The sequence below is a fragment of the Theropithecus gelada genome, chromosome 5 (assembly GCF_003255815.1).
Source record: "Theropithecus gelada isolate Dixy chromosome 5, Tgel_1.0, whole genome shotgun sequence".
Taxonomy (NCBI): Eukaryota; Metazoa; Chordata; class Mammalia; order Primates; family Cercopithecidae; genus Theropithecus; species Theropithecus gelada.
In genome coordinates, this window is record NC_037672.1 from 70,995,742 (window position 1) to 71,047,922 (window position 52,181).

Sequence of the window (52,181 nt, forward strand, 5' to 3'; positions counted from 1 at the left end):
AAATATACCCAATATTACCAATGAGGCAGCATTACTACCAACATTTGGAAGTGACACCAAAGAACATTAAAAGGTTTCAGAAGATAGGTCTGGCACAGTGGCTCACACATGTAATCCCAAAGCCAGCAGATTACGTGAACCCAGGAGTTCAAGGTCAGCCTGGTCAACATAGTGAAACCCTATCTCTACAGAAAAAAAAAAAAAAATTGCCAGGTGTGGTGGCATGCACCTGTAGTCCCAGCTACTCAAGAGGCTGTGGCGGGAGGATTGATTGAGCCTGAGAGTTGAGGCTGCAGTGAGCCATGATTGCGCCACTGCACTCTAGTTTGGGCAACAGAACAAGATGGTGTTTCAAAAAAAAAAAAAAAAAAAGTCTCAGAATGATAGGTTTCACCTACCTCTGTTACTGTATCATTTTCTATAACATCTGTCCAAGTTCCAGGTAGTTCCACAGAATAGTAAAAATAGCTATAAGCTTCTCTGTGCACATTATTACTAAGTAAATTGTAAACAGTCTTGGAAGACAGCCATTAATATTTGGTCTGAGTGAAAAGTAAAACATTAAATTTCCTGGAAACCTGTTAAGCATAATTACCAAACCTACTACTATCCCTTAAATACCTGACAGTTGATATTCTTCAATTTAATACCAAAAGAAGCAGCTGGGAGTCGTATAGCAAATTTTCTTATATTAAAGTAATTCCAAAAGTTCTGTAGTTTTCATTGCCTGTATTTAATCCAACAGCTCATTTTATTTTCCCCCCTGAATCTGTACACATAAAATCTCACTCAATGAAATATTTATTAATCAATAATACTGTTAGTCTGGTAATGCAAGAAACCTCTCATCAGCTACTATTTTTTTCCAGCCACTCACCATCAAAATAATGATGCTTAGATTACAGCCAGAGCACAATAAAGAATCAAGGGTATAATGACCTCATGTGGCAAGTGGATATAATTACTGATTTTTTCCCCTGCTAAATTAAAATTTTATTTATTTTTTATTATTTTATATATTTAGGGGCTACAAAGTGATGTTATATGTATAAAATGTGAAATGATCAAATTAATTAACATATTAATCTAATTAACATATCCATCACATTTTTTGTGATGAGAACATTTGAAATTTACTCAGTAATTTTGAAATATACATTATCATTAACTATAGTCACCATTCTATGCAATATATCTCAAAAAACTTATTCCTGTTGTCTCACTGAAACTTTGTACTCTTTGACCAATATCTTCTCATCCCCCACCTCCTCAGCCTCTGGTAATCACCATTCTACTCTCTGCTTCTATGAGTTTGATTGTTTTAGATGCCACATATAAGTGTGTTTATGTGGTCTTTGTCCTTCTGTGCCTGGGTTATTCCAGATCTAAACATGTTGTCACGAAGGACAGAATTTCCTTCTTTTTATTTTTATTATTTTTTATTTTTATTTATTTTTTGAAATGGAGTCTCGCACTGTTGCCCAGACTGGAATGCAGAGGTGTGATCTCAGTTCACTGCAACCTCTGCCTCCTGGGTTCAAGTGATTCTCCTGCCTCAGCCTCCTGAGTAGCTGGGATCACAGGCATGTACCACCACACCCGGCTAATTCTTATATTTTTAGTAGAGATGGATTTTCACCATGTTGGCCAGGCTGGTCTCAAACTCCTGACCTCAGGTGATCCACCTGCCTCGGCCTCCCGAAGTGCTGGGATTACAGGCATGAGCCACTGAGCCCGGCCAGAATTTCCTTCTTTTTAAAAGCCGTATAGTATTCCATTGTGTATATATGCCACATTTTCTTTACCCAATATTACTTCTTGGCCTTTTGGCTAAGATCAAGTGTGAATACTGCTGCAATGAACATGGGAGTGCAGCTACCTCTTCAATATACTGATTTCAGATCCTTTGGATATATACCCAGAAGTGAGATTGCTGGAACATGTAGTAATTCTTCATTTTTTTATAAAGAAAAAAATATATTTTATTGTATGTTTACATATTTTATTTTATTTAAGTTCTTTTTTTCTTCAACTTTTATTTTAAGTTCTTGGGTACATGTGCAGGATGTGCAGGTTTGTTACATGGGGAAACGTGTGCCATAGTGGTTTGCTGCCCAGATCATCCCATCACCTAGATATTAAGCTCAGTATCCATTAGCTATTCTTCCTTATGCTCTCCCTCCTGCCACACCCCCTGACCGGCCCCAGTGTGTGTTGTTGTACCCCATGTGTCCATATATTCTCATCATTCAGCTCCCACCTATAAGAGAGAACATGCGGTGTTTGGTTTTCTGTTCCTGCATTAGTTTGCTAAGGATAATGGCTTCCAATTCCATCTATCCAATTCCATCCATGTCCCTACAAAGGGCATGATTACTTTTTATGGCTGCATAGTATTCTATGGTGTACAGGTACCACATTTTCTTTATCCAGTCTATCATTGATGGGCATTTAGGTTTATTCCATGCCTTTACTATTGTGAATAGTGCTGCAATTAACATATGTGTGCATGTATCTTTATATCAGAATGATTTATATTCCTTTGGGTAGATACCCAGTAATGGGATTGCTGGGTCAAATGATATTTCTGCTTCGAGGTCTATGAAGAATCACCACACTATCTTCCACAATGGCTGAACTAACTTACATTCCCACCAACAGTGTAAAAGTGTTCCTTTTTCTCTGCAACCTCGCCAGCATCTGTTGTTTTTTTACTTTTTAATAATAGCCATTCTGATTGACATGAGATGGTATCTCATTGTCATTTTGATTTGCATTTCTCTAATGATCAGTGATGGTGAGCTTTTTTTCACATTTGGTTTGTTGGCTTCATGTATGCCTTCTGTTCATGTCCTTTGCCCACTTTTTTTTTTTTTTTATTATACTTCATGTTCTAGGGTACACGTGCACAATGTGCAGGTTTATTACATATGTATACATGTGCCATGTTGGTGTGCTGCACCCATTAACTCGTCATTAATGTTAGGTATATCTCCTAATGCTATCCCTCCTCCCTCCCCCTACCCCACAACAGGCCCCAGTGTGTGATGTTCCCCTTCCTGTGTCCAAGTGATCTCATTGTTCAATTCCCACCTATGAGTGAGAACATGCGGTGTTTGGTTTTCTTTTATTGCAATAATTTGCTGATAATGATGGTTTCCAGCTGCATCCATGTCCCTACAAAGGACATGAACTTATCCTTTTATATGGCTGCATAGTATTTCATGGTGTATATGTGCCACATTTTCTTAAACCAGTCTGTCATTAATGGTCATTCGGGTTGGTTCCAAGCCTTTGCTATTGTGAATAGTGCCACAATAAACATATGTGTGCATGTGTCTTTATAGCAGCATGATTTATAATCCTTTGGGTATATACCCAGTAATGGGATGACTGGGTCAAATGCCATTTCTAGTTCTAGATCCTTGAGGAATTGCCACACTGTCTTCCACAACAATTGAACTAGTTTACAGTCCCACCAACAGTGTAAAACTGTTCCTATTTCTCCACATCCTCTCCAGCACCTGTTGTTTCCTGACTTTTTAATGATCACCATTCTAACTGGTGTGAGATGGTATCTCATTGTGGTTTTGATTTGCATTTCTCTGATGGCCAGTGATGATGAGCATTTTTTCATGTGTCTGTTGGCTGTATAAATGTCTTCTTTTGAGAAGTGTCTGTTCATATCTTTTGCCCGCTTTTTGATGGGGTTGTTTGTTTTTTTCTTGTAAATTTGTTTGAGTTCTTTGTAGGTTCTGGATATTAGCCCTTTGTCAGATGAGTAGATTGCAAAAATTTTCTCACATTCTGTAGGCTGCCTGTTCACTCTGATGGTAGTTTCTTTTGCTGTGAAAAAGCTCTTTACTTTAATTAGATCCCATTTGTCAATTTTGGCTTTTGTTGCCATTGTTTTTGGTGTTTTAGACATGAAGTCCTTGCCCATGCCTATGTCCTGAATGGTATTGACTAGGTTTTCTTCTAGGGTTTTTATGGTTTTAGGTCTAACAGTTAAGTCTCTAATCCATCTTGAATTAATTTTTGTATAAGGTGTAAATAAGGGATCCAGTTTCAGTTTTCAACATATGGCTAGCCAGTTTTCCCAGCACCATTTATTAAATAGGGAATCCTTTCCCCATTTCTTGTTTTTGTCAGGTTTGTCAAAGATCAGATGGTTGTAGACGTATGGTATTATTTCTGATGGCTCTGTTCTGTCCCATTGGTCTGTATCACTGTTTTGGTACCAGTACCATGCTGTTTTGGTTACTGTAGCCTTGTAGTATAGTTTGAAGTCAGGTAGCGTGATGCCTCCAGCTTTGTTCTTTTGGCTTAGGATTGTCTTGGCAATGCGGGCTCTTTTTTGGTTCCACATAAATTTTAAAGTAGTTTTTTCCAACTCTATGAAGAAAGTCATTGGTAGCTTAGTGGGGATGGCATTGAATCTATAAATTACCTCGCTTTGCCCACTTTTTAATGAGGTTTTTTTCATATAAATTTCTTTATATTCCTTGTGGACTGGATATTAGGCCTTTGTCAGATGCGTAGATTGCAAAAATTTTCTCCCATTCTGTAGGTTGACTGTTCACTCTGATAATAGTTTCTTTTGCTGTGCAGAAGTTCTTTAGTTTAACTAGACCCCATTTGTCAATTTTTGCTTTTGTTGCAATTGCTTTTGTTATTTTCTTCATAAAATTTTTGCCCATGCCTATGTCCTCAATGGTATTGCCTAGATTTTCTACTAGGGTTTTTATAGTTTGAGGTTTTACATTTAAGTCTTTAATCCATCTTGAAGTTTTCTTTTATTGTTGCATCTCTCCCAGGTTTTGGTATCAGGGTGATGCTGGCCTCACAGAATGAGTTAGGGAGGGCTTTCTCTTTTTCAATTTTTTGGAGTAGTTCCAGTAGAAATGGTACCAGCTCTTCTTTGTACCTCTGGTAGAATTCAGCTGTGAATCTGTCTGGTCCTGGTCTTCTTTTGGTTGGTAGGCTATTTATTATTATCTCAATTTCAGAACTCATTATTGGTATATTGAAGGATTCACTTCCTTCCTGGTTCAGTCTTGGGAGGGTGTATGTGCCCAGAGATTTATCCATTTCTTCTAGATTTTCTAGTTTATGTGCACAGAGATGTTTATAGTATTCTCTGATGGTCGGCTGTATTTCTGTGGAGTAAGTGGTGATATCCCCCTTACCATTTCTAATTGTGTTTATTTGATTCTTCTCTCTTTTTTTCTTTACTAGTCTAGCTAGCAGGCTATTTTATTAATTTTTTCAAAAAACCACCTCCCAGATTTATTTTTTGATGGGTTTTTCATGTCTCTATCTCCTTCAGTTCAGCTCTGATCTTGGTTATTTCTTGTTCTTCTGCTAGCTTTGGAGTTTGTTTGCTCTTGGTTCTCTAGTTCTTTTAGCTGAGATATTAAGTTGGTAACTTAAGATCTTTCTAGCTTTTTCATGTGGGCATTTCATGCTATAAATTTCCCTCTTAACACTGCTTTAGCCGCATCCCAGAGATTCTGGTATGCTGTGTCTTTGTTCTCATTAGTTTCAAATAACTTCTTGATTTCTGCCTTAATTTCACTATTTACCCAAGAGTCATTCAGGAGCAGGTTGTTCAATTTCCATGTAGTTGTGTGGTTTTGAGTGAGTTTCTTGAGTTCTAATTTAATTCTGCTGTGGTCTGGAAGACTGTTATGATTTCAGTTCTTTTGCATTTGCTAAGGAGTGTTTTACTTCTGACTGTGTGATCAATTTTAGAGTAAGTGCCATGTGGCGATAAAGATGTATATTCTATTGAATTTGGGTGGAGAGTTCTGTAGATATCTATCAGGTCCACTTGATCCAGGTCTGAGTTCAGGTTTTGAATATCTTTGTTAATTTTCTGTCTCAATGATCTTTCTCATATTGTCGGTGGGGTGTTAAAGTGTTGTGTGAGACTATTGTATGACAGTCTAAGTCTCTTCGTAGGTCTCTGAGAACTTGCTTTATGAATTTGGGTGCTCCTGTATTGGGCGCATACATATTTAGGATAGTTAGCTCTTCTTGTTGAATTGAACCTTTTACCTTTATGTACTGCCCTTGTCTTTTTTGATCTTTGTTGGTTTAAAGTCTGTTTTGTCAGAAACTAGGATTGCAACCTCTGCTTTTTTCTGTTTTCCATTTGCTTGGTAAATTTTCCTCTATCCCTTTATTTTGGGCATATATGTGTCTTTGCACATGAGATGGGTATCAAAGACAGCATACTGATAGGTTTTGGTTCTTTACCCTGCTTGCCATTCTGTGTCTTTTAATTGGGGCATTTAGCCCATTTACATTTAAGGTAGTGTTGTTATGTATGAATTTGATCCTGTTATCATGATGCTAGCTGGTTATTTTGCAGACTTGTGTACGTGGTTGTTTCATAGTGTCACTGGTCTGTGTACTTCAGTGTGTTTTTGTAGTGGCTGGTAATGGTTTTTCCTTTCCATATTTAGTGCTTCCTTCAGGAGCTCTTGCCAGGCAGACCTGGTGGTGACAGATTCCCTCAGCATCTGCTTGTCTGAAAAGGATCTTATTTCTGCTTCACTTGTGAAGCTTAGTTTGATCAGATATGAAATTATGGATTGGAAATCCTTTTCTTCAAGAATGTTGAGTACTGGCACCTAATCTCTTCCAGTTTGTAGGGGGTCTGCTGTTAGTCTGATGGGTTTCCCTTTGTAGGTGACCTGGCCGTTCTCTATGGCTGCCCTTAACATTTTTTCTTTCCTTTTGACCTTGGAGAATCTGATGATTATGTGTCTTAGGGCTGATCTTCTCATGGAGTATCTCACTGGTATTTTCTGCATTTCCTGAATTTGAATGTTGGCTTGTCTTGCTAGGTGGGGAAGTTCTCCTATATGATATCCTGAAATATGTTTTACAATTTGGTTCCATTCTCCCCATCTCTTTCAAGTACCCCAGTTAGTTGTAGGTTTGGTCTCTTTACATAATGCTAGGTTTTTTGGAGGTTTCGTTCATTCCTTTTCATTCTTTTTTCTCTATTCTTCTCTGTCTTATTTCAGAAAGATAGTCTTCAAGCTCTTAAGATTCTTTCCTCCACTTGGTCCATTCCACTATTGATACTTGTGATTGCATTGTGAAGGTCTTGTGTTGTGTTTTTCGGCTCCATTGAGTTGGCTATGTTCCTCTCTAAACTGGTTATTCTGGCTGTCAGCTCCTGCATTATTTTACCATGATTCCTAGCTTCTTTGCATTGGGTTATAGCATGCTCCTTTAGCTCAGTGAAATTCATTATTACCCACCTCTGAAGCCTACTTCTGTCAATTCAACCATTTCAGCCTCAGCCCGGTTCTGTGCCCTTGCTGGAGAGGTGTTGTGGTCATTTGGAGAAGAAAAGGCACTCTGGCTTTTTGAGTTTTCAGCATTTTTGCATTGATTCTTTCTCATCTTTGTGGGCTTATCTACCTTCAATCTTTGAGGTTGCTGACATTTGAATGAGGCTTTTGTGGGCTCTTTGTCGTTGTTGTTTTGTGTTTGTTTGTTAACAGTCAGCCCACTCTACCATAGGGCTGCTGTGGTTTGCCAGGGGTCTGCTCCAGACCCGTTGCCTCGTTCTTCCACACCTGGAGGTATCACCAGCGAAGGCCACGAAACAGCAAAGATGACAACCAGCTCCTTTCTCTGGAAGCTCTGCCCCAGGGGGTACTAACCTGTTGCCAGCCTGCACGCACCTGTAGATGTCTGGAAACCCCCATTGGGAGGTCTCACCCAGTCAGAAGGAATGGGATCAGGGATCTGCCCAAAGAAGCAGTCTGGCTGCTTTTTGGTAGAGCAGTTGTGCTGCATTAAGGGGCACACTTCTGCATCCAAACTGCCTGCAATCTCCAAAGCTGACAGGCTGGAGTGGCTGAGTTCACCAAACTGCAGAGATGACAGCCATTCCTCCTCACAGGAGCTCCATCCCAGGGAGAGATCAGAGCTCTGTCCATAGAACCCTACTGGAGTCCCTACTGGAGTGACTGAAGCTCCTGCAGGGAGATCCTGCTCAGTGAGGCGAAATGGATCTGGGTGCTGCTTAAAGCAGTCTGGCCACAATCTGGCAAGGCAGCTGTGCTGTGTTGTGGGGGACCCTTCCTCCCAGACTGTCTGTATTCTCCACAGTCAGCAGGCTACAGCAGCTAAGTCGATGGAACCGCAGTGATGGCAGTCACCCATTCCCCTGGGAACTTGGACCCATCTCAGGAGGACTTCAACCCACTGCCATTAGCTGGCTGGGATTCCAAGCCAGTGAGTCTTATTTGTGAGGTGCTGTGGAAGTGGGGCCCACAGAATGACATTGCTTGGCTCCCTGGATTCAGCCTCCCCTTCCTAGGCATATGTATGGATGAATTTCCTGCCATGCCGGAGATCCCGGGGCCAGGGTATGTAAAACTCCTGGGTCTCTCTATGTGCCTGAGCAGCTGCTCTCCCAAGACTTCACACAGCTCTGTGTATCAGACCCAAGGCCCTGGTGGCATGGGCTCACGAGGGGATCTCCTGATCCACAGGGATATTGTCTGGTTCTGTGTCCCCGCCCAAATCTCATCTTGAATTATAATCCCCCCATATCGAGGAAGGGACCTGTAATCCCCACATGTTGAGGGAAAGGTTCTCTTTTCTCCACATCTTCACCAACACATATAGTCTTTCATCTTTTTGATAACAGCCATTCTGACAGGTGTGAGATGATATGTCAGTGTGGTTATAATTTCTATTTCCCTAATGATAAGTGATGTTGAACAATTTTTCATGTATATCTGTTGGTCATTTGTGTGCCTTCTTTGGAGAAATGTGTGCTCAGGCCTTTTGACCATGTTTTAATCAGATTGCTTTATTTTTATTGTTTGAGTTTCTCATACATTTTGGATATTAACCCCTCCTTCATTAGATGTATTAGTGTAAATTGCAAATATTTTCTCCCAATCTATAGGTTGTCTCTTCATTCAGTTATTTCCTCTGCTGTGCTGAAGCTTTTTAGTTTGATGTAATCACATGAATCTATCTTTGCTCTTGCTGTCTGAGTTTTTGGGGTCAAATCCAAAAAAATCACTGCTCAGAACAATGTCCTGGAGATTTCTCTGTTTTCTTCTTGGAGTTTTATAGTTTCAGGCCTTACGTTTAAGTCTTTAATTGATCTTGAGTTGATTTTTATATATAGTATGAGTCCAGTTTCATGCTCCTGCATGCGGAAATCCATTTTTCCCAACACCTTTATTTAAAAGACTACTCTTTTCACATTGTGTTTTTTGGCACCTTTTTTATTTTTATTTTTTTTTTTTGAGACTGAGTCTTGCTCTGTTGCCCAGGCTGGAGTGCAGTGATATGATCTTGGCTCACTGCAGCCTCCACCTCCTGGATTCAAGTGATTCTCCTGCCTCAGCCTCCCAAGTAGCTGGGACTACAGGCATGTGCCACCACAATCAGCTAACCTTTGTATTTTTAGTAAAGACAGGGTTTCACCATGTTGCCCAGGCTGATCTTGAACCGCTGATCTCAAGTGATCTGCCTGCCTCAGGCTCCCAATGTGCTGGGATTCCAGGTGTGGGCCACTGCATCTGGCTTTGGCACCATTTTTGAAAAACAAATATGGTTATGTATTAATCCAAATATACTTAAAAATCACCTTAGACATCAATGGTCTAAACACACCAATTAAAAGACAGGGGTTGTCAGAGTGGATAAAAAACAAGACCCAACTATATGTTGTGTCCAGTATTATCAATGGAGATTTTAATACCCCTCTATCAGTATTAGACAGACAAATCCAGCAAGCAATAAATTCAGTAAGGACACAGTTGACTTCAACACCACCATCAATCAACTAGATATAATTAACATTCATAGATTACTTCATCCAACAGCAGCACAGTACACATTCTTCTCTAGCTCATATAAAACATTCCCCAGGATAGACTACATTCTGCACCATAAAGCACACCTTAACACATTTAAAAGAATAGAAATCATACAATGTTTGCTCTCAGACTCCAAGGAAATTAAACTAGAAATCAACTACAGAAAAAAGGCTGGAAAGTCCGAATTACTTGAAAATTAATACATTTCTAGATAACACATGGGTTAAAAATCTCTCAAGAGGCTGGGCGCAGTAGTTCATGCCTGTAATCCCAGCACTTTGGTAGTCAAGGTGGGCAGATTGCCTGAAGTCAGGAGTTCAAAACCAGCCTGACCAACATGGTGAAACCCCATTTCTACTAAAAATACAAAAAATTAGTGGGTGTGGTGGTGCACACCTGTAATCCCAGCTACTCGGGAGGTCGAGGCAGAAGAATCAGTTGAACCTGGGAGGTCGAGGTTGCAGTAAGCCAAGATTATGCCACTGCACTCCAGCCTGGGCGACAGAGCGAGACTGTCTCAAAACAAACAAACAAAACTCTCAAGAGACATTTAAAAATATTTTGAAGTAAATAAACATAAATTTTAAAATAGGATGTAGTGAAAGCAGTACTCAAACTGCAATTTATAGTATTGAATGTGTATATTAGAAAATAAGATCTAAAATCAGTAATATTTGTTTTTACCACAGGAAATAAGAACAGAACAAATTAAATCCAAAATAAACATAAGAAAAGGAATAATCAAAATTAGAGCATAAATCAGAAATAGAAAATAGGAAATCAACAGAGAAAAATTAGTCACACAAAAAGGTAGGTCTTCGAAAAGATCAATAACAATTGCTAAGCCTTAGCCAGACTAAGAAAAACAGAAGACACAAATTACTAACATCAAAAATGAAAGGGGGCCAGGCATGGTGGCTCACATATGTAATCCCAGCACTTTGGGAGGCCAAGGCAGGTGGATCACTTGAGGTAAGGAGTTGAAAACTAGCCTGGCCAACATGGCAAAACCCTACCTCTACTAAAAATACAAAAAGTAGCCAGGCATGGTGGCAAGCGCCTGTAATCCTAGCTCCTCAGGAGGCTGAGACAGGAGACTCGTTCGAATCCAGGAGGCAGAGGTTGCAGTGAGCTAAGATCACACCTCTGCACTCCAACCTGGGTGACAGAGCAAGACTCCATCTCAAAAAAAAAAAACAAAACAACAAAAACAAACAAAAAAAAAACAAAAAACAACAACAACAACAAGAGGGGACACAACTACAGTTCCCACAGACATTAAAAAGTTAATAAAGGAATATTATAAACAACTCTAAGCACACAAATTTAATAAACAAAGTAAAAGAATCAACTCCTTAAAAAGCACAATCTGCCAAAACTCACAGAAGAAATAGGCAATCTGAATGTCTGTATCTTTGAAAGAAATTGGATCAATAATTAATAACCTTCCAAAACAGAAGTCATTAGGCCCATATTGTTGTGTTGGTTAATTCTGCTAAACATTTAAGGAAGAAACTATACCAGTTCCTAAAGCAGAACATTTCCTGACCCATTCTATGCAGCCAGCATTATCCCAATACCAAAACCAAAGACATTACAAGAAAACTACAGGCCAACAGCTTTTACCAACATAAATGCAAAAATCCTCAGTAATATATTAGCAAATTGAATCCAACAATATATAGAAAGAATTATACAGTATAATCAAGTGGAATTTATTCTAGGTATGTGTATTAGTTCATTCTCTTGCTGCTACAAAGAACTGCCAGAGGCTGGGCACAGTGGCACACACCTGTAATCTCAGCACTTTGGGAGGCCCAGGCCGGTGGATCACCTGAGGTCAGGAGTTCAAGACCAGCCTGACTAATATGGTGAAAACCCATCTCTACTAAATACAAAAAATTAGCCGGGTGTGGTGGCACATCCTTGTAATCCTAGCTACTTGGGAGGCTGAGGCAGGAGAATTGCTTGAACCCGGGAGGCAGAGGTTGCAGTGAGCTGAGATCACATCATTCCACTCCAGCCTGGGCAACAAGAGTGAAACTCCATCTTTTAAAAAAAAAAAAAAAAAAAAAACTGCCAGAAAATGGGTAATTTATAACGGAAAGAGGTTTAATTGACTTATAGTTCAGCATGGCCAGTGAGGCCTCAGGAAACTTATAATCATGCCAGAAGGGGAAGCAAACATGTCCTTCTTCACATGGTGGCAGGGAGAAGAAAAATGAGTGACCAGTGAAGGGGAAGCCTCTTATAAAACCATCAGATCTCACGAGAATTAACTCACTATCACGAGGACAGGATGGGGAAAACCATCCCCATGATTCAGTTGTCTCCACCTGGCCCCTCCCACAACACATGGGGATTATAGAAACTACAATTCAAGACAAGATTTGGGTGGAAACATAGCCAAATCATATCACTATGCAACCCTGGGTTAAGATTCAAAAATCAATTAATGTAATCCATTACAATAGCAGGCTAAAGAAAAAAATCAAAATCACACTGATACTGAAAAAGCATTAACAAAATCAAAAATCATTCATGATAAAAACTCAGCAGACTAGGAATAGAGGAGCAATTTCCTCACCTTGAAAAGAACATCTACTAAAAACCTACAGCTAACATTATCTTAATGGTGAGGAACCCAAAGTTTTACCACTAAGATTAGAAAGAAGGCAAGGATGTCTACCCTCACCACTGCTTTTCAGCATCATACTGTAAGTTCTAGCTAATGTAATAAAACAAGAAAAGGAAATAAAAGGTATAAAGATTAGACAGGAAGAAATATATCAAATTCTCTCTCTTCATAGAGGACATAATAGTCTATGTAGAAAATCTGAAATAATCACAAAAAAACTCCCGGAACTAATAAGTGATATAGCAAAGTGGCAGGATACAAAGTTAATTTCCAACATCAATTGCTTTCCTATAAACCAGCAATAAAGAGGTAGATTTTGAAATATAAAACATTACCATTTATATTATCACTCCTAAAAATGAAATACTTAGCTGTAACTCTTACAACACATGTACAAGATCTATATGAAGTAAACTACAAAACTTTGATGAAAGATGACAACTAAATGGAGAGATATTCTGTGTTCATAAATAGGAAGAATCAACATTGTCAAGATGTTCAGTTCTCCACAACTTGATCTACAAATTCAACACAATCTCAACCAATCCCATGAAGTTATTTTGTAGATATTGACAAACTGATTCTGAAGTTTATATGGAAAGGGCCAGGCATGGTAGCTCATGCCTGTAATCCCCAAAACTTTGAGAGGCCAAGGTGGGAAGACTGCTTGAGCTCAGGAGTTTAAGACCAGCCTGGGTAATGTAGTGAGATCCCATCTCTACAAAAAAAAATTTTAAATTAGCTGGGCATAGTGGCGTGTGCCTATAGACCCAGCTACTTGAGAGGCTGGGGTGGGAGGATCGCTTGAACCCATGAATTAAAGGCTTCACTGAGCTGTGATGGCACCACTGTGCTCCAGCCTGGGACACAGGTTGAGAAACCATCTCAAAAAAATAATAAAAACTAAAAACTAGGTTTATATGGAAAGGCAGAGGTCTCAGAATGGCCAACTCAATGTTAAAGAAGAACGAAGTTGGAGGACTGACTCTACCTGACTTCAAGATTTATTATGAAGCTACATAATCAAGACAGTGTGGCATTGGCAAAAGAACACTAAATAGGCCAATGGAACGGAATAGAAAGCTCAGAAATAGACCTACATAAATATAGTCAACTGATACTCAACAAAGGAGTAAAAGTAATACAACAGAGAAAAGACAATCTTTTCAACAAAGACTGTGGAATGGTCAACAATCTTTGTAGACATCTATATGCAAAGAAATAAACCTAGACACAGATCTTACACCCTTCATAAAAAATTAACTCAAAATAGATAATAGACCTAAATTTAAAATGCAAAACTATAAAATTCCCAGAAGATAACTAGATGACCTTGCAGAACAATGACTTTTTAGCTACAACATCAAAGGCACTATCCATGAAGGAAATAACTGATTAAACTGGACTTCATTAAAATAAAACACTTGTGCTCTATGAAAGACAATGCCAATGGAGTAAGACAAGTCACAGACTGGGAAAAAATACTTTCAAGAGACTTGAAAAAGGACTGTCATTCAAAACATACAAAGAACTCATAACTCAGCAATAAGAAAATGAGCCCCAAAACACAAACAGAACCTCACCAAAGAAGATAAAAGATGGCAAGTATGTGAAAAGATGTTCAACATCATATCATTAGGGAATCAAAAGTACAACAAGATACCACTACAGATCTACAAGAGTGACCAAACTCCAAAACAGTAACACCACCAAATGCTGAAGTGGGTGAGAAACAATGGGTACTTTCATTGCTGGTGGGAATACAAAATGGCACATACCCACTTTCAAATACCATTTGGCCATCTCTTATAAAATTGAATATATTCTTACCATGCAATCCTACAACGCTCTCCTTGATATTTACCCAAAGAAGTTGAAAACTTAGTCTACACAAAAACCTGCACATGGATGTTTATAGCTTTATTCATAATTGCCAAAACCTTGGAACAATCAAAACATCCTCCACTAGGTTTGTGGGTAACTGTTTTACATCAGATGATGGAATATTATTCAGCACTAAAAATATATGAGCAATCAAGCCATGAAAAGACATGGAGGAAACTTAAATATGTATTACTAAGTGAAAAGTGAATGAAGCCAATATGAAAAAGCTACATACTGTATGATTCCAAGCATGTGACATTCTAAAAAATGCAAAACTATGAATATAGTAAAATGATTACTTGGCAGCGATGATGGGGATGAACAGGCAGAACAGGGGATTTTTAGGGCAGTAAAAACAATGGCAGATAAATATCATAAGTTTGTCTAAACCCACAGAATGTATAACACCAAGAATGAACCCTAATGTAAAACATGGACTTTGGGTAATATGTTCATGTAGGTTCATTAATTGCAACAAATGTACCAAGTACAGAGGGAAATGCCGATAGTAGGGATGGCTCCGGAGGGCAAAGGAGGAACAGTGAGTATATGAGATATTTTACCTTCTGCTCAATTTTGCTATGAACCTAAAACTGCTCTTAAAAAATAAAGATGTTTTAAAGTTTATGAATTAAAATAAGACATAAAATTGGTAAAATACAAGTTAGGTCTGTAGTTAAGAGTAGTACACCAAAGTTAATTGTTTTCATAAAATATTATTATTATTATTATTTTTTGAGACGGAGTCTGGCTCTGTCGCCCAGGCTGGAGTGCAGTGGCCGGATCTCAGCTCACTGCAAGCTCCGCCTCCCGGGTTTACGCCATTCTCCTGCTTCAGCCTCCCGAGTAGCTGGGACTACAGGCGCCCACCACCTCGCCCGGCTAGTTTTTTTTTGTATTTTTTAGTAGGGACGGGGTTTCACCGTGTTAGCCAGGATGGTCTCAATCTCCTAACCTAGTGATCCGCCCGTCTCCGCCTCCCAAAGTGCTGGGATTACAGGCTTGAGCCACTGCGCCCGGCCTTAAAATATTATTGTTAAATAAAGTGTTATCTTTGGGAAATAACTGAGTGACAGGTAAACAGGAACTCTGTAATATTCTTACAACTTTTTATGAGTTTAAAGCTATTTCAAAAAAAGCTTTTACTGCAGGGCACAGTGGCCCATGCCTGTAATCCCAGCACTCTGGGAGGCCGAGGCAGGATGATCACTTGAGCCCAGGAGTTTGAGACCAGACTGGACAACAATACCCCATCTATACAAAAACTAATTTTAAAAAATTAGCCATCATGGTGGTGAAAGCCCTGTAGTCCCAGGTACATAAGGAGCTGAGGCAGTACTGCTTGAGCCCAGGAGTCTAAGATTACAGTAAACTATAATCGCACCACTATACTCGGGCCTAGGCAACAGAACAAGACCCTGTCTCTTAAAAAAAAAAAAAAAAAAGAGGTAAGTTAGTCAAATGAAAAATGAAGAAGGCTATTATTTACCAGAATTTATATACACCTTAATGTTGCAATGTATCTAGCATTTTTCTAAGGTAATAACATCTATATTTCTATTTTAGAAACATTTTACAACTCTGTTCTTTAAAATACGACAGACGTAAGTTCTCAGTGGTTCAGTATAAAGTTTTAGGCATAGCAGAAGAGAAAATTCTGGATGAGAAAAATAAGTCTTGTATTATTAATTACCTTTCTAGGAGAGCAAACTATAAGGAACAATATATAAATTCTAATGGAAGACATGATATAGGTAATAGATCCAAGAGATAATCCAGACCACCATTAGGCTCAATTCTCTTATGACCACCACACTGAGACAATTTTTGAGTCAGGACAAATAAGTAATAAATTTTTATTAGCATCTTTTCAATTCTACAAATTTTAAAAGTCATTATACATTTTTAAAGGTTACTAAAAATTACTGAACTATGTCTCCACTTAAAATGGAATCAAAGTAATTTATATAATTTTCACCTTTAATATTCATAATTTTTTATTTAAAAGTAGAATAAATTTTAACTCTAAAAAGATTGTTACATCTTTTTAGAATTGAAATTACATTTCAATGAGTGTAGCTCTGCTGTAGTTCATGAGGTTTATAGTTAAGAAATATTTAATTAAGTAAACGAATTCATTTATACCAAACCAAAACAAACCAAAAAAAATGTGTATGTATGATGAGACAGTTTATATATGGTAATTACAGATTTGAAATTAAGTCCCCTTTGCAAAGATCAGTGCATCTGGACTGGTTAATCCAATAAATTATCATCTTCGAATAAGAAACCAAAAACAAAAATGACACTTTGGAAAGAAAAATAATAGTTTCAAAATGAAAGTTACTCTTCCCCTTATTTTAAAATACATAACATTTTCTAAAATGCAAAATGGAAAGGTTTAATACACAGGAAAAACATTGCATACCTTAACTAAACAAACTAGAAAGAAAACATATTTATATACAGAACTAAGATGAATCCATGCATTATTTTTACAAATATTCACATAGATGGTTTAGAGATAAGTAATTAAGTGTGTCTCATTAACTAATGGATGCTTTCTAGCCTCTGTCTTCATTAATTTTATTTTCTATTCAACAAAAAATAATGCTTTCAGGATATATTACATATAGAGCAATATCATTTTTATCAGTAATTTGTCTGAAAAAGAGAAAAACTTAAAGCAGAAGCCTACAAAGCAAAGCAAAGTACAAAGCAAAGAGTAATCACAATGTTTGCAAAATAGAAATGTGTGACTTTAACTTTATAGCAGGCTGCCTAATTAATCCAGACAGTAGAGAAAGCAGACTGAGGCAGGAAGTAAGAGGTAGGACTAAACTGTTAAGAAGATAATCATTTAAAATAAAACTTTAGAATCCTTATTCTAGGAATTCCTTTAATTCTACTTTGCAACTTTTAATAGGTATACTAATTTACACAGGACACACTACCATTTACTATGTAACTTTAAAGCGTTCAGTTAAGAAACTGGTCACCAATGAGGTGAGAGGCACCAGGGGAAAAAGCCAACCTGCTGAGGAAGACAAAAGAGGGGAAAGACGGAAGCTGGATCTTTTCTAATGTAGTTTAGCCACTATACTGATTCTGGAACCATCTACCTCTACACTTCCTGCTATGAGAAATAATGTCTTTGTCTTTAAATGTCTTTAAAAAAAAAGAAAAGAAAAGAAGAAAAGAAAAGAAAACTGGTCAAAAAGTTTCACATAAGATTCGTTTAAAAATCTTTTTTTTTCCTTAGAACAAAAATGGTTAAAAACTTGGGTTTTCTAAAGAAACTTGTATTAATATGAAGCTATGAAGATACACAAAGCTGAAGTATCTGAAACCATTTGGCTGCCTGTAGTCTTCAGCAAGATCACAAAGTACTCAAAAATTCTTTGACCTGAGGAAAGGAAGAAAAAAAAAATCAGTATAATTCCTTGACTAATTTGAGGTATCTGATATTCCTCTTCATTTAAAAATATATAATAGTTGAAGACCCCAGCCGTATAAGTAACTATCACAATGCCATTGCATTTACTTTCCAAAGAAATATTATTAAGGCCAGGCCCAGTGGCTCATGCCTGTAATCCCAGTGCTTTGGGAGGCCGAGGTGGGTGGATCACTTAAGGTCAGGAGTTTCAGACCAGACTGGCCAACATGGTGAAACCCCCCATCTCTACTAAAAACACAAAAATTAGCTAGGCATGGAGCATGCACTTGATATCCCACCTACTTGGGAGTCTGAGGCAAAATTGGTTAAACCTGGGAGAAGGAGATGGCAGTGAGCCAAGATTGTGCCACTGTACTCCAGCCCAGGCGACGCAGCAAGACTGTCTCAAAAAAAAAAAAGAAAGAAAGAAATATTGTTAAATACTTCAGTAGTAAAAGATGAATGACCTAAAAGGTCATTTTAGGAGTTACTTATTGCTCTGTCGCCCAGGCTGAGTACAGTGATGCAGTCAAAGCTCACTGCAGCCTTGAACTCCTGGCTAGGTGCACACCATCATGTCTGGCTAGTTTTTGTTTGTTTTTTTATAGAGATGAGGTCTCACTATGTTGCCCAGGCTGGTCAGGAACTCCTGGGTTCAAGCAGTCTTCCCACCTCAGCCTCCCAAAGTGCTGGGATTACAGGTGTGAGCCACTGCATCTATCAATTTTAGATACAGTTGTAAAATAGCTGTAACACCAATTTTATAATCTCTTTGTTTAATATCATAGACCATTGACATATGCAGCTTTAACACTGATAACATTAATAAGCACAAAAGTTCAGGCAACTCTGAAGATCAAACATGTAGTAGATTTGTCATGTTTCTGAAGCACATATGTGAATCATACTCTGCAATGTCAGTGTGTGGGGAAAATCATATAAGGAGTCAATGAACCTAGCCAATTGACCATAATGTAAGAATATGCTTGTTCTCCACATATTCTAGGCTACTCAATAATTCTCAAGAGACAAAGATTATTGCCTTGTAAAAATACCTTAAAAAGAACGTCAACTGCTAACATTATTAATAAAAGTAAATATAATAACGTGAAATGATTCTTAGTCAAAACAAAGAAGTGTTAGATAAAATTAAAAAGTGATTTACAAAGTCAGTTAAATTGATGGTTGGCTGTTAATACTTAATGCTGACTTAATTTCATTTAATAGTATTATAAGTTAATTTATCCTATATTTTTAACATCATTAATAGTATGAAGAGGTCACTGGAATTTTCCAGATAAGCTTTAGTTCATATCATGGGAAAAACAACTACATGTATACGCTACGGTAGTTATATAAAAAGTCAAGATTTTCAAAATCCTTATTATATCCCTTATGAATGTCAAGTCTCTATTAAACAGTAGACATTATGTCACAAAAGAAAGGAAAAATCAAATTTCTCTCAAAACTAAACCAAATTGTGGTTTCTTCTTTATAGCTTAATCACTGAGTTATCAACATGGGTATAGGGATATTTGTTATACAAATTCCCTTACTATTCTCTGTCAAATCTTCATCAATAAATTCTCGCCCAGTCCCTTTATCAAGGGGCACCACTCACTTAACAGAATATGGTCAACTCCCAGTGATTTGAGCGATAAATACACTGTGATTAAGACAATGACTCAATGATTAAGCAATGTCAATTAATCCTTGACATGATCCCAAATGAAACTGAAAACTAAAACCCTCAATCTCAAGACTTTAGCCAACGTAAAAATGGATGAGATCCATATCCTACAACTTTAAATATCCTCCATATTGAATTTAGTTGAAAAAGATAAATTTAACTTCACAAGAAGTTTATTATTAAAGTATCTAAAGATTGGTGGTGTAGGGAAGAGAGGAAGAAATGGGGACAAAGCAGAGAAAAAGGGGGTGAGAAAGAACTTTTGTTATTATGATTATCCCTATCCTACAGATAGAGGCACTGAAGGATTAAAAAACAATCCTTGTTTTATTTTTATTTATTTAACTTTTTTCTAAAACATCTGTCAGATTCTGAGATTCCGAAGGATCCTTATTTTAACTCAGGCCACAAAGCTAGAATTTAGTCAGGACTGGAATCTAAACAGTCCAAAATCTTCTAAAGCTCTTAACTGTTTCTTAATGTAACTTTATGGAACGTTTTCTATTAGAAAATTGTTTTCTCACAAGTCAGTACACTTTTTTAGAAAAAACAAATATTTGTTTGTAGTCTGTCTAAATCTACCTTTTCAACCAGACTTTCATGTTTGTCTTTAAAGTCTTCATTAACATCCAGTATTAAGATAGGCACCTCTTGAAGATAATCGAAGTCGGTTCTGTTTAAAAAGAGAGATTAATAAAATAATCAGAAATGTAAAAAAAAAAAGAGAGAGAAACATTAAAAATTCATTCGTATGTCCTCGGAAAATCAAAATGTTGTCAATCATTTACTCTAAAGTTACTTTGCAATACTTCATCTGGCAGCCCCTTCTTTCTCATTTAGATTTACCACATGGAGCCAAAAAACTCGGGTACAAATATATAAAGCTGGGTACTGTAACATATGATTCTCTTCAAAATCGAAAAACAGATAATAAAGGAGGAATTTCTGCACTTTAAAGATGAGAAAACTAAAGTTCAGAATTGTCATTCTGAAGCTCAGAGGCTATTCAAGGTCACACACCAATAAGTAAGACTGGACTTGAGCCAAGATCTGACTAATAACAAAGTCTATCCTCTCAACAACCATGCTATACAATGTCCCAAGTCAAAATTCTTTCTGAAAGAGTAACTAAATAATGTACAGATATATTTCCTACTTTATCACTTAAAGTGAAATTTCATATATTATACTATCAATACCACCAAGGGATACTAGTTATAAAAACTTTAAGGAAATAGGATCTCATTGCTATCAACAGAATCAAAATCTATACCTAGTTCTGAAAGATACCAATAAGCAAAATGACTGAAAATTTTACATGTTGCTAGTCATATCTTCCAAATTTTAGATTAAAATTTAACAAAGGTATTTAAAATGAATAGTAAATAAAAATAAAGAAGTCTTACTTCAGTGTCCTATGCAGGAGCCAGCTTTCGTGTTTATAATGAAGCTTCTCTAAATATTCAAGAGGAATGCCTTGCTCTTCATTTCTTCCCCGTAAATATATTCTATGTAAGCATTTCTAAAAGCAAGTAATAAGAGATGGAAGAAAAAGGCAGTGAACAATTATTCTTGTCTGCTGCCATCAAAATTTTCTTTTCTGTGTCTCTCTACTCATGCTAGCCAAAATCTCTACTTATTACTTCTTAAAAGTTGAAATAATTCATTTTTCCCTCCATGAGCTTTTCAGCCACTTGGTGGCTCTAAGCCAAGTGGTACTTTCAAAAATAAGTTAAAATAAGTCTATAAATTTTTGGTATCCACACATGAAATACACTGAGTTTGATAAAAAGGAGAAAAAAACTAAACATCTACTTAAAATGTTCAGAGACAACAGCTAAAAGGTATGCCAATCTATAAACACAATCTTACTTTGCTGTTAACCAAACTTGACTATAAAATATCTATGTTCAGTTCACATAAAACCACTAAAGGCAGTGGTTCTTAATGTGATGAAAACTCTATACCAGCACAACCAAAACAACTTTGGAATGTTTTATGCCTGTCCTATATCTGCATTATCAAATAAGGTAGCCACTAGCTACCTGTGGTTTTTAAGCACTTGAAATACGGCTAGTGTGATGACCAAGGAACTAAATTTCTAAATTTTAATAACCCTAAATTTAAATAGCCACATTGGACAGTGCAGCTCTAGATTATGTTCCCCCAAAAGCACACATACATAAAAAATTTTGTATAATTTGTGGGGGCTTATAGACCCTGAGAAACTCTTCATGCATTCCAAGAAATAAAAGCCTCCAACCTAAATGACATGCATAAGACCATCGCAGCATACAAACTGTGTTTCAAACTCTAAATTCTCTTTTCAACAATTAATCCTTTCGTCAAAAGATATCAGAAACAATACTGATGAAATTATCAGTATTAAAATGAAATTATTAGTATTCTTTGTTTTTTGGTGTTTGTACTATTTTCATAACTTTAAGAAACCTTTTCAAAAATAAAAGAATTTCAAAATTATTATAATTGCTAAATTCTAGCTTAATAGTGACTATAAATGTTTCAAGCAAAATGAAATTATTAGTATTCCTTATGCTCTTTTTCACATTTTTATTTACTATTTTTGTAATTAAGAACAAAAAAAATTTCAAAAATAAAAGTGAATTTCAAAATTAACTTTTGAAATTGCTAAAGAATTGCTAAATCCTCGCTTACTTAATGAAGAACAAAATCTTTACTTAATGGAGAACAAAATCATCCGTTGGAATCAGAAACCTAATTTCTTTGAAAACCCAGCTTTGACAACAACACAGTATTCTAATTTTAGGCCAGAAGTTATGACATTTACATTCATCAGTGCCTACCCTGTGACTTAAGGAAAAAATGAGAATTAAAAAACAGAAACAATAGAAATGCAAGCACCAAAACCAGAAAGCTTCTGATTAAATGTAAGATCTTAATATTTAGGTTAGTTTTATGAAAGGCATCTATTTGGTCTTCCTGTATTCATTATATAACATCATATGTAAATAGAATAGCTATGTTATAACCTATCACAAAAAGCATCTTTTCAAGTGAGCTCCCTTAATGGAAAATGGCAAGGGTCCTCTAAGTCTTTTCCCAACTATAGTTGCCATTATCGACTCATTTCCAAGGCACAAACAACCATAATAAAAGATTTCTTGAAATGGACCTCCATCAGCATCGCCATTCATTCAATAAATATTTACTGAGCTCCTACTATATGCTCCAACAGTGCCGACCACTGGGTGTTCTAGGCACTGGAAATTCAACAGGAATCAAAATACCCAAGGTCCCGCCTCAGCAAGCCTATATTCTAGGAGTTGCTTGACCACATTCATTACTTTAACTGTGATGAATGAGAAGAATCTGCAAATGTTGGGAAGAAATAATGAGTAAAATAAAAAAGGATTGAGGAAGCACAAAGAGCCTAAAAAAGCAACTTGCCCAGGCTGGGATTCCAATTTGCTGAGAAAAAAGAATGCTCCTATCTACACAGTTACAAGTTTCTAATTTAGAGGTGGGGAGTGGGAGGTTGGGAGGCTGGAGTTAAACTAAATTGCCCTGATTACATACCACTAAAAAGAGTTCTAAATATTTATTTAAATTTTCAATGCAATACATTTTTATTGGGTTTTACCTCTGGAGTGGCTCGAAGATAAATGATTCCATCCAATTCAAGGCTTTGGCCAAATTGGTTATTCATCCAGTCATGCCAGTCTTGATAAATTGTCCACTCTGTTTCATTCATGCATTCAGATTCATACAAATTAGATGCAAAAATATACCTAAAAGAGAGTCTTCATCAACACATGTATCATTTCAAAAAAAAAAAAAAAAAAACAAAGAAATAAAAAAGAAAACACGAACATGAAACATTCTCCTAAATTCAGTGGCACATAGTGCCATGGAAAGCAGAAAAAGACAGGAGTCTTTCCATCATGTTTTTGGCCAATGGTTCTCAAAATATGGAGTGAGGACCCCATGAGTCCCCAAGATATTCTAAGGGGTTCTGTGAGAGGCCAGATTACTTCATATACCAATATACTTCAAACAAACAAACATATCATAACAGATTAAATACAGAAGCATAAATAAAAATCCAGCTCTTTTAATAAGTGAGGCATTAAAGATATCTGCAAAAATGTAAAGCAATGATACTTTTCTAGCTACTTTTTATTTTAGAAAATATAACTTTTTGTGAAGTGTATTTATATTAATATGTAATGAATTTATTATTGCTAGTTTTAAATCATTTTTGTGCATCTCAGTTTCTAGTAATGCAAGTATCAATAGGACAAGCTCTTTGGATGCCTCGATAGTTATTAAGAACTGAAAAGGGTCCTGAGATCAAAAAGTCTGAGAACCTCTGTTCTGAGCTAACTTTGGAGGTCAAAAGAATCCTAGCATAAGTAGAGCAATTCTAAGTCCCCTTAGAGACTTTTATCTACTTGCTCCAGGTAAGAGTCTAGGATATAGATCCAGATTTAACCAGAGCAGATGAGAATTTTAAAAGGGTTAGAGGGAAAAACAACTTCTCTGCAAATTTAAATGAGATGGGCACCATCATATTCCCAACAGTTTCTATGGAAGCTGGGGATTAATAAATGCAATAACTTCCCTAATGCCATTAGTACCAGACTGCTGAGGGATTTAAATATCATTTTCCATCTTAAATCCCCAACTCAGCCATTCATATTACTAATTCCCAGGAAACATTAAAAAAAAAAAAAAGGAAGAAAAGAAAAGAAAAAGAAAAAGTCCAGTTCTAAGATAAAAACTTCAAATGGCCACGTATAAGCCATTTATACATACCTGTCACTATACACAGATCGTTCAAAAAGTAATACAGGTTTCTCTGCATCTTTGAGCTTGCCATTGAGAGAGGCAAGCTGAGCTCTTATTCGACTGAGACAGGCATATGTTTGGAAGGTAAAAGACCATCGTTCAGGTTTCTCATACATCATCTGAAGAACATTCCCACCATTTTTCTGAGACGTTGTAAGTTCCTATTTTGAATGTGCAAAAAGAAAAGCAAAATTAATTATAAGGCTATTTTAATTTTTTAAGGCTAAAAAAGAAAAGTCAGATAAATAAATGCAATCATGATTAGCAAAACCAAGATGATTAAGTTCCCTTTCTCATACTCTTTCCCAATATATTTTTCAGATTGTCTGAGGTCTGGAAAAATCCTTAGATCTTTCTCACAAGAGGTTACAAACTAATAACCTATGGAAGAAATCCTTGTTTGGTCCAAAAGGCCTTTTTAAAACTTTGACTTAGTTTGTCAGTATTATTGTCAGTATTTAAAAGCTAAATAATTTCACATAAAATATTTGGATTTACATCTTCTTTTTCTTTTTCTTTTTTTGAGAGGGAGTCTTGCTCTGTCTCCCAGGCTGGAGTGCAGTGGCACAATCTCAGCTCACTGCAACCTCCACCTACTGGGTTCAAGCAATTCTCCTGCCTCAGTCTCCCGAGCAGTTGGGACTACAGGCGCATGCCAGCCCGACTAATTTTTTGTATTTTTAGTAGAGATGGGGTTTCACCATGTTGGCAAGGATGGTCTTGATCTCCTGACCTCATGATCCGCCCACCTCGGCTTCCCAAAGTGCTGGGATTACATCTTCTTTTTAAAAATGAAAAAAACCAAGCAGTACCGTGCCCATATTCCCTCTTGGCAAAAATCAGCTAGAGTCAAGTCACAGATGCCTCCTTTAGATGGGATATATGCTCTCCAGCTTATTAACCCCCACCATTCCCAGATGATTTTCAGAACAGGCCTGATACATTCATTTGGCTGTCTGGTACCTTTAGGCATTTGTATTTGTAACCCTCCAATCTTCTAATATAATAGAATAGTTCCTCCCCCAGATTTTGTAATTCAATACTTTTATTGTTAGAACTACATTTTCCATGTTGAGGAAAAATACAAATGTAAATTTTAAAATGAAGTAAAAACTCTTACCATCTTTTATCTGAGTTAGAACTAGCATCTGGAAACATGAATTATTTTTCTCTTTCTATAAAGTTTTCCTAGTTCTGTCCACCAAAACGTCTATAAACAATGAGAACCTTGTAGGAATATACAAAAATATCACCCAGATTATAATCTCTAAATACCATTTCCCACTGAAAGGAATTAAATTCTGATTCTAAATCTGGGGAAGAAAATATACAAAATGAGCTTCATCTTGTATATTTTAGGAAACTATTACAGACCACTGGGATTGTGCCAAGGACACAAGAGCCAACATAAATAAAGCTGCCACTGGTCAAACAAAGAATTTGAACATCGAAAATGAATGGGAGGCAAAAATCCATGAGCTTATAATACTAAAAACAACAACAACAACAAACCTCTAGTCATGTTTTGAGGCTCCTAAGGCACAAATTATTCTGGGAATGTGTAGGTGAAAAGAAAAAAAAGTCCCATTTTATTTTGGCCTTTCCTGTATAAATACTTTCAGGGTAATAAAGTGGTATATGAAGAAGAGGTCTTTATTCCTGAAGAATCTCAGCCAATAAATCTAGAAGGCTGGAGAAGGAATATCACCTTTTACAACACCTACTAATATACTGCAATGAGGCAACAATTAGCAATAGATGCTATTATTAAAGTTAATTGGGAATTTTGTAATGGATGAATCAAGCTGACAAAACCTAAACTGTTTGATTTTAACATCACAAAACATATCTTTTTGATGTAAAGAAATACACATCACCAACTAGGAATCTTGCCAAAAAAGAATTGAAAGTAAATCTAATCAAGTCTGTCTCTACCTGTAAATTTACTGGAAATACAGAGAACTGAAAAACATGTTAAATTTTACCAGAGATACACTCAGCCAAAACCAGAATGAGGAAAATTATGTAGAACAAATGACCCTGTTTCTTCAACAAATAAATTATAAAGGAAGAAAAGGAAGAGACAACCTAGATTAAAATTTAAAAGCATATCAAGGCTGGGCCGGGTGGTTCACGCCTGTAATCCCAACACTTTGGGAGGCCGAGGCAGGCAGGTCACCTGAGGTCAGGAGTTCAAGATCAGCCTGGCCAACATGGTAAAACCCTGTCTCTACCAAAATTATAAAAAATTAGCCAGGCGTGGTGGCACGCACCTGTAATCCTAGCTACTGGAGAGGCTAAGGCAGGAGAATCACTTGAACTGGGGAGGCAGAGGTTGCAGTGAGCTGAGATCGTGCACTACACTCCTGCCTGGGTAACACAGCAAGACTCCATCTCAGAAAAATAAATTAATAAAAATAAAAAATAAATAAAAGGCATATCAACCAGCAAATGTAACATGTGTGAACCTTGTTTGGTTCTTAATTTCAAAAAATTATGAAAACATTATTAGACAATGGGGAAATATGAACACAGACTGGATAAGATGATAAAAAGAATTATTAATCTTTTAGATGATATTTTTTAAAAGACTATATTTCCAGAGTTCTCTTTGAGTCTTTGTTTTCTCCAGATGAAGTAATATATTCTCTAAGATAGAGGTTCTTCAAAATATAGTAGGAAAAGCTCCAGGGGTCTCTGGATCTTTTCAGGAGGCTAAAATTCTGGAGATCTGTTCATAATGACCTAAATATGCTTTTAACATTACTGAGCTGTACACTTAAAAACGGTTCAGATGATAAATTTTATATTTTTGCCACAATAAAAAAATTAATCACTAAAAAAGACCACATACCTCATTTTATTTGAATTTCTCAATAAATATAATCTCTCTTGCCCAAAGCAATTTCAAAGTTTACCATATTAAAATAACTTAGAGAACCAATCTTGATTCATCACCTAACCAAAAAAATAATAAACTAGTTCTAAAAATACAAACATGTAAATTCAAACTGAATCAAAAATCTGAAATAGAATTTTCAGCTATGAAGATGTTACTGTCTCTTAGTTTAATAGTGTAACAGATTAGAAAATTAACAGTAAGCCAGGGTATCATTATCTGGTTCTTCAGGATAATTTATGAGTCATATAAAACATTTTCTTTTGATCCTATGATGAAATTTGAGACAAATTGCTAGGGTTTTTTGTATGCAAGTATAAATGTTAAGAATAAAATACATATTAAAAATTTATCCAGCCAGGTGAGACAGCTCAGGCCTATAATCCCAGCACTTTGGGAGTCCAAAGCAGGTGGATCACGGAAGCTCAGGAGTTCCAGACCAGCGTGGGCAACATGGCAAAACCCTGTCTCTACAAAAAATTAGCCAGGTATGGTGGCATGCACCTCTAATCCCAGCTACTCCAGAGGTTGAGGTAGGAGAATTGCTTATGCCTGGGAGGTGGAGGTTGCAGTGAGCCCAGACTGTGCCACTGCACTCCAGCCTGGGTAACAGAGCAAGAATCTTGTCTCAAAAAAAAAGAAAAAAAAGAAAGAAAAAAATCTGAAAACTACTGTGCATCATCTTTACCAAACTGAATGTTTATCAAGATTTTCCCTCTGCAAACTATCCAGAAAAAAATATGAATGTGTCAGAGTGAAACTACACTAAATACAAATTGGTAGAACACTGTTAGATAGAAAGCAGTTTAGCTACATTTGTGGGGAAAAAAAATCTGTACCTTTTGGCCCAATTAATTCCACTTTTGAAAATTTACTTTAAAGAAATAATCTAAGCCAGGCGCGGTGGCTCACTCCTGTAATCCCAACACTTTGGAAGGCCAAGGAGGGTGGATCACAAGGTCAGGAGATGAAGACTACCCCGGCTAACACAGTGAAACCCCATCTCTACTAAAAATACAAAAGAAAAATTAGCGGGGTGTGGTGCAGGCGCCTGTAGTCCCAGCTACTCAGGAGGCTGAGGCAGGAGAATGGTGTGAACCTGGGAAGCGGAGCTTGCAGGGAGTCGAGATGGCTGCACTCCAGCCTGGGTGACAGAGCAAGACTCCATCTCAAAAAACAAACAAAAAAAAAGATATAATCTAGAATACAGATTTAACCACAAAGGTATTTATCACAGAGCTAAGCGAATAGGTTATCATTTCACTATTATTAGGCATTTATATTAAGTAAATAATAGTACATGCATACAATAAATTAGGTTGCCATTAAAAATCATTTACAGTAAATTTTTAATGATAATTTTAATTGCCCTGACATATAAATATTATGGGGGACGGGGAAGAAACAAAATACAAAACTGTATATACTGTTTTATCAAGTAAGATCTATGGTTATCTCTGGATAATAAGGTTATAGGTAAGTTTTATTCCTATCTTTTGATAATTTCTAATATTTCCTTAACTTCAAACAGTAAACAAGTATTACTTTATAATATTTTTAAAATTATGTATCACCTCCACCAAAATGTAATATATTACATTATTATTTCAACTATGTAAAAGATACATACAGAGTGGTAGAATTATGGATAATTTTTATTCTGTCTCTATAATACATATCCATTGTCACTTTATGAAAGAATATTTGTTTTATAGGAAGTACAGATTACTGCCAAGGTAAGTGAAAAACAGAAATATCAAGGTCAGCTATAAAATCATTTATCTTTTAATTCTAAGTCTAATCTTTGTAAACATTGCAGAAGAGTTGAATTAAGTTCAATTGTAAAAGATCAGAGTCTACCAAATAAGATAATTATAAAATAGCCAACAGGCCCAGGAATGGTGACTCATACACCTAATTCCAGCACTTTGGGAGGCTGAGGCAGGCAGACTGCTTGATCCCAGGAGTTTGAGACAAGCCTGGGCAACATTGGCAAAATCCTCTCTCTATAAAAAATACAAAACTTAGCCGGGCATGTTGGCGCGGGCCTGTAGTCCCAGCTACTGAGGAGGATGAGGTGGGAGGACCACTTGAGCCCAGGAGGTGGAGGCTGCAGTGAGCTGAGGTTCACCATTGTACTCTAGCCTGGACAACAAAGCAAGACTCAAAAAAATACAAGCCAACAAAAGTTATCACATCAATTCAAAAGATACAAGTGGAAGTGCTTTATCAAGCACTCTTAACTAATTTTCAAGAACGACTTATTGGGCCAGAGCAGTGGCTCACACCTGTAATCCCAGCACTTTGGGAGGCCAAGATGGGTGGATCACTTGAGGTCAGGAGTTCAAGACCAGCCTGACCAACATGGTGAAACCCCATGTCTACTAAAATTACAAAAATTAGCCAGGCGTGGTGGCACACACCTGTAATCCCAGCTCCAGCTACTTGGGAGGCTGAGGCAAGAAAATCGCTTGAACCTGGGAGGCAGAGGTTGCAGTGAGCCAAGATCACACCACTGCACTTCAGCCTGAGCAACAGAACGAGACTCCGTCTCAAAAAAAAAAAAATGAATGACTTATTAAAAGTAAAAAATATGCTGTTGTGTCATAAATAAGTATGGTTTACACCTTCTTTATCACAGTTACTAGTTTTTCAGTGGCTTACCAGCGGTAAGAAGTGTTGGATAAAAGTAAAATAGTATTGGTAATGCATATGTTAATTAGCTTGGTTTAACCATTCCACAATGTAGACATATTTTAAAACATCATGTTGTATACCATAAATATAATTTTTATATTATATATCATTTACATATGAATATAAAATTAAATATAATTTTAATCTGTAAATTTAAAAATATCTTTTTAAATTAAAAGTAAAATAGTACTTCACAATTAGTAACAGTGATCCTCCAAAAGAATTCAGCTCAATGAAAAACAAGAGACAGCTTCCTAGCAGTCTGCATATCTCAAAAATAAGCTAAAAGGAAACAATTAAATCAAAGCTTTGGGCCTAAATAATAACATAAATCACCATATAAAGTACATTATTATTATTTTAAAAAACATTCCATACCAAGATTGCTAATAATCTGAGTGGTATGTTTTAAAGATCATTCTTACCAAGAGTGATTTGGAGAAGGGAGAGATTACGTAATCTTCTTTGGTGCTTTGCCTCTTACTATTTTGCCAAAATTAGTGGTACCTTATCAATTGTATAGCAACATTTCGGCCACTAGGTGGCAGGTTAAAAAAAAAAAAAAGCTGAACCAGCAAAAGCTAAGCATATGGATGCACAATAAGTTGCTAAAGGAAGAGATCAGAGGTACCAAAGGCCCAATTCTTCCAAATCTACAAATGCCAAGAAGTGTGATGAAATGAGAACATCCAAAGTAGGACTGACCTTGCCAAGGTCTGAAAACAGTCACTTCTCATCACTAAGAGCATTCTAGGAAAAACTGACATTTGAATAGTGGGTGGTTCATACTATAACCTCAAGGAATAGATCAAGGATGAATCTGGGGAAGGACTACTGGATGAAGAAATAAAATCTCACTTCTTGAGTTTAGTGGAAGAAAATATCCAAAGATACAGGGAAGCCACCCACCCAACCATCCTCATATTCCACCACTCTATCTCAGAAATACTATCCCCACAGTGTGAAACTGTTTACAGAAGCACAGAGAATTAATAATGTAGCAGTCCCCAATACACACAAAACAGCTGAGGCCACCTTCCAAGAATGTGCACCAGACTCCAACAAAGGTAATCAAATTGTAACATCATGAAGATATGACCAGATTACAATAAACTGTCTGATAAAAGAATATGTTAATAATAATAGGATCACCTGCATGCTAGTTATAAAGAATGGCCAGTTTGGCATTCTGACTCTAGTATATGGAAAGAAAACGCCCCATTCCATAAACATGGATATCAGATTCAGAAAGCCATTAAGTCTTAAAATGAAGACAAATGTATTAATGCATCATAATCTGATGACATAGTCTGATTAACATGATTTAACTAATTCCTCTGGGCTCTGATTCCAAGCTCAACAGACAACCTTATTATAAATTGTCTTGTCTTGTATATGAAAGCAATGTTTTTCAACTTCTCTGCAATCTAACTAAAGGGTTCAATATACTCCCAACAGTAACAGTGATTCACTAGGGTGATGACTTTTAACTAGGAGGCATCCCACATATTTGAACCTCCAAGGGATTGTTATTTTAAAAAGCACTCAAATCCTTGAGATTCTTTCTTGTGTGTGCAAATTGTGGAATACATGAGAAATTTTGTACATGTACATAATGTGCAGTAATCAAATCAAGGTATTCAGGGTGTCCATCACCAGAGTACAATATATTTTTGCATTCTACTCTGCTGTAAAACACTGAATTATTTCTTCAAGCTTCCTGTATGTCTGTATACTTTAACTCACTCCTCTTCATCTTCCCCCTCCCCTCCACCTACCCTTCCCAGTTACTGTTATCTATTTTTCCACACTCTATCTCAAGTGTTCAAATTGTTTAGCTCCCAGAGATTCTTATGACTTCCTTCCACTGGTTGAGAATTATGAACCAAATAAAGAATAAACTGATCTAAATTCAATTACCTTAATGATTACATTTCTTTCTGCAAATTAAAATTTTTGGCATTTTGGTTTTATATATCAGTTTCCGTGCCCTTGGTTAATGTGAGGCATGCTGAGAGTCAAATGACAAATGTGTCAGCAGACCTTAAATGGAGGTCACCTAGTTTAAGAATACCCTCTATTTTCCAACACTGGTTTAATCTGGTTAGTTTCCAATACCTGAGGATAACTGCACTGACAGCTGACCCCAGAAATAAAAGGAAAAAGAGTTGCTTTTAGAACTTAAGTCTCTCCTTTCAAAAGGTAAGCAAACTTGAGTAGGCACTTCAGCAAAAAGCTATATAAAAAATGCAGTGAGAGAAGACAGATGGCCCAGACGAAAATGGGCAAAAGGACCCAAGTGGGCACTTCACAAAAATCAAAATGCCTAATAAACATATGAAAAGGAACACAGCCTCATTAGCAAGCGGGGAAATACAAATTAAACAAAAAAATAGTAAACACTCAGCAGAATGACAAAAATGAGAAAGCTAGACACTACTAAATGCTGGCAAAGACATGGATTAATGAGAGCTTGATTACACTGTGGGGAGAGAAAACTGGAAAGCCAGTTGGGAAAACAGGCATCATAACATTCCTAGTAATTTTACTTCTTATTCCTACGGAAACTTTTGCATGTATGCAAGTGAATTTACGTTCAGAGCAATGCTGTTTACATGAGCAACTAAACTGGAAATCATTCAAAAATCAATTAAAGGTATAAAATGAACAAACAGTGATATACGAATAAAATTAAATACTATAGGCCCCACATAGTGGCTCACGCCTGTAATCCCAACACTCTGGGAGGCCAAGATGGGCAGATCGCTTGAACCCAGGAGTTTGAAACCAGCCTGGGTAACATGGCAAAACCCCATCTCTATAAAAAATACAAAAATTAGCCAAGCGTGGTGGCACACAGGTGTGGTGGCCTATGGTGCTAGCTACTCTGGAGGCTGAGGAGGGAGGATCACCCGAGCCTGGGGAGGTTGAGGCTGCAGTGAACCATGGCTGTGCCACTGCACTTTACCTGGGCAACTGAGTGAAATCCTGTCTCAAAAAAACAGTATTTTTAAAAAACAAAATTCAATACTATATAGCTGAAAATAAACAAGCTATAGCTGCATATAACAATACGGACAAATTTCATAAATGTACTAAGTAAAAGAAGCGAGAGGAAAAAATACAAACAATGTAATTCCATTTATATAACTTCAAAAACAGACAAAACTAAATTATACTTAGAAGTACGTTTATGTATGCTCAAACAATTTTTAGGAAGCAGGAAAATTATTATCACAAAAGAATGGGATTGATTACCCCTAGCAGAGTAGTAACACAGGAAAGAAGATATTGTGATTGGAGAAGACAAATAGGGATTTCTGGAACGATAATGTTGTATTTCTTGACCTGGATAATGGTTATAAAGATGTCAACTTTAAAACTGTTCTTCAAACTGTACATTAGCTATCACCCACTTTTCTACAGATACATCATAATGCCAAAAATGTTTTTAAAAAGAAGCAAATAAACAAATTTACCCACTTTAAAATTCTACTGTAGACTAACCTTGCCTTTCCCCAAAAATCAGATGTAAAACATCAATTTCTTAAGATAATGAGGTCTATATGGGAAGAAAGCCCCTTTAAGATTTAGTCCTGGATATCCTAAGGATTGTAACATCATGTACTAAGGATTGTAACGTCATGTGTACTGAATTAGGCCCTAGGTCTAAAGTTAGCTATGCCTGGCAAACAGAAGGTGTATGAAAAAATATTTTTGATTATTCAAAACCATATATTCTCAAAGTCCATGGAATATCTTGCTAGTGATTCCTCTTTGCATATGTGATTTACATTGTAAATATTCAATTATTATTCCCAGAATTCCTTATACCAACGGCTAAATTTTTTTTAAACTTTTTTTTCCATTTTCTGACCTCCTCTGATCGAAGTAACTTGCTAGCATACATTTCCATTTTTAAGGTTTCTGCCTTACTGTTTTCAATTTCTTTTTTCTTTTAGAGAGGGTCTTGCTGTCACCCAGGCTGGGGTACAGTGGCATGAGCAGGGCTCACTACAGTCTCAATTTCTTGGGCTCAAGCAATCCTGCAACCTCAGCCTTCCAAGTAGCTGTAACCCCAAGTGCAGGCTACCACACCTAGCTAATTTTTAAATTTTTTGTAGAGATGGGGTCGCCCTATGCTGCCCAGGCTGGTCTCGAACTCCTGGGCTCAAGCGATCCTCCAGCCTCAGTCTCCCAAAGTGCTGGGATTGGCTGCTCTGCCAATGGAGCAGCCACTCTTTATTGCTTTACCTTCCTAATAAACTTGCTGTCACTTAAAAAAAAAAAAAAAGTTCTGGGATTACATGCATAAGCCACCACACCTGGCCTTGCTTTCAATTTCAATTCTCATTTCTCCAGAAATAAAAATCTTAGCAATGTCTCTCTCACACATACAACCATACATTTTAGTATAAAAAAGTGGAACTGTACTGTCATTCTCTTTCTTCCTCATTTGCAGCGCAGAATAGAAAAAAGCTAGGAAATTAAAACTTGTGCCCAGAGTGAAAGTCTGGCAAGAATGAAAGTAAAAAGAAATGAGAGTAAATGACAAAAGGCTTAAAAGGTAAAACTCAGTTACTGAATAGTACTTTTTTTTTTTTTTTTTTTTTTGAGACGGAGTCTCGATCTGTCACCCAGGCTGGAGTGCAGTGGCCAGATCTCAGCTCACTGCAAGCTCCGCCTCCCGGGTTTATGCCATTCTCCTGCCTCAGCCTCCGATGGAGTCTTACCTCTGTTACCCAGGTTGGAGTGTAATAGCGTGATCTCGGCTCACTGCAACCTCCCAGGTTCAAGCAACTCTCTGGCTTCAGCCTCCCAAATAGCTAGGATTACAGGCGCCCACCACCATGCCCAGCTAATTTTTGTATGTTTAGTAGAGACGGGGTTTCACCATGTTGGCCAGGCTGGTCTCGAACTCCTGACCTCAGGCGATCTGCCTGCCTCAGCCTCCCAAAGTGCTGGGATTACAGACATGAGCCACCACGCCTGGCCTTATTTGCTTGTTTTTAAACAAAACGTGAAAAGACACTGAAAGGCCGGGCGCGGTGGTTCATGCCTGTAATCCCAGCATTTTGGGAGACTGAGGCAGGCAGATCACCTGAGGTTGGGAGTTCAAGACCAGCCTGACCAACATGGAGAAACCCCGTCTCTACTAAAAATACAAAAAAAAAACTAGCCAGGCACAGTGGCCCATGCTTGCAATCCCAGCTACTCCGGAGGCAGAGGCAGGAGAATTGCTTGAACCTGGGAGGCGGACATTGTGGTGAGCCGAGATCGAGCCATTGCACTCCAGCCTGAGCAACAAAAGTGAAACTCCATCTCAAAAAAAAAAAAATTAGAAAAGACACTGAAGGAATTTAATTTGCTATTAGATTTTTTTAAACTTTATTTAACTTTTTAAAAACTTTTAAATTCCCGGGCAAGATGGCCGAATAGGAACAGCTCTGGTCTGCAGCTCCCAGTGAGACCAATGCAGAACACGGGTGATTTCTGCATTTCCAACTGAAGTACCCAATTCATCTCACTGGGACTGGTTATACAGTGGGTGCACCCCACGGAGGGCAAGCAGAAGCAGGATGGGGCATCACCTTACCTGGGAAGTGCAAGGGGTGGGGGAACTCCCTCCCCTAGCCAAGGGAAGCCTTGAGGGATGGTGCTATCCAGCCCAGATACTAGGCTTTTCCCAGAGTCTTCAAAACCCGCAGATCAGGAGATTCCCTCGGGTGCCTACACCACAAGGGCCATTTGGGCAGACATGGAGCTAGCTGCAGGACTTTTTTTTCATACTCCAGTGGCGCCTGGAATGCCAGTGACACAGAACCATTTACTCTCCTAGAAAGGGGGCTGAAGTCAGGGAGCCTAGTGGTCTTGCTCAACAGATCCCACCCCCACGGAGCCCAGCAAGCTAAGATCCACTGGCTTGAAATTCTCACTGCCAGCACAGCAGTCTGAAGTTGACGTGGGACGCTCCACTTCGTGGGGGGAGGGGCGTCCGCTCTTACTGAGGCTTCAGTAGGCGGTTTTCCCCTCACAGTGTAAACAAAACCACCTGGAAGTTTGAGCTGGGCGGAGCCCACCACAACTTGGCAAAGCCCTGTAGCCAGACTGCCTCTCTAGACTCCTCCTTTCTGGGCAGGGCATCTCTGAAAGAAAGGCAGCAGCCCCAGTCAGGGACTTATAGATCAAACTCCCATCTCCCTGGGACAGAGCACCTGGGGAAAGGGGCAGCTGTGGGTGCAGCCTCAGCGGACTTGAACATTCCTGCTTGCTGGCTCTGAAGAGAGCAGTGGAATTCCCAGAGCAGCGCTCGAGCTCTACTAAGGGACAGGCAGCATCCTCAAGAGGGTCCATGACTCCCGTGCCTCCTGACTAGGACACACCTCCCAGCAGGGATCGGCAGACACCTCATACAGGAGAGCTCCGGCTGGCATCTGGCAGGTGCCCCTCTGGGACAAAGCTTCCAGAGGAAGGAGCAGGCAGCAATCTTTGCTGTTCTGCAGCCTCCGCTGGTGATACTCAGGCAAACAGGATCTGGAGTGGACCTCCAGCAAACTCCAGCAGACCTGCAGCAGAGAGGCCTGTTAGAAGGAAACTAACAAACAAAAAGCAATAGCATCAACATTAACAAAAAGGACAATCACGCAAAATCCCCATCTGAGGTTCACCAACATCAAAGACCAAAGGTAGATAAATCCACAAAGATAAGGAAAAGCCAGTGTGAAAAGGCTAAAAATTCCAAAAACCAGAATGTTTTTTCTCCTCCAAAGGACCACAACTCCTCACCAGCAAGAGAACAAAGCTGGACGGAGAATAAGTGTGATGAATTGACAGAAGTAGGCTTCAGAAGGTGGGTTAAAACAAACTCCACTGAGCTAAAGGAGCATGTTCTGACCCAATGCAAGGAACTAAGAACCTTGATAAATGGCTACAGGAACTGCTAACTAGAATAACCAGTTTACAGAAGAACATAAATGACCTGATGGAGCTGAAAAACACAGCACGAGAACTTAGTGAAGCATACACAAGTGTCAATAGCCAAATCGATTAAGTGGAAAAAAGAATATCAGAGATTGAAGATAAACTTAATAAAAATAAAGCGTGACAATAAGATTAGAGAAAACAGAATGAAAAGAAACAAAGTCTCCCAAAAAATATAGGACCATGTGAAAAGACCAAACCTAGTTTGACTGGTGTACCTGAAACTGACGGGGAGAGTGGAACCAAGCTGGAAAACACACTTCAGGATTATTATCCAGGAGAACTTTCCCAACCTAGCAATTCAGGCCAACATTCAAATTCAGGAAATATAGAGAACATCACAAAGATGCTCCCTGAGAACAGCAACCCCAGGACACATAATCGTCAGATTCACCAAGATTAAAATGAAGGAAAAAATGTCAAGGGCAGTCAGAGAGAAAGGTTAGGTTACCCACAAAGGGAAGCCCATCAGACTAACAGTGGATCTCTCTGCAGAAACCCTACATGCCAGAAGAGAGTGTAGACTAACATTCAACATTCTTAAGGAAAAGAATTTTCAACCCAGAATTTCATATCCAGTCAAACTAAGCTTCACAAGTGAAGGAGAAATAAAATCCGTTACAGACAAGCAAATGCTGAGGGATTTTGTCACTACCACGCCTGCCTTACAAGAGCTCCTGAAGGAAGCATTAAATATGGAAAGGAAAAACCGGTACCAGCCACTGCAAAAACATACCAAAATGTAAAGACAACTGACACTATGAAGAAACTGCATCAACTAATGGGCAAAATAACCAGCTAGCATCATAATAACAGGATCAAATTCACACATAACAATATTAACCTTAAATGTAAATGGGCTAAATAGCCCAATTGAAAGACACAGACTGGCAAATTAGATAGAGTCAAGACCCATCAGTGTGCAGTCTTCAGGAGTCACATCTCACATGCAAAGACACAGAAAGGCTATAAAGGGATGGAGGGAGATTTACCAAGCTAATGGAAAGCAAAAAAAAAAAAGGGGGCTGCAATCGTAATCTCTGATAAAACAGACTTTAAATCAAGAAAGATGAAAAAAGACAAAGAAGGGCATTACATAATGGTAAAGGGATCAATGCAACAAGAAGAGCTAACTATCCTAAATATATATGCACCCAATACAGGAGCACCTAGATTCATAATGCAAGTTCTTAGAAACCTACAAAGAGACTTAGACTTCCACATAATAACAGTGGGAGACTTTAACAACCCACTGTCAATATTAGGTCAACAAGACAGAAAATTAACAAGGATATTCAGGACTTGAACTCAGCTGTGGACCAAGCGGACCTAAAAGACATCTATAGAACTCCCTACCCAAATCAACAGAATATACATTCTTCTTAGTAACACAATGCACTTACCCTAAAATTGACCACATAATTGGAAGTAAAACATTCCTCAGCAAATGCAAAAGAATGGAAATCATAACAGTCTGTCAGACCACACTGCAATCAAATTAGAACTCAGGATTAAGAAACTCACCTCAAAACTGCACAACTACATGGAAACTGAACAACCTGCTCCTCAATGACTACTGGGTAAATAACAAAATTAGGGCAGAAATAAATAAGTTATTTGAAACCAATGAGAACAAAGACGTAACGTACCACAATCTCTGGGACACAGCTAAAGTAGTGTTTAGAGGGAAATTTATAGCACTAAATGCCCACGAGAAAGCAGGAAAGATCTAAAATCGACACCCTAACATCACAATTAAAAGAACTAGAGAAGCAAGAGCAAACAAATTCAAAACCTAGCAGAAGACAAGAAATAACTAAGATCAGAGCAGAACTGAAGGAGATAGAGACATGAAAAATTCTTAAAAAAAAAAAAAAAATCAATGAATCCAGGAGCTAGTTCTTCGAAAAGATTAACAAAATAGATAGACCACTAGACAGACTAATAAAGAAGAAAAGAGGGAAGAATCAAATAGACACAATAAAGGATCACCACTGATCCCACAGAAATACAAACTACCATGAGAGAACACTATAAACACCTCCACGCAAATAAGCTAGAAAATCTAGAAGAAATGGATAAATTCCTGGACATATATGCCCTCCCAAGATTAAACCAAGTAGAATTCAAATCCCTGAATAGGCCAATAACAAGTTCTGAAATTGAGGCAGTAATATGCTACCAACCAAAAAAAGCCCAGGACCAGAGAGATTCACAGCTGAATTCTACCAGAGGTACAAAGAGGAGGTGGTACCATTCCTTCTGAAACTATTCCAAACAACAGAAAAAGAGGGACTCCTCCCTAACTCATTTTTTGAGGCCAGCATCATCCTAACACAAAAACCTGGCAGAGACACAACAAAAAAAGAAAATTTCAGGCCAATATCCCTGATAAACATTGATGCGAAAATCCTCAATAAAATACTGGCAAACCGAATCCAGCAGCACATTAAAAAGCTTATTCATCACAATTAAGTCAGCTTCATCCCTGGGATGCAGGGCTGGTTCAACATATGCAAATCAATTAACGTAATCCATCACATAAACAGAACCAGTGACAAAAACCGCATGATTATCTCAATAGATGCAGAAAAGGCCTTCGACAAAATTCAACATCCCCTCATGCTAAAAACTCTCAATAAACTAGGTATTGATGAAACATATCTCAAAATAATAAGAGCTATTTATGACAAACCCACAACCAATACCATTCCCTTTGAAAACCGGCACAAGACAAGGATGCCGTCTCTCACCTCTCCTATTCAATATAGTATTGGAAGGTCTGGCCAGGGCAATCAGGCAAGAGAAAGAAATAAAGGTATTCAAATAGGAAGAGGGGAAGTCAAATTATCTCTGTTTGCAGATGACATGATTGTATATTTAGAAAACCCCATCGTCTCAGCCCAAAAACCCCTTATGGTGATAAGCAACTTCAGTAAAGTCTCAGGATACAAAATCAATGGACAAAAATCACAAGCATTCCCATACACCAATAATAGACAGAGAGCCAAATCATGAGTGAATTCCCATTCACAATTGTTTTACAAAGAGAATAAAATACCTAGGAATACAACTTACAATGGATGTGAAGGACCTCTTCAAGGAGAACTACAAACCACTGCTCAAGGAAATAAGAGAGGACACAAACAAATGGAAAAACATTCCACGCTCATAGATAGGAAAAATCAATATCATGAAAATGGCCATACTGCCCAAAGTAATTTATAGATTCAATGCTATTCCCATCAAGCTACCATTGACTTTCTTCACAGAATTAGAAAAAACTGCCTTAAATTTAATATGGAACCAAAAAAGAGCCCATATAGCCAAGACAATCCTAAGCAAATAGAACAAAGCTTGAGGCATCACACTACCTGACTTCAAACTATACTACAAGGCTACAGTAACCAAAATGGCATGGTACTGGTACCAAAACAGATATATAGACCAAAATATAGAACACAGCCCTCAGAAATACCACCATACATCTACAGCCATCTGATCTTTGACAAATCTGACAAAAACAAGCAATGGGAAAAGGATTCCCTATTTAATAAATGGTGTTGGGAAAACTGGCTAGCCATATGCAAAAAACTGAAACTGGACCCCTTCCTTACACCTTATACAAAAATTAACTCAAGATGGATTAAAGATTTAATCATAAGACCTAAAATCATAAAAACGCTAGAAGAAAACATACGCAGTACCATTCAGGACAGAGGCATGGGCAAAGACTTCATGACTAAAATACCAAAAGCAGTGGTAACAAAAGTCAAAATTGACAAATGAGATCTAATTAAACTAAAGAGCTTCTGCACAGCAAAAGAAACTATCATCCAAGTAAACAGGCAACCTACAAAATGGGAGAAAATTTTTGCAATCTACCCATCGGACAAAGGGCTAATATCCAGAATCTACAAAGAACTCAAACAAATTTACAGAAAAAAAAAACAAGAAAAACCATCAAAAAGTGGGTGAAGGATATGAACAGACACTTTTCAAAAGAAGATATTTATGCAGCCAATAAACATATGAAAAAAAGCTCATCATCACTGGTCATTAGAGAAATGCAAATCAAGACCACAATGAGATACCATCTCACACCAGTTAGAATAGTGATCATTAAAAAGTCAGGAAACAAGAGATGTTGGAGAGGATATGGAGAAATAGGAATGCTTTTACACTGTTAATGGGAGTGTAAATTAGTCCAACCACTGTGGAAGACAGTGTGGCGATTCCTCAAGGATCTAGAACCAGAAATACCATTTGACCCAGCAATCCCATTACTGGGTATATACCCAAAGGATTATAAATCATTCTGCCATAAAGACACATGGAGACGTATGTTTAATGCAGCACTATTCACAATAGCAAAGACTGGGAACTAACTGAAATGCCCATCAATGATTGACTGGATAAAGAAAATGTGGCACATATACACTAAGGGATACTATGCAGCCCTAAAAAAAGAATGAGTTCATGTCCTTTGCAGGGACATGGATGAAGCTGGAAACCATCATTCTCAGCAAGCTAACACATGAACAGGAAACCAAACACCGCATGTTCTAACTTGTAAGTGGGAGTTGAACAATGAGAACACATGGGCACAGGGAGGGGAACATCACACACCAGGGGTCGGTGGGGTGGGAGGCAAGGGGAGGGATAGCACTAGGAGAAATACCTAATGTAGATGACGGGCTGATGGGTGCAGCAAACCACCATGGCACGTGTATACCTATGTAACAAACCTGCACATTCTGCACATGTATCCCAGAACTTAAAGTATAACAAAAAAAAAAAAAAAGAAATTTTTATGAAAAAGAAAACTTTAAACTTTACTTGTGCATAAATCTTGAATGCACAGCTTGATAAATTTTACTTTCCTTTTTTTTTTTTTTTTTGAGACAGTGTGTCATTCTGTCACCCAGGCTGGAGCACAGTGGTGCCATCTGAGCTCACTGCAACCTCTGCCACCTGGGTTCAAGAAATTCTCCTACCTCAGCTTTACGAGTAGGTGGGATTCAGGTATCCACCACCACATTTGGCTAAGTTTTGTATTTTTAGTAGAGATGGCATTTCACCATGTTAAACAGGCTAGTCTTGAACTCCTCACCTAAAGTGATCCACCCGCCTCAGCCTCCCAAAATGCTGGGATTACAAGCGTGAGCCACCAACCCCGGCCTCAATGAATGTTTATACCTACAGTCACCCCTCAGTATCCTCAAGAATTGATTCCAGGTTCCACACAGATACCAACATCCATAGATGTTCAAGTCCTTTATGTAAAATAGTGCAATATCTGCATATACCCTGTGCACATCCTCCCAAATAGCATAAATCATCTCTAGATTACTTATAATACTTAATACAATGTAAATGCTATATGAACAGTAATCCTGTATTATTTTCATTATTTTTTATTTTTGTATTGTTTATTTTTTTCTGAATATTTTCTATTAATGACTGGTTGAATCCCCAGATCCGAAACCCACTGATATGGAGAGCCAACTGTATATATATCCATGTAACTACCATCTAGATGAAGATACAGACCTAAAGTGAGATTTGAAAAGTTTTATTGAAAAAGAAAAAAGCCAAGAGAGTAAGTACTACTGCTCCTCTAAACCAAAAGGCTTTTATCTACTTAAATTTTATTTTCATACCTCAAATTCATCTTGAGTACTTTGAACATTGCACCATCTGGCAACAGGTTCAGGAACCACTTCCCAATCTTCACACACTTGTTTAAGGATATTCACAAATGTTGACTTCCCTGCAGCTGTTGTGAGGAAAGATAAAATTGAGGAAGAAAAGTTGTCAGGAAAAAAAGATGTTAAATAGTCATTAGCTTTTGCAAGATTTACAATAGTGAGCAACACAAAAAACCCAAAACATTCAATTTTCTCAACTTTATATTTCTTTAAAAGAAAATTAAAAGGCCCCCCTGCCCAATTTCATTAAGCACATTTGTTTTTTATTATGTTTAGTTTAACAATACATTATATTTAGTAGTAGGGACAGTCTTGACCTAGAAGTAATACTCCTAATGGCCACCACACCCTTTATATCTGAAGTCACCAAATGTGGTTGTATCAGACATCTCTGGTTAGCATAATGTTCTCTCTCTTTCCTTGTGTGTGTGCACACACACACACACAGATGAACATATAAATAACTTCATATACTTATAAGCAAAGCTTCCTCTTCCTTATAAATTAGATCCATGGAGAGTAGAAAGAACTTACCTTTGGCTTGCAGAACTATATTTAAATCTAGGACATTAGACAGGGCAATAGAAAGGAAGAAAAACCTGTAAGAACTCTAAAGAATAATACACAGAGAAAAAAAAGGAGTGAGGCAGTAAATAAGAAGGTGACACAGAGAGACAGTTCAGAAGAAAAACACAAAGTAAATTGGATCCAGAGGAGAGGAGAAAAACGTTTAAAGATAAACTGGATGACAATTAGATTTAATCATGGGAAAAACACTGGCCACCAAAATTTAGTATGGAGAGCATAAGCTTAGGGACTGTATGGCATTTAAAAGAATGTTAAGTGGAAGTGGAAGCATATAGAAAGAACACCTCACATTCACTAAGCTAGATGGAAGAGGGAAAGGAGAACATGATATTCAGAAAGAGCACTCAAGGAACAAATCAAAAAATTAGGCATCCACCAGAGTCGGAAAGCACTTAAGGCTAGAGCATTCAACTTTCTTCTGACACTGCTTACAAGCAGAAAAATTCATGTGGTCATACTTAAAAAGTCTAAGAGTAAAAACGGTTACATTTAGTTGAACCAGAGTAATAACAGTTAGCTAGAGCTGCCAATCAGACTAACACGTCTAGTTCCTTAACTTTTTGGGGGGAAGTGGGAGCTAGAAAATAAGCTAATTATTAAATTAATTTTCTATGAAGGCAAAGGAGAAAAAGAACCAAAGACACTGATATTAATACTTTTAAAAGTCATGGAAACTAACAGAATTCCTAATGCCAAGCAGGCGTTATAATGCTGAAAGTCATTCTGAACAGACTACTAAAATGAGAAGCAGGTAAGTCCTCCATCCATCTAACATAAGGGAACATTTGAATACACAGAACATAAGAAGATGGGTTATATAAATATAAAACTAAAACGACCAAGTTCAAATTCTAGGAAGAATAGAGGAATTGCAAAATAGTTTACGCACAGCTTAACAATTTGTGCATTTATTGCTTATTTGGATCTGACAAATAAGGTGAAGAGGACATGAGCAAAAGTGCAAGACCAATAATAAACAGTAACTAACACAGTCTCAGTGTCAGGGAGACGAAAAATAGCAAGGAACATGCTCCATCTAAACACCAATTGCTGTCATACAGAAATGCAGGCCTGGTGTTAACAGATCTTCAGATTTTTCAAAAGCCAATAATTTAACTGTTTATGGGAAATCTCAAAATGTTTTCAAGTTAGCAACAAATTTAATTTATTTTTCTTTAGACACAGGGTCTCACTCTGTACCCCAGGCTGTAGGGCAGTGGCACAACCACAGCTCGTGGCAGCCTCAAACTATAGGTCTCAAGAGATCCTCCAACTCAGCCTCCTGAGTAGCTAGGACTAAAGGTGCATGCTACCACAACTGGTCTTTTTTTTTTTTTTTTTTTTTTTTGAGAGAGTCTCACTCTCATCTAGGCTGGAGTGCAGTGGTGCCATCTCAGTTCACTGCAACTTCTGCCTCCCAGACTCAAGCGATCCTCCCACATCAGCATCAGCCTCCTGAGTAGCTGGACCTATAAGTGTGATTCACCGAGCCTGGCCTAATTTTTTTTTTTTTTTTTTTTTCTTAGAGACTAGTTCTCTCTATGTTGCCATGCTGGTCTCCGACTCTTGGACTCAAGCAATCCTCCCCCCTCAGCTTCCCAAAGGACGGGGATTACAAGCCTGAGCCACTGGGCACTAAAATTTTTTTTCAACCTGTGCAGGCCAATATTGTGCAATTGCGGCTATCAGTTTGCAACTCCTTTCAGTGTAGGTAAAGGCGAAATCAATGAAGAATTTTAAGCAGGGGATAACACATGAGATTTGCATACAAAAAGACCGCTGCAGAAGTAGTTAAGAGAAACTGGAGATGGGATGAAATATTAGGAAATTATTTCAGCTGCTGAGAAGATTAAAGATGCTTTGAGGAAAGATTTCTAAATATGATGCTACCTAACTGGATTAGAGAGAGGGAAAGTGGATGAAGGTATTGTGGTATTGATCCGAGGGGTTATTCATTCAACTTTACTTTTTTGTTTTCCTTTTTGTGTTTTTAACAGAGTCTTGCTCTGTCACCCAGGCTGGAGTGCAGTAGTGTGAGCATGGCTCACTGTGGCCTTGACCTTTGGGCTCAAGCAATCCTCCTGCCTTAGCCTCCTGAGTAGCTGGGACCACAGGCACACCAGCACATGCAGCTAATTTTTTAATTTTTTTTTGGAGATGAGTTCTCACTATGTTGCCCAGGCTGGTCTCAAACTCCTGGATTCAAGTGATCCTCTTGCCTAAGTCTCCCAAAATCCTGGGATTACAAGTATAAGCCACCATGCCCTGCCTCAAATTTACTTTTCAGATGGCTTTGTTCAGCCACTTTCTCCTGTCTTTATATATGGTCTTCTTTATTCAGTAAGCAACTGTCAGGGGTTCCATACTAGTAAACATGCACCGTCAAATAACTTACATTGCTAAGTATATTATATGGTCTTTCTACTGGTGCCTTAATTATGGAGCAATGAAATAAGAAGTCCTCTTTGAGAATGTATTTTTTTCTATTGATTTGAATACTAAGCATCTGCCTGCCTTGTCTTTTTCAAGAAGGTACAGTGCTTTGAATGTGGTAAGAATTTTTAAAAATTTGCTGTATGCATGAATGACCAGCACCCAACCTGGAGCTAAAAAAATTAAAAAAAAAAAAAAAATCTATCAAAACAGGAAGTTTCAGGGGTAGGTTTCCTGAGGTTGGAAATACAGAAGAATCGGACGTTGGTGTGTATCTTGCAAAACGACAGGCATGGCCTAGTCTGCACCCCATCTGAGTTAACAGAAACGTTAGTGGTCTTCGAATCATAATCCAGTGTTTACTTGGATGTGGAGTAAGGGGTGAGGAATTGCATGCTATTAAGATCATAAAAGACCTCTTTCCTTGTACTCGAATGTTTCGAGTTTCGTTAATAATATAGCTAAAATAATGTTTCGGTAATAACATAGCTAAAAAACTGTAAACAACCCAGAGGTCCACAACTAGAAAATCGATAAACGATGGTACATCCATGCAATGGAATACTACTCAGCAATAAAAAAAAAAAAAAAAAAAAAAAAAAAAAACTACAGACACAAGTAACATGAATGAATTTCAAAAGCATTATGCTAAATGAAAGACGCCAGACACAAAAGGCGATATAGCCTATGATTCCATTTATATGGCATTCTGGAAAAGGCAACACTTGCAGGGATAGAAATCAAATCAGTGGGTGCCAGGGAATAGGAAGGGTGGAGGGGGCTGACTACAAAGGAGCAGGTAGGAACTTTCTGAGGTGATGAAAATGTTCTGTATTTCGATCGTGGTGATAGTAAAACGCATAATGTTTGTCAAACCTCATAAAAGAGTACACCTAAAAAGGGTGAATTTAATGTAAGTTACACCTCAAGAAATCTGATACCCTTCCCCCGCTTCCCTTTGCGAGTTCCCAACAAAGAGGGCGCAGAGGCTCAAAGCGCGCCTCACAGAGACCGCAGGCCTGGCGCCCAGTCTGACTCGGGGGACCGCAGTCACCCCGTGGCGCGGGAGGGAAGGGAAGGAAGCTCTGGGTGGGAAAGGAAGCCGAGGGCGCGTCCACACGGCCAGGCTGGAGGGAAAGCCCTCACCGAGGAGCTGCACAGAGATGCGGCGAAGGGAAGCTTCAGCCACTGCCACGACACCCCAGCCTTGCGTGCCACATTTCTGGAGGCTCCTTACCGATGTTCCCTTCGATGGAGATTTTCTTGATGCGGGTCCCCTCAGAGCTGGCTGAGAGAGACGGGCAGCTTCTCTTGGGCGGGGTGGCCATTCCTTAGTCTTGTGGCGGCCCAGAGCGCGTCCAGCAGGGAGGGCTGGGAGGCGGCCACAGGTGCGCGCACTGGAGCTCGCGGCGCAGCCGAGGCAGATCCCGACCTGCCCCGTCGGCTAGTGAGCTCACCTGGCCGCCGGCGGGTGTCGGGGTTTGACTTTGGCGCGCGGAGGCAGCTGAGGACAGGGGCGGGCCTGTGGCGTGGCCCCGCCCTCCTCAACCCACCGATCTCTGGTTGCCCCTCGGCCCTAGCCCGCCTCCAGCGCGAGTCCCCGCGTGCGCGCTTCGCACGCCACGTCACGTGGAGGCCGGGGCGGGGCCGCGCGTGTGGCGGAAGGCCTGTACCCTCGCAGCCAGGCGCCCGGGCTGGGCGCTGGAAGAGGTTCCGGAGTCGGGTGGGGAGGAAGGGTGGACGCCAGAGGCCTGAGGGCATTGGAGGACAGAGGGCGTCATCTGCAGTGGGCCGTGCCAGGCTTTGGAAAACCCTCCTCTCCAGTGGGCCTGCTGGAGATGAACAAACGCGTCTGGACAGAACTGGATAGACTTAAAGCTTTGAACTCATCAGGGGAGAAGGCACTGTGTGGTAGGAAAATCAAATGGATTTACCCTGGCTTCTCAGCCTAGAGGAAGACCATGAAGCGAAGTGCCGCCCTCGGGAATCGTACTGCCCACTTAGAGAGCCAGGCTCTCTTCCTCTATGTGTTTTTCATTAATTAAGTCTAGTGGTGGAGATACTGTCATTAGCCCATTTACCTACTAGTGGGAAAACAGGCACTGGGAGGCTGCTTGTTCCAAGTGTCAAAGTCAATAAGTGAAACTGGGATGGGAATTTAGGTAGTCAGATGCCACCCACGGGAAGCCTTTCCAGATCTCCCATACCGCTTTCCATTTGATTTGGATGCACGACCATGCTGTATAGAAGTTAGCACGTTGGGTAGGTAGGTTTCTCTTCGGCTGTTAGCCTGCCTAACACCTGGCACATAGGTAACAAAATGTACTGTATGTTGAATTTTTGAATGCCTACTTATATGCCATGTACTCTGCTGGGACAAACGCAGTGTAGGATTTGTCCCAGCTCGATGAGTGCATTTTTAGTCAGGGTAAAGACCTAATGAGGCAAGAGACTAGGGAATTAGGGTAACCAAGGGTTAAGGCATAAGCAAAAGAACAGCAGGTGCAGCCAGTTCTAGGCAAGACTAGGCAGCATACAGGCCACACCTTCACTCCTGTGATTACAAGACAAAAGTTTCCGCCGGGCGTGGTGGCTCACGCCTGTAATCCAGCACTTTGGGAGACCGAGGCGGGCGGATCACGAGGTCAGGAGATCGAGACCATCCTGGCTAACACGGTGAAACCCCGTCTCTACCGAAAATACAAAAAATTAGCCGGGCATGGTGGTGGGCGCCTGTAGTCCCAGCTACTCTGGAGCCTGAGGCAGGAGAATGGCGTGAACCCGGGAGGCGGAGCTTGCAGTGAGCCAAGATCGCGCCACTGCACTCCAGCCTGGGTGACAGAGCGAGACTCCGTCTCAAAAAAAAAAAAAAAAAAAGACAAGTTTCCGCATCAGCCTGCTTTTCTCAGCCATCTCCATTTCAGCCTCTGATTGGTCGCAGGCCAATCTTTCATAGGGTGTAACCAATTGCCTAGGGGTCTATCAAATTCTTTTAGCCTAGTAAACCTTAAGAACACTGCAGTTGGGACTCTTGAAGGACTTCCTTCGCTTCAATAAATTTGGTGCTTTTGTTACTCCGTTCTTTTGTTGCTTTGTCTTTCGTTGCTTCCTTCTTTTGTTGCTTTGTTTCTACGTTTTATTCAATTCTTCAACACGCCAAGAACCCAGACAATTCAGAGTCAAGACTTACCATTCAGTAACACTAATAAACCGGATATTACCCAGTCTAGAAGTTTTCTGGTCCAAATTGTCTACAGAAACCAAAGGCCTTGCTATTCTTTTTTTACACTGCAACTACCATGAGACTTGAAAAGGATCTAAATGTGTAGCCAAAGGGGAAAAATGGTGACTCCATCCTCAGAAATAAAGAGCAGAAATTAAATTTGAATCCTTGGCGATCACATTTTCCAGGATTAAACAGCAAGTATCATTCTATGTAACTGCCCTATATTACTGTTATGCAATTATTTTGTATGTATTACTTTTACTTATCCCCATAGTGATTAATAGCAAGATCCTAGGAATCGAAAAGGCCTGAATAGTTGTCATCAGGTATAGCAAGGAAGTTGGGAGAAGGGTGCTGGGGAAGCTACTAGCTATCACATTCCACCGCCAAGCTTGGGGGAAAACTCATGAAATGGTAAGGGTACTGGCGGCTACCGAGAGAAGGCAGGCAAGTCTCTGAGACATTCAACAGGGAAGCAGAGCTGGTCCTGGATGCATGTCATAAAGAGGCTTGGGGTTCCAAGGAGTAGAAATCTCCAAGTGTGGTTTCCACAAAAAAGACCCACACAGGAAGTATCTTAAAATGATGAAGAGTTTAAGCACTGGAAAATGAAAGATGTCAAACACCAGTTCTACCAGTTTCTGGCTGTGAAAACTTGAATTCATCTAAGCTTAAGAGTATACTTTGAAAAATACAAATGTGGGAGGCCAAGGCGGGTGAATCGCTTGAGCCCAGGAGTTTGAGACTAGCCTGGGCAACATGGCAAAACTCTGTCTCTACAAAAACTACAAAAATTAGCTGGGCGCCTGTAGTCCCAACTATTTGGGAGGCTGAGGTGGGAGAATTACCGAAGCCAGGGAGTCAAGGCTGCAGTAAGCCAAGATCATGCCACTGTACTCCAGTGAGACCCTGTCTCAAGTAACAACAAAGTAAATGGGGGAAGCAAAGAATCTAGCTTTTTTTGGCATTAAGTCCAGCATAATTTCCCATTTTCCTACATGACCTGGGGGTACACAAGGAGAGACAGGGAAAAGCACTTTTCAAAACACCTTCTTGATTTTTGGTCCACAATCTCTTATCTAAAACCCTGGCAGCCAGATGTTTCAGAATTTAAAACTTCTAGAAAAGATTTTTAGAAAAGAAATTCAAAACTTTGGAACTGGCTGGGTGCAGTGGCTCATGCCTGTAATCCCAGCACTTTGGGAGGCTGCGGCAGGTGGATTCCTTGAGCTCAGGAATTTGAGACCAACCAGGGAAACATGGTGAAACTCACAGAAAAAATACAAAAATTAGCTGGTTGTGGTGCCACGCACCTGTGGTCCCAGCTACACGGGAGGCTGAGGTGGGAGGATGGCTTGGGCCTGCAAAGTTTTAGCTTTAGTGAGCTATGATCGCACCACTGCATGCCAGCCTGAGTGACACAGCAGCAAGACCCCATCTCAAAAATAAAATTTGGAATCCAAACTTAAGAAATACAGTGCATATACTGTATATATTAAGTAAGCACCCCCACTCCTCCTGCAGAGGTGTTAAATCAAATGCACTAATATTTTGCAGTGAAACATAAAGAGTGTTAACATTAAGTGGGATAAAGACTATTAACATCTGGTCAGATTATCTTTGCACTGAATTCAAAAAAAAAAAAAAACTTTTGGGGCCAAGCACAGTGGCTCATGCCTGTAATCCCAACACTGTGGGAGGCCAAGATAGACAGATTACCTGCGTCAGGAGTTCAAGACCAGCCTGGCCAACATGGCGAAACCCTGTCTCTACTAAAGATACAAAAACTAGCCGGGCATGGGGGCGTGTGCCTGTAGTCCCAGCTACTCGGGAGGCTGAGGCTGGAGAATCGCTTGAACCCAGGAGGCGGAAGTTGCAGTAAGCCAAGATCACGCCACTGCACTCCAGCCTGGGTGAGAGAGTGAGACCCCGTCTCAAAAACAAACAACAACAACAACAAAACTTTGGTTTTCTGAGCTTTTCAGGTTTTGAAACTGCAGATAAGAGACAGGACACAGAGCACCTAGCCAGTCACGAGTGTGCTGCCACCTTAATCCTTTCTTGCCAGAAATTTTACTACTCCTTCAATTTGGGAATTCTTTTTCTCCTATGGGAATTCTAGTCTAACTAAAGAACGAGACAGGGTCCTGACTGACAACATACAGGTTTATTAGGAAAACTAAATCAAATCAGAAAATAATAAAAAGAAAAAATAAGAGACCCTGAACATTGATAGTAAGTAGTGGTTACACAGCCCATGAGTTTGTCTACACAAACGCAATTACTTCTGTAAAATGATTTTTATCAACTTAATAAGTTGGTTATAAATTTCCCCTTGTAATCTTCATTAGTGCCTAGAAAACGGGGTACAGAAGCAATCATAAATGCAAGAGTGGGAGTCAGGGTGCTTCCTGCAAATCTGAAATCTGAAAGCAAAATAACATACTAGAAGAGCATAGAAGTCATCAGATGTATATAGCTTAGCAAAGAAAACTGTTTTGCTACATGCTTGTAAAGTGGATTGAGGTCATCAAGAAAATGTGGCACTGTATTCATCATGCTGTAATAGGAGCATGTACAATTTCTTAGTAAAACTTCTACTAAACATGGTTGTTTTAACCTTAGAGGAATAATTAGAATCTTTGTGTTGCAAAATGCTCATTGCAGATGTTATGAGGGATTAACAACTTATAATACATTTAGTACAATAGAGGTAAATGAACCTAATTATCAAAATGTAGATAATTTTACAATACATATTTCTTTACACACAATAAATGAATAACAGGGTGTTATTTTTTGTTTTTTGAGACGGAGTCTCACGCTGTCGCCCAGGTTGGAGTACAGTGGTGCAATCTCGGCTCACTGCAACCTCCGCCTCCCAGGTTCAAGATTCTCCTGCCTCAGCCTCCCGAGTACAACAGGCACACACTTGTGCCCGGCTAATTTTTTAATATATTTTTTAGTAGAGACGGGGTTTCCCTACATTGGCCAGGCTGGTCTCAAACTCCTGACCTCGTGATCCACCCGCCTCGGCCTCCCAAAGTGCTGGGATTACAGGTGTGAGCCACCATGCCCGGCCCACAGGGCATTTTTATAGCATGCAGACACAGTCCACAACAGCACTGGCTAGCATTTCAACTAGTCTTTCTCCCAAGTATCATTAGTGACTTTGAGCAACTGTGGCTACTACCATTAAATATTCTTAACCTAAAGATTCAAACACAAATGCCTCTAACATAAATACTTCTGATACTCTGAGAAGACTTCTAAAATACACATTTTGGCTGGGCATGATG

The 52,181-nt window shown here is 38.7% G+C and overlaps 1 protein-coding gene across 2 annotated transcripts; it reads right to left on the minus strand.

Annotated features, from left to right (window-relative positions):
- Nucleotides 1–16,215: 16,215 nt before the first annotated feature.
- Nucleotides 16,216–47,381, minus strand: DCK (deoxycytidine kinase). Of its 2 annotated transcripts, XM_025385264.1 has the most exons (8): nt 46,894–47,381; nt 42,588–42,703; nt 24,315–24,508; nt 23,140–23,287; nt 20,924–21,039; nt 20,100–20,190; nt 18,131–18,227; nt 16,216–17,797 (listed from the first exon to the last, which is right to left on the minus strand). In XM_025385264.1, exons 1-8 carry the CDS (start codon nt 46,982–46,984, stop codon nt 17,697–17,699), a joined length of 954 nt encoding a protein of 317 aa, XP_025241049.1. In that variant the 5' UTR covers nt 46,985–47,381; the 3' UTR covers nt 16,216–17,696. The 2 variants fall into 2 exon arrangements, with proteins under 2 accessions (XP_025241049.1, XP_025241050.1); XM_025385265.1 differs by lacking the exon at nt 18,131–18,227 and having other exon boundaries at nt 46,894–47,273.
- Nucleotides 47,382–52,181: the final 4,800 nt, after the last annotated feature.

Coding starts and splice junctions, on each gene's coding strand:
- DCK (XM_025385264.1), bottom strand. CDS start 46,984: ATGGCCACCCCGCCCAAGAGAAGCTGCCCGTCTCTCTCAGCCAGCTCT. Junction 23,288..24,314: donor CGATCTGTGTATAGTGACAG/GTATGTATAAAT, acceptor ACTCTCTTTTAG/GTATATTTTTGCATCTAATT. Junction 17,798..18,130: donor ATTTTGCCTCAGACTCCCAA/GTAGGTGGGATA, acceptor TCCTTTCCTCAG/GTCAAAGAATTTTTGAGTAC.